Below are 64,105 nucleotides of genomic sequence, written 5' to 3' on the forward strand. Positions count from 1 at the left end.
CCCCACAAAAACAAATGGTCCAGCTAATGGAAACATGCGTCGGGGCCGTAGCTGGTCACAGGCCTCTTGTTTGCAGGCTCTAGTTTAGACGATTGTAGCTGCTCGTTCCTGGGTCTTGATTGTGACTTTAAGGGGCCTTTCCTCAGCTCCAAGATGCCATCCATTTGTATACAAGAGCTCCCCAGAAAGAGAGGAAAAGAGGAACAAGCAAAGAGACTATCATAGTTGATGCATTCGTCGGTGAAGCAGATGGATTTCAGAAATGTTAAAATGTAAAACAAAGGCTGGGGGTCGGCTCAGTCTGTAAAAGGCGTGTTGTGCAAGCAGGAGACCTGGGTTTGATCCCCAGAACCCATATAAACAGGCCAGGCACCGTGGTGTGCCTATAATCCCAGTGCTGGGGAAGTGGAGACAGCGGATTTCTTGGGCAGCCAGCTTAGCTGAATTGGCAAGCTCCAAGCCAACGAGAGACTTTATCTCAAATAAACAAAACAAAAAACCAGGATGGCACTTGAGGTTATCCTTTAATTTTCATATGGGACACACACATATGCACCTGAACACACACACACACACACACACACACACACACACACACACACATGCTCCCACATACATGTATATACACATATGCCTGCACACACTAACATGCACATACAACACTCACAGAATCACAAACTAAACCAAAATAACACAAATACTTGCCTGAAATGAGTTAACTAACTATATAGCACATTTTCTCACTTAACTTTCAAAACCATTCTGTGGAGGGTGTGGAGGTGAGGCCCACTGCAGCAAGGCTCAGAAAGGTTCACCAGCTACCCAAGTTTATACTTGTAGCAGGAGGCAAAGCCAGGGCTCACAGCCAGATCTGCTGACTCCAGATCCCTGCTATTGTATCCTCTGAGCAGAAATGAATATCCCTGGGAGAAAAATGTTACAGCAGGCTGAGCAGCTGTAACAAACAGGCCCAGGCGTGCGACGGCGCAGGTGAAGTGAACGTGCTTTTCTTGTTCATTAATTTTCTGTGGTTGTTCGGGGGCAGGGGCAGCTCTCCCCCATGCTGTCCATCAGAGCATGGAGCATTCTTCCTCCTCAGTATGTGGATTTCAAGAGGTCCCTGCTCAGTGAGCCAGAAGGGGAAAGTGAGTGGTTGGCACTGGCATGCCATTTCGGAGTTCTAGTGCCAACTGCTCACACTCTATTTAGAATGACCTAAGCCACACTAAGCCACCATGGGGGCTGAGGACGAGGCCCTGCTCAGGGGACAGCTGTGAGTACAGCTGTAGAAAGTGAGAAAAGCTACTGACATCATTCACGGAGAAGCTTATCAACACTGGACAAGGTTGAACCACAGGAAAAAAAAATCAAGATTTTGTGCTGATGGGGCCTTGAACACTTCTACACTCTGAGGGCTGCTGTTCGTCCACTCCCCTCGTCCCCTCCCCTCCCCTCCTCTCCCCTTCCATAGAAAGGTGGCAGCACTGAGCACTGCTTACTAACACTGTTCATTTTTATCCTAGTCTACATCCTCAGCTGATGCTGGGTGACAGTGAACAAGTTTTGCTTTTGTACATTTATAAATGTGTTGAAAGTAAAATATGTCTGTCAGTAGCTGTTTACAGCATTAAAGGAGTGGTCTGTGGATATGACAAAAACGTGTGAAATTTCCTCACACATGAAAGAATGCTGGTAGACGTTGCACCACACTCCAAGTATCAGGTCCCACCCCTAGGCGGGTTTGTCACATCTTTTAACTGTGACAAGACACTTGAGAACATTAGCTTAGAAGAGGAAAAATTAATTTTGGCTCACAGCATCAGAGGCTGCACTCCATAGTCAGCTGGCTTGGGTGCTTTTAGACCTGTGGCCAAGCAGAACACTACGGTGGAAGGCCTGCTTAGCTTGTGGCAGCTAGGAAGCAGAGAAAGAGTCAGGGTCAGGATATGCCTCTTAGGGACATGTCCCTTCTCCCCCAGACCACCTACTTCTTCTAATTAGGCCCCACACACTAGGAGTCATTCATCAATGGAGTAACCCAGTGATTAGTGTCTTTGTGATCCAGTCACCTATGGCCACTACTGCAAAAAAAAGTCCTCAACACTTGAGCATTTGGGAACTTTCCATTTCCAGCTCTCAATGCTGCATGACGGCAGAGCACTGTGTCATTTAGGCTGACAGCAGATGGTCCCTGCTTAGGCCTCAGCTGGTCCCAGGGCTTTTGAGGGAAGCCCAGCTCTGAGGGAAACCCAAGGCTAGTCCCTGTCCCTGTTTCCACCGTGTCCTCAAAGCAGGAACAGGGTATATAGGTCTTACCCAGGGCCTGAGGCTGGATACATCCCTTCCTCATGGTTCCCCTTTGTCCCATTGGGCCTTTCTCCAGAGTGTTGAATTCTTAGATGCCCTTGTAGAAGATTCTGTACCCTGGCTAAGCTCTCTATTGGCTGGCTGGCACACTTCCCGAGGGCAAGAGGAGGGAGAGAGAGAGGGTAAGGGCAGCCTGCTCTTCAGAGCCCATATTCTTCCAGGAAACAGCTGGTTGACAGAGGCATTTCTAGGTATTCCATGTGGCCAGTGACGAAAAACTGAATTTGCTTAAGCGTGGAGGATCATGGGAAATCTCTTAGGAGATGAAAGAACTGATAGTGAGCGAATGGTGTTTGTGCCCAGCATTGCAGAGGGCCCTGGATGTCTTGTGACAGGAGGATCCTCACTGCTTATCACAAGGTGCCCATGAGACACTGTTCATGCTTTAGAAGTCCAGGATGAAAATCTGACAGTGTGGGTTCTCCCCGAGATGTGCGAGATCCTGCCAAACATGGCTAATGGGCTGTCTTCCAGTGTTTACACTAAAGGACAAGGTGGCATTATCTAGAAAAACATCAGTGTGTGCTGCCTAAAATGTTCTATGCATGCACACATAGGGACATTTACATGCTTGCTCATTCCAGCACAGCTTGTAACCAAAGTGGAACTGGAGTGTCACAGTTTGGATGTGAAGTGTCCCCTGAGAAGACTCATGTTTGGAAGCCTTGGTCTTGAGATTGGTGATATTACTGAAATACTTCAAATACTGAGGGTTCTGACCTAATCAATGGATGTATTCCTTGGTGGCTTTTAATTTACTGACATTATTGGGACGTAGTGGAAACTGGGAGTGGGATCTGGCTATAGGAAGCAGGTGACTGAGGACATGCTTTTGAAAAGTACATCTTCCGTTGTTTATATCAGGCATTTTGTAATAGCCTCAAAAACCAACATATGGAGACACCTAGTTATCTAGCAATAAGAATAAATAGATAGACTGATTGTGGAAGTCAGGGCAAATAACTTCACTTACTGTATCAATATGAGAGTTAAGAACTGTAACACTGAAGGGAAAAAGCATGATACAGAACACATGCCTGTAGGTCACATACCAAAGTAACCTCACATTAAGTGGCAGCAATAAGTGTTTATCGTCGTCACAGTCTGTGTGAGTTGGGAGATTAGGAGCAGCTCAGCCGGGAGGTTCGGGCTCATGAAGAAACAATGGAGATAATAGCTGGAGCTGTAGTCATTGAAGATGGGTCTGAGGCTGGGGAAGCCATTTCTAAGAAGTCTTATTCATCTGCTGCCATGTTGGAGCTCTGAGTTTGTCCCTGTATCAACCTCCTTGGAGCAGCTTGAAGATCCTCAGGACATGGCAGCCCATCCATCACTCCTAGAGTGAGCGCTCCCCAAGAGGGCAAAGCAGAAGTGGCCATGTCTTTTATGGCGTAGCCTTAGAAGCTGCACCTCCATCTTCATCCCCGTCTGCTTGATTACGAGTGAGTTTGTAAGTTTGGTCCACATTTAGGTAAGAGGAACAGGCACCCAGCTTTCAAAGGAAGGGCAATTTAAAAAGTGGTGGGTTATGTTTTAGAATGTGCGTGGACACGGGCTGATACCATTTCTATCGGTAAAATGTTCACACGCAGGCCTGGGCCATCAGCCAGAGCTGCCTACCTCGCTGCTACGGGGATGGTTTCAGGGGTGAATGCACACTTAGCTGCTGTGGGTTCATTTTATAGGCTTTCTGAACTTTTAAGATATGAACCTTGGACTGCTTGAGCCATTTTGTCTATAAAAAGACATTTTTGGAATAAAAAGAGTAGTGGTATTTCTGAAGGACACACTCAGGGCAGGGAAAGAGAGAGAGAGAGAGAGAGAGAGAGAGAGAGAGAGAGAGAGAGAGAGAGAGAGAGAGAGAGAGAGATCACCTTGGTTAGGATGTACCTGACTCTCTGGTCTTTTCAGTAAACAATAGGGTCCCTCTAGAACTGAGGCTAAGACTGACTTGGGCTGCCCCCCACTTCAGCTGTTGGGTGTAGTTCATCACCTCAGAAGCAACTGCTTAGATAGCTGCTGTGTCCCCCCACAGACCCCTGACAGCACGCTCTTCCACCTTCCCCTGTCTGCCACAGTGCTGGTAGAACATGGTTTTGAAAAGGCTGAGGTTGTACTGTTCCATGCTCAGAAACTGCCCACGACACCAGGTTCTTCAGTCTGGAATCTAAAGTTGTCCATTGTGCAGCCTCAATTTTCTTTTCCAAAACTATACACACACCAATAAAACCCCACACCAACACACACACACACACACACACACACACACACACACACACACACCAATACAAACATCACACCAACACACCACATACATACCACATCAACACACACTAAACACATACATCAACACACCACATACACACACACACACCAGTACAAACACCACACCAACATATACCACACATACACTACACACACACACACACACACACACAAATACAAACACCATACCAACACACACTGCATACACACCACACCAACACATACCACATACATGCTGCACACACACACACCAATAAAAACACCACCAACACATACCACATACACACTGCACACACTATACACGTATACTAACACACATGAACCACATACATACCACACATACCGCATACATACACCACACATACCAACACATAATACGCATATAAACAACACATGTACATCACATACCACATATAACACATAAACATCACACACACCACACTCACACACCAACATATACCACACATACCAACACACACCACACACATACCCTACCATATACTACACATACACTAACACACACCACACAATACACTAACAGATATACTACACTGCTGTGGGATGATGTGAAAATGTGTTGCTTTGATTGATTGATAAATAAAACGCTGATTGGTCAATAGCCAGGCAAGAAGTATAGTATAAGCAGGACAAGCAGAGAGGAGAATTTGAGGAAGAGGAAGGCTGAGTGAGGAGACTCTGCCAGCCGCCACAATGAGAAGAAACATGTAAGATACCGTTAAGCCACGAGCCACATAACAAGGTATAGACTTATAGAAATAGGTTAATTTAAGATATAAGAACTAGATAGCAAGAAGCCTGCCACGGCCATACAGTTTATAAGTAATATAAGAGTCTGAGTGATTATTTTATATTTGGGCTGCGGGACTGCTGGGGCTTGGTGGAACCTGGAGAGAAACTCAAGCTACACTACACACATGCCAACATGCAAACACACTCACACACTTCTTTTCTTCATTAGGTTAGGTTAAGAGGGACAGATGAATCCCTCAGGTAGGTTTGGGTCTGTGACAGTTAGCCTCAAAGATGGTCCCCAAGAGTATTGTTGCCTGGTGTTGATGCTCTTGTATAATTCTACTATGTTCTTCCATATGGCTAGGTCTGATCATACAGCCAATCAGACACTGTGAAAAATGGCGGCATGTGTGCCATGTTTCATTCCTGCTTCAACTTGGCTTGGCCATGGGGTGCCCAGATATAGGTGAAACATTATTTCTGGATATGTCTATGTGGATGGAAGATTCCAGATGAGGTTAACAATTGGAAATGGTGGGCCCATAGAGTGGAATGCTCTCCCTCACATGAGTAGCTGCAATCTGCTCTACTCAGGACCTTGATACAGAAAAGTCAGAGGAGGGACAAGGGAGACTTTAGGCTCTCTGCCATTTGAGATGAGATGTTGCTCTTCTCATCCTCAGCCTGGACTCACAGGGCTAATGTGCCTGGCTTGAACCTAGACTTGGAGAACTCACACCATTGGTGTGGACAGAAGCAATAGTTTTTCCTCAGCACAGACAGTGGATCGGCGCTTCCAAGCTTACAGTCATGTGGCATCGTGGGAGCCATTGCTATGCTCCTGCTTTGGTCTTTTGGGGACCAATCATAGAACATTTATCCCTTTGATCTGATTCTCTTTCTCTCCCCTTACCTTTTTCCTCTGGATTTTAGGAAAAATTTAAATCCATTCCTTAGGTTCACCAGCTTGACTGCATTGACTAATCTACTCACTATAGCTGCTGCTCCTGGGGCTGCATGGGCCCCATCTCCAGATGTTTTCACGGTCTAGGGATTGCTTTTGAGACAGAGTCTCACTGTGTGGCCCTGGCTGGCCTGAAACTTGATCTGTAGATCACACTGTCCTCAAATTCAGAGAGATCCATCCACTACTGTCTCCTCAGAGCTGGGGTTAAAGGTGTGCATCACCACACCTAGTGGGTTCTTTTCTTGTTAAGAATTGCTTTAGGGATTTAGTAGTCTCACATCTGGGAAGACTACAGTTTAGGTCACCTCACTTAAATACTGTCACCTGGGCAGGAGCATGAGGTATCAGGTACATCTGCTCTAATTCTTCCATTCAGTGTCCTTTGCCCTGCTTTATAAATGATCCGGTCCTCCTTCTCTGTTTGCTCGTCTTTACAGAAGGAGGCCCGTGTTTGTTCAATGCTGGCTGTTAAGATGGGTTAAACTCTGTTTAAATATTTTTTGCCCTGCAAAGGAATGAGGGAAAGGTTTGTATTTACTGTGCTTTCACTTTGCCCTTTTAAAGAGTCAGCAAGCTGCGAGGGGAGGGAGCTTCACACCCGCAGACGCGGGGAGGCCTTTGTGCCGAATGCTCTTTTTTTTTTTTTTATCTTCATGATTGTTGAAGGACTCAGATTTAGCTGGAGCAATGGCACCTTCCTTACCACAGCCAGCTGGCTTTATTGGGGGCCATGCTTCGGGTGGCCCTATTTTGCTGCTTATGACTCCTGGCTCGAAAACACTTAAGCTTTACTTCTCCATAAACTGTACTAGCAATGTGTCCCTGGGAGAGACCATAGAGATATTTTGGTCGTTGCTTCTTCTTGGTGAGTGTGTGTGTGTGTGTGTGTGTGTGTGTGTGTGTGTGTGTGTACTCTCACATGTGTGTAGGACAGAGGTCATCCCTCTGGGCTTTCCACCTTACTGTGTGTGTATATATATGGTGTATGCTCACAGTGGTGTGCAAGTGCATGTGTCCATGCATGTAGATACTGGCAGAGGACACCAAATATTTTGTCCCATCACTCTGTCTTACTGTTTCCGAGCTAGGGACACTTGCTAATCCTGAGGCTCTCTGATTCTGCTTGGTCAGTGGGCCAGCAAGCCCCAGGAATCCTCCTGTCTTCCAAGTTGGGGTTATAAAGGCTCACATCACACCTAGTTTTTTATGTGGGTGCTGGGGATTTGAACTTAGGTCTTCACTGTGCACACCACTTCCTGACTGAACCATGCCCCCAGACTCTCATCTCGCCTTCCCCTTTGACCTTTGACCTTCTTGCTTCCTTTTCTTTCTTTCTTTCTTTTTTTTTTTTTTTTTGTGTGACAGTCTCACTATGTAACTAGGCTGGCCTTGAATTCACAGATCCTGCCTCCATTGTCCCAGTGCTGGGATTACAAGTGTGGACTCCCATGCTTAGCCTTTACTTCTTTGAGGACTTATCTTTTGCCTAAAGTAAGCCATGGCTTGGCACCCTCTGCCCTCAGTCCAACCTAAGTTCCATGTACTTTACAGGGATTCCTTTGTGGTTCTAGACTGTTGTAAACTGTTTGCCCCATTTTCCATTGTAAGGTGGAGGCCTTCCTCTCTTCAGAAACCTACTGTCTCTTTGTCCTCATTTCTCTTGGCCTTAGACTCCAGCTCAAGCCCTGCTTCCTCCAGGAAGAGTTCCAGGAAGATTACCCTCATAAAATCCAATAGTGTCCTTTTAGAAAATGTTCTCTCCTGATGGTGGAGCTCATCATCTGGAATTCTATCGACTCGTCTTCTAGACTGTAAGGTACAGAGCATGGGCAGTATCCACGTATGCACCCATTCATTAATTCATCCATTCAATCACAATATAGGCAGAGAGAGTCAAGCACATGTAAAGCACAGTGCTGAGTGTTTTCACCTCCTTTCTGGTGTCTGTCACAGTTTATTATTATTACTTTGAGATAAGGTCACATGTAGCCCAGGCTGGCCTTGAACTCATTATGTAGCCAAGGATGACCTTGAACCTCTGATTCTCTTGCTTCCACCTCCCCAGTGCTGGGATTACAGGTATGCAACACTACCCCTGGTTAATGAGGTGCTGGCAATTGAACCCAGGGCTTCATGCACGCTAGGCCAGCACTCTACAGCTAAACTATATCTCCAGTCCTGTCATAGATTATTCAGTGAATAAATTTACAGCCAACTTCAGGGAACTATGTCTGCAGAGGTGGTTGATGAAGAGAAAAGAATGTTGGGACCCTAGGGGGTGGGATATTGCCACAGGCCCAGGGAGCATGATAGGAGATGTCATGAAATGAAGTGTGCTTTCCTAATCAGAGCTGGTGTTCTGCAGCTGGTCACAGGAGCCACTGCGAAGTCACTCAAGAATGCAAGGCCAAGGGCAAGGAGTGAGCCAGGGATGGGTAATGGCCAGACTGTCTGATATTTATTGTTGTTGTTTCTGAGGCATGATCTCACCATGCAACTCTGGCTAGCCTAGAACTCTTTGTGTAGACCAGGCTTGTCAAGAATGAGTGGAGATATGCCTGTGTCTGGCTCCTGAGTGCTGGAACTGAAGGCATATGCCACCATGTCTGGTGTGATCTTCTTTGGTTGTGCTGAGCAATCTCAGATGGGCACAGGAAAGCAGTGTGTCTATGGCTGGATGCTCTATGGCTAGAGCTGGGCACAGATGAGTCACTGTCAAGTATAGTGAAGATCTAAGGCTCTATATTTTGGGGTTGGTCTGTAAAACATATAGAACTGAAGTTCTCAGAGCCTCTTTCTTTTCTTTCTTTCTTTCTTTCTTTCTTTCTTTCTTTCTTTTTTCTTTCTTTCTTCCTTTCTTTCCTTTATTCCCCCAGCAGAATGGGATGAAGATAAGTACTTACCTGACAGGGCCAAGGTGAGGACTGGGTGTGATCCTGAGCGTTGTTGATATGGACTGCATACAACCACAGCTTAATGTTGACACTTAGTCATCTCAGAATTGAGAAGAACAAACTTTTGCTTCACTTTGGAGGTAAGAATACAGTCACTTCCTCCAGCCCCTGGTATGTACCAGCCAACAACAGCACATTGCAAGAGTCTTCCATTTCTTTCCCAAATGTCCCTGTGGCTTGATTGTAGCTGTATCTTCTCCGACATGCCATGTCTGTAGATGAAGCTCAAAGCTGCTATTCCCCATGAAGAAGAAAGAAACTCGGTGGTAGTGTATCTCCTCTAATTGCAATAATTATCTCAAAGTAACAGGTGATTCCTAGACAGCTTTTTTAAATAAAAATCACAAATTCATTTATTAAACACACTATGAGTCTGAGTGTATTCATGCCTGCAGCTCTGCACACAGGAGGTTGAGGCAGGAAGGTTGTGAATTTGAGACTAGCCTGGGCTACACTGGGAGAGATACTGTTCCAGAACAACAACTCCCAAACCAGCCACCAATACAACATCAAAACCTCGACACATGGTGAATAATTTCAGTGTTGTTTGTTTGTTTGGTTTTTTTTTTTTGTTTTGAGGTTTTTTTTTTTTTGTTTGCTTCTGTTGTTTTCTCAAAGCAACAAATCTCATTCTCTAGAACTGAATGTCTTGGGAAACATAGAAGTGAATTCTCAGGGCTGGAGAGATGGCTCAGAGGTTAAGAGCACTGTTTGTTCTTCCAAAGGTTCTGAGTTCAATTCCCAGCAACCACATGGTGGCTCACAACCATCTGTAATGAGATCTGGCACCCTCTTCTGGCCTGCAGGGATATGTGCAGACAGAACACTGTATACATAATAAATAAATAAATCTTTAAAAAAAAAAAAGAAGTGAATTCTCTATCTGACAACAATGAAGACATCTTTCCTGAGGCATGGTCTACACATAAAAATCCAGTTTTTTTTCTGTAAGTGGGAGAAGACACCTTTTGGATAATCTTTTAAATATAACACTAGGTTTAGCTAGTGAGTAGTTATCTCGGGGAACCAAGTTGAACAGAGTATAGCCCAAAGGAAGTTTGAAAGAACCACTTACAAACAATTTGAGATGTCTTTCCACAAACCCACATGTGTAGATAGGGCCATTGTTCTAACCATCGGGTCAACTCTTTTTGAAGCTGCTCAGCTCCTAGGGGTTGGTGACTATGATGCTCAGCTTTCTCTCACTATCTCACAATACCTGAAGCATTCAACTTACCAAGAGAAAAGGATTATTTTGGCTCATGGTTTTAGAGATGCCACTCCATACTCTGATGGCCCCAGTACTATTGATGGCGGTGAGCCAGTCCATGCGCCAGTCCATCACAGCTCATGGCCAAGCAAAGCCACTCACTATATTGCCAGGTGAAAAAAGGATAGAGTGAGCTTCCACCGTCCCCTTCAATGATATGCCTTCAAGGATCTCCCCAAAGCCTTTCTCCCAAAGGCTCAGTCACCAACCAGGAACATCCTCATGGGGATCAAGCTTTTGGCATCTTGGTCTTTGGGGAAACAATGAGATCTAAATTATAAGAGTGACTGGGTTGGGGTGAAGCTAGAGTGACTCCCAGGTTTTCTGCTTTACTAACTGGGTGAATGAGGGGCAGGGTCTCAGCTGATACTTAGGGAGGCTGGACAAGTTCGGGAGTAGGAGATACCAAGTCAAGAATAGAGACTAGTTTAAGACATCTGCAGGATGTTGAGGGGGATGTGGATCTGAGGCACCATAAGAGTTACTTAAAGATGCAGAATGAGAAGTCAGAAATGCAGCCTATAGTGGAGGGCACTAAAGGTCAAACCACAGAGCATTGCCATTTGGAGAGGGAAACGGGGCGGGGCGCCAGAAAAGGTGACGGAGAAGGAAAAATAATCAGAAAAAGATGGTAAGATTTGGGAGTTGTGTGCCTCTTTGGCCGTCCCAGGGGAAAGTTTAATCCATTGAAAATGCTATTGAATTCCAAACACCAAAAGTGCACCCAGCCTCATTCATAGTGGAGAAATGCTTAGAATAAAGAGGTGCTGTGATTTTAGGGGAAATGTGTCCAAAATACATTCTATACTTGTCTGAAAATGTCCCAATGCAACCCAGCATAGTACATTTTTAAATAAATCTTTAAAATATATAAAATATACTTTAAAAGAAAGGGGGAAAATGAGGATATTTTCAATATTTCCCTTCCAATAATTTTAATGGAGAAAAATAAAGTAATAAAAAAATGAAATACTCAGAGAATACCAGCAAACAAACAAAAACAATGAAGAGGTATCAGTTTGTGTGTGTGTGTGTGTGTGTGTGTGTGTGTGTGTGAGAGAGAGAGAGAGGGGGGGGGGTTTCTCTGTGTATTCCTGACTTTCCTGGAACTCACTCTGTAGACCAGGCTAGCCTTGAACTCAGAGATCTGCCTGCCTCTGCCTCCTGAGTGCTGAGATTAAAGGTGTGTTCTACTATGCCCAGCTTAAGAGGTACCAGTTTTTGAATATAATTCTTATAGAGTAGCTTTGCATTCACAGAGAAATAAGTGGAAGGGAGAGGGACATGGGTTTGTCACGTGTATCCGTCCCCCACACATGCACTGACTCCTTCCCTCCAGTGCCTCAGCCAGCACTGTAGTTGCTGCAGCTGGTGAACCATGCTGTGCTTCCTCACTATCACCTAAACCTGCAGACATCATTAGACACTTGGGGGTTGGGACAAGTATGCGATGGTCTTTATCCACAGACAGGGCAGCAACCAGAGTCTTCACCACTGTCGTAACCCTCTGTGCTCTGATATCCCTCCCATCTCTCCCCAAATTCCCTGGCAATATCTATCTTTTCCTGTCGACAGAGTTTTGCCTTTCCCAGCAAGTCACACAGTCGCAGTGTTGGAGGCTGCCTCTCCCACTTAGCCAAATGTGTCTGAGTTTCCTCCATGTCATTTCATGGCTTGATATCTTGTTCCTTCTCAGCTCTGAACACTGCTCTCAGCGCTCTCTCTCCCTCTCTCTCTCTCTCTCTCTCTCTCTCTCTCTCTCTCTCTCTCTCTCTCTCTCTCTCTCTCTCTCAGCTGTGGACACTCTTCCATGGTGTAGCTTATTTATCCTCTCAACTAGGGAAGGGTATCTTGATTACTTTCAATTTCTCTTCCAGTTTGGCAGTTATGAATAAAGCTAATTGTTAATACCCTTGTGTAGATTTTTGTGCAGATGTAAGCTCTCAACTCATTCAGGCCACTTTTCTCAAAAGACCTACCAAGCTGACAAGAGTGAGAAAGTGTAACACTGTGTGTTAGAGAGTATGTGGGGAAATGGACATTCCACAAGGGTCAAGACACACACCCCTTGGCCCTGGAACAGAAATGCTTACACACATGTATAAAGAGTTTGTTCAAAGATACTGTCATGGCCAGAGATTGGAAACAAATGTCCTTCAAGAGGGACTTGTATGGTGGCACAGGTCTCTCATCTCAGCTACCCGGGAGGTAGAAGCAGGAGGATTGCAAGCCGAAGGTCTGCCTGGGCTGCAGAGTGAGTCCACACCTGGCCTGTGCAACTCAACAAGACCCTTCCAAATATCACACCGAGTGAAAGAACCCAGGGATTTAAAAATTACCACATAATTTCATTTATAAACAGTTCAGAAAGGGCAGAATTACAGGGATAAAATAGATGAGTGCTTTCCCAGGATGAGGGGTGGGAAGAACTACCACAGACCCTCAGGGAGCTCCAGGGAGAAGACACTTCCTCCTTGACATAGGAAGGGACTGGCACCTGGTTTCCTTTGGTTACGTTTTAGCTAGCATTCAAAATAATGGGCTTCATAGCATATTCATAGATGTAGATCATTGCATTCTGCTAATATTTACCCCAATTTCTTTCTCATGTCCCATTCCCCTCCTTCTGTCCCTCTTCCTCTCCAAATAATCTGTTTTCATGTGATATATAAAATATATGTGGTGATTTGGATAGGAATGGACCCCACAGGCTCATATATTTGAATGCTGGCCATTAAGGAGTGGCACTACTTGGCAGGGGTTGGGAGGTGTGGCCTTGTTGGAGGAAGCATGCCACTAGGGGTGTGCTTTGAGGTTTCAGAAGCTCAAGTCAGACCCAGTGTTTCTCTCTTCCTACTGCCTGAGGATATAGATGTAGAACTCTCAGGCTCCTTCTCCAGCACCATGTCTGCCTACATGTCACCACGGTTTCCACCATGATGATAATGGACCAAACCTCTGAAACTGTAAACCAGCCTCAATTAAATATTTTCCATTATAAGAGTTGCCATGGCCATGGTGTCTCTTCACAGCAATAGGACACTGACTAAGACATGTGTGTACAATTTATTCATATAATTTAAGTTGATAATTTTTATTTTGTGTGTAGAGTGTATATGCATGTATATGTGCAGATGTGGATGCCTATGCATGTGTTTGTGTCCACACATGTGTGCAAAGGCCCAATGTCAACATTGGGAGTCTTCTTCTGTCTCATTGTTTTTTGAGACAGGATCTTCTACCAAATCTTGATTTAACCACTCAGCTGGACAGCGTGGCCAGCAAGCCCGGGGATCCACTTGTCTCTACCCTCCAGCACTGAAGTTACTGACATGGCTCACCAGACCCTGCTTCTCTGTGAATGCTGAGGAGCCAAACTTAGCCCATGATGCTTGCCCCTTAAATTAAATCTAGAGTCCACATATGAGAGAGGATATACTATAGTACTTTTACTTTCCTCTGTCACTCTCTCTTCTGTCCCTTCCACTCTTCTCCACGACTGTGCTTGTCAGCTGAACACCTTCCAGAAGAAGACCACATATCCAAGAATATTTGGGCAGCTTGTCTTGAAGGATTTTTAAAAAATGACACAAAGTTGGGTGCATAGAAAAGGAGAGGACTAATAGAGACAACTCCATTTTATAATACATTTTATATTTTGAGCAGAGCATGGGGGCACATGCCTTTAATTTTAGACTTTGGGAGGCAGAGGCAGGTGGATCTCTGCAAGTGTGAGTTCGAAGCTAGCCTATCTATATAGTGAGTTTTTTTTGTTGTTGTTTGTTTGGTTGGTGTTGTTTTTAAACAATGTTAATTCTGTAACAGAGCTAGATTTAACAACAACATATTCAATTTAACAGCCATAAAAAGTCTTTAAACAGGCTGGCCTGGTCTGCAATGCTCAGGAGAGGGGCCTGACCTGGTCAGTGATGCTCAGAGGCAGGGAATTTAATAGGGTGTGGCTGGAAAGGGCTCATCCGCCTGTATGCTTACAAAGCAGCTCTTGCTGCCGAGTCTCAGTATGAGAGGGACTGAGCGAGGACTACCTGTAAGGAGTTGAAAAGTCAGTGGGGAGTGAAAAGAGGAGGAAAGGCTTATTCCCAAGAAAATTGTCTGTAATGCATATGGAATAAACATGTTCCAACCTTTCTGGTTACCAAAGAAATGCAGATTAAAATGCTAATCCCATGGTTCACGTGCCTGCTACAATCTGATAACCCGAGTGGGTCTGGATGCTTGGAAGGAATGTGCAGTCTTCACAGAGAGAAATTGAAATCAAAAGCCTAGACACCTACTCTGAGAAAATAACCAATGAAGGGCAAGGAAGGATGCACACTGTGTGCTAAACCAGGCCTGGTTAAATAGCCCAAGTATTTAGAAATCAAGGGCTGACCGAGTAGGATAATAGTTTATCCCCAAATTTGCCAGTTGCTTTAATTTTTTTTAAGATAGTATCCTATTATATACTTAGGCTGGCTTTGAACTTAGGGTCCTCCTGTCTCCACCTCCTGAGTACTGGGGATTATGGAGAGGTGCTACCATCAACTATTTCTGGTCTTTGTAATAGTGTAGGAGAGAACTAGGTGAGTGGGAAATAAGGATAGGAGGACGATTTTGACTAAATTCCTTTGTCTACCTTTTGAATAGTGAACCCTGAAACTAACTCTATTATCTGTTCAAAGGTAAAGAGATTTATTTATTTATTTTCGTGTGTATGTGTGTCTGTGTGCATGCGTGTGTGTATGTCTGTGTGAGTATGTATGTGTGTTTGTGTGTGTGTGAGAGTATGTGTGTGTTTGTGAGTACATATCTCTGTGTGAATATCTGCATGTGAGTGTCTCTGTGTGTGTGTCTGTGTGTATGTGTTTGTGTGTATGTGTGTATGAGTGCCTGTGTGTTTGTGAGTGTGTGCATCTGTCTGTGTGTTTGTATGTTTGTGAGTGTATGTGTGTCTGTGTCCTCAGAGGCTGCAGGAAGGCTTCAGGTCCTCTAGATTTGGAATTAGAGGTGGTCTTGAGTATCCTAGGAGTGCTGGGAGCCAAACTCAGGTCCTCAGTAAGCACTCCTTACCTCTGAGCCAGCTCTCCAGCCACAAAGGTTTACATTTTAATAAAATGAAAACATTTATTTAATAAATAAAATACTTAGTTTTTAGTAAAATGAAAATAATCAAATAAAATTGATCTACAGCTGTAATTGCTATTTTGGACAGCAATATAGTATAATTTTTTTTTTAGTGGGAAAAATAGATTGCAGGACACAGTGAATGTATTTTTGCTCTATAATTGGGTGAGCGTGTGTGTGTGTGTGTGTGTGTGTGTGTGTGTGTGTAGTTTACCCAGTGTTATGAGAAGCAAACAGTTGTATGTTGTTGATCTTTTAACTTTTTGTTAGATTTATCTATTTTTTTATTCATTTATGTGTGTGAACACATACACTCCTGTGCCACTGTGTATATATGGAGGAGAGAAGACAACTCAATTCTTTCCTTCTATCATATAGGTCCTAGAGATGGAACTCAGCCTTGACAGCAAGCAGCCTCATCCACTAATCCATCTTGTGACCTTAGATAATATGTTTCAGTGCTCATAATTTTTTCTTTTTATATTTGTACTTTCTAATTATTAAATTAGTGAATGCAGTCATTGTAGAATTAAAGACACACACTTTTAAGACATTGGTGGGGAAACCAGTAAAATGTTTAGCACATAGTATTGTATCAATGCTCATTTCTGTAGTTCAGTCTATAGTATTTTATCAACACTCATTTCTTAATTCTAACAAACATTTCATAGTTTCAGGAGATAGTAGCATTAGAAGAAACTGACTGCAGTGTGTTTGGGGATCCCCCATACTATTTTTTTGCAACTCATCCAAAATCTCAAATGATTTCAGAATAAAAACGCTTGTGTGGGGTGTGTATGTGTGCAGGTGTGTGTGCCTGGAGCATGAGCAGAGACCCGAGGAAGACACTGGGTGTCTTGCTCTAACACACTCCACCTTATTTATTTGAGACAGGCCTTGTACTAAACTTGGAGTACATCACTGTGTTTTTGGTAGGTTGGCTAGCCAGAGACCCCAGTGTTCCTCCTGTCTCCATCACTTCCCTCTCTCCCCCAGTACTGGAGTTACAGGTGTGTGTGCAGCCACGTCTGCCTTTTTACACGGGTCCTAGGAATTCGAAGTTATGTCATCGTGCTTGTGCAGCAAGCTCTCTTGCTCACTGAGCTCTCTCCCCAGCTCCCTGAAAGGCTTAAAAATACTTAAAATGCATTTTTACTGATGCGGTGATAGCACTTTTCAGTGATAGTATTATAGGTGACGGAGAGATGGGGAAGAAAAGATAAGCTTGGTGGTGAAGGAAGAGGGAAGATGAGGCACAAGAAGGGAGAAGTTTAGGAGAATCTGAACAGGCAGAGGATGGGCCAGCTATGGAAGAGCTGAAGACCCCATACAAGTAGAGCTGTGGAAGAGCAAGGGGACTGAGAGATGTAGACAGGATGAGTTCAAGTAGGCAAGAAGTCTTTTTCTCCAGTGTTGGAAAGACATGAACAAAGACAAGAGGGCTTGTAAGTAATGTTACAGGCAGGCTTAGCTCTTTCATGTCAACCATTCTGAGTTTGCTTTACAGGGTGGGAGTTCATTCACCTCCTGAGAGTTAAGGAGACTGGAAAAGTGTGGATCTATGGACAACAGAGAACTCTGTTGGTGAGTCACACAAACCAAATGACATGAGAAAGCACTATTTCCCCACCATCCCAAAAGATAAGAATCACTTTGAACTCGTTAAAATCACATATTCTATTAGCTTGCAGTATACTCACTGATCAGAAACTCCATGGAAGAACACTGATAGTCTTGGCATCAAATTGTCCCTCTAGTAGATTGTACCCTTAGGATTGCCCACAGAGCGCTGAGCTGAAGGGATGCCAAGCCCTAATTGCTCTAAGAATCTCTGAGGACAGCAGCTTTGACCTCACACAGAAGCTGCCTAGAACTGCACATCTCTCTCCTCATCTACCAGATTAGAACCTGCATTTCAGGCTTGAGTCATATCAAAGTCTGAAAAGCCATATGCTGTCATTGCCCTGGCCAGAAAAAGTAATTGGTTGATTGGTACCATTATGATTGTCCCCCGAGTGGCTGACGAGGAAACTAGCAGGAAGACAAAGACTCCCGTTTGTACGGATCCAGAGTTGTGAGGATTGAAGGGTGAGGAGGTACTGAGAGAAGAGCTGAAATGTTAAGACATTGAGTCTGGAGCGTAAGAAGCCAATGAGGAGGGCTGATGAACAGGGAAGGCTAAAAGACTGCCAGATTCAGAGTGGGTCAAGCACAAGGGTGGAGGGGAGTGAAGGAGGGGAAAGAGAGGGGCTGAGAGGTGTTTCACATTCCAGGTAAGCCTTAGGAGTAGACACCTCCTGAGGAATGGGGGAAAGTCGAGGGAGCTGAGGAATGAAGAGACCTGGGAGGTCTCCCGACTGAGTGGGTCATTCAGAGTTCAAGTACGGTTTGCTCAAGATGAGGACTTGGACTTATTTGCTCAGCCACTATTCTTCGGGGATCCGTGTGACTTGGGTGAAACTCACCCAGAACAAGAATGGGAATATGATACGGCCATGGCCAATCACAGTATCCCATCCTCTGACCAACTGTGATTGGGTCACAGCTGGTCACATGACCCAACTGGACCTGTTAGAGTCGCTCAGTGAACCTGCTAAATGTGTGCTGGGAGGAAGGATCACCTTTTCTTTGACATGAATGAATTATGAAAGCAGTGTGGACTGGGGTGTGGGGCCAGGCTTTTCCACCCCATGGACTGATGTGATCTGAGACAGACTAAAAGTCAAAATCAGAGAAACTGGGGGAGAGAGTCATCCTGTTACCCCACGGCTCACTGACTACCTGGTCCATATGACGACTAAAGCTAGTACATCTGTACATTTAATTAGCTGACTACATCGTCCTCTGTGCTCATTTACCCAAACTAGCACGAGTCGGGGGTCTGCTGCCCCAAGAAGCTTAATACAAGGGGGTAAGAGGGCAGTAAGGGCTAGAGTCTTCAGTGAACCTGGGTCCTGCTTGACGGGGGATGGGTGTGGGTGTGGATGGAGAATCATGTGAACAAGAATCGAAGGAAAGGTTATCCAAGGCCAAGAGGTTCAAAGGAGGGGAGATTCAAACAGCAGAACTGGGGTGACGAGCGCCCCGGAGAGAATGTCAAAATCCATCTGGACGCTTGCAGGTAGAGAAACAACCTTCACCTGAAGCCACCAGGACCAGCCACCTGGACACCAGTGGGGCCTGGTTGACCTCTGACCCAACAACAGAAGGATGAGATCACCACCGGAAACACCTTTATTATTTTATTTTAAATTAAAGATAATTAAATATTTCTTTCCTTCCTTCCTTCCTTCCTTCCTTCCTTCCTTCCTTCCTTCCTTCCTTCTTCTCTCCCTCCCTTCCTCCCTCCCCTCCTCTCCCCACTCTCAAATCAGGAAGTCCCAGAATACCTTGTGGTCCCAACAGTTCTTATGGCCAAAATCTGCCTGCACGAACACAGAGAGAAAACAGTGGCCTGCCCAAAACAACCTGTAAGTTGCTTTACCAACATCTGGTGTGTGGTGTTTAATGTTGGGAAACAACAACAGAAACTCAACACTAAAAAATTCTGCCAAGGGACTGGAGAGATGACTTAGTTGGTAAAATGCTTGCCACTCAAGCATGAGGACCTGAGTTCGATCCACAGCATCCACATAAACATCCAGATGTGGAGCTGGGGAGATGGCTCAGTGTCAGTGTTTGCTGCGTAAGCAGGAAGACCCCCAAATCTATGTAAAGAACTGATGTGGTGGTATGTAACATGAATCGCTAAATGGTCTTTTTAATAAAAAACCTGGAGCCAGATATTGGGGTTAAAGCTGAAAGATCAGAGAGACAGAATAATCCACAACCAACCTCATCCCGCCAACTCCTCAGCTGACCCTGTTTTCTCAGACTGAAAGTCTCTGAGTCCTCACCCCTGAGGGTCTCAGTTGAACTGCTGCTAAAAAGCCTCTAGTTCCTGGTCCTCATGCCTTATATGCCTTTCTGCTTCCTGGGATTAAAGGCATGTGTCCTTCCCAAGCAAAGACATGAGATCTCAAGTGCTGGGATTAAAGATGTGTGCCACCATGCCTGGCTCTGTTCCCAGTGTGGCCTTGAACGCACAGAGATCCAGATGGATCTCTGCCTCCTAAGAGATAGGATTAAGGGTGTGTGTCACCACTGTCTGGTCTCTATCTAATCTAGTGGCTGGCTCTGTCCCCTGATCCCCAGATTAAGTTTTATTTGTTAGAACACAAATAAAATATCACCACAATGGTAGGTACCGATAACCCAGGGTTTGAGGGGAAGGTTGAGATAGGCAGATCCTGGGACTCACTGGTCAGCAAGACTGCCAATAGGTGAGTCAAAGTTCAGTGAGAGAGCCTGTCTGGAAAATTAGGTGGAGAGCAATAGAAGAAAATATTTAATATTGACCTTTGGGTTTCACACATACATGCACTGGTGAGTGTCCCCTAACACACATACATAGGCTACACACACACACACACACACACACACATGAATAAAAATAAAAAGTCAGATACGGTGGTGCCTAATACCAGCACTGGAGAGGCAGAAGCAGGTGGATCTCTGGGGATGACTGGCCAGCCTAGCCTAATCAGTGGGCCCCAGGTCAATGAGAAACACTTTCTGAAAAAAATGGGGTGGATGGCACCTAAGGAACAACACCCAGAGTTGACCTCTGGCCTCCAGGTGGATATGTGCACAATGCACCTTCACACGTGCCTGCACCAACCTGCAAACACACCCACACCCACATCTCTCCCACACGCACAAAGAAAACTCTGCCAAAGATCTTTCACGGGCCCTTCCCTTAACAAAGAACTTAGTAACTGTCTTCTTCTTTATCATATACATGTATGTATTTTTATCTGTTATTACGTTTTTGAGGTGCTGGGACTGGACCCAGGGTCTCATGCTTGCTAGGCAAGTGCTCTACCCGTTAAGTTGTATTCCCATCCCTCTTCACACTCTGTCTCCTTCCTTCCTCCCTCCCTCCCCATCTCTCTCCCTCCCTCCTTCCCTCCATCTCCCTCTTTTTCTTTCTTTCTTTCTTTCTTTCTTTCTTTCTTTCTTTCTTTCTTTCTTTCTTTCTTTCTTTCTTTCTTTCTTTCTTTCTTTAATACATGTCTCTGGCATTACCAAAATTGGCCTTTAACATATTTTGTAGCCCAGGCAATCCTTGAGATTGCAACCCTCCTGCTTAGCTTCCTGAGTGGTGAGCATTAGAGGCCTGAGCCACCAGATCTGGCTCAAAACAATCTTATATAGCAAAATTGGAGTCATGTACTGATCAAAAATCTTTCCCAAAGTCACATATCTATAAGTGCTATTACTTGTATTTGAACTAGATAGTACAACTTCAGAGTTTAAAAGATAATTTTTGGATAGGTGGGTAGTTGGATATGTTTATATATATATAAACATGTGTATGAATGGATGGGTGTAGGGATACATAGATGGGTATGTAGATGGAGAGTTGAATGGGTGAGTGGATAGATGGATGGATGGATGGATGGATAGATGGGTTGGAAGATGGATGGACATATGGATAGGTTCATTGATTATGGATGAGTAGCTGCAGGTAAAATTTAAAGTGACCTTAGAAGTTGGATCCAAGGTTGATGAGACCTGGTGGTTAACTGTCTTACAGGGCTGTCAGGGAGCCACGGATGGCCAGCCTCATTTCTCACCCCAATGTCCTCTGCTTTGCTTTCTCATGTTTACACCTCGGTCACTTTCAGATTCTTGGCTTGGGAACCCCTCCAAGCTGGACTGATATGGAAAAGATGGCCAAGGTGACATATCTTGGAAGCCTGACATCACAGAATAATAATGGCCTTTGTTTTCTTCTTCCTGCTTTTCCCCCACTTCCCATTCTCTATCTGTCACCTGTATCTATTATCCGTGCTGAGTGCTGGAGGCTCCTGGATAATCACTCCTTACCTTACTCTCTTTCGATGCTGCCTTTAAAGCCCAGGCTGCTCCCCCAGTTCACAGAAATAAGTGCAGAAGCCAGGCCTGGCAGGTCACGGTTTCATCCTTTGGCTGCACTGTTTGATTCAGGAAAGGGCTGATGGCCCAAATACGTGAACACAGCTCACTCGGTGAGTTAGAAATCATTTAAGGAGAGAATCTTCTTTTCTCTTAGGGTGCTGAGAGGTGGGGCACATGCTAGGACTATGACATCATCTTGACACACTGTGGGGGGAGTATGTCTAAGAACGGAGCTAATATCACAGACGAGAAGGAGAAAGTCCAAGTTCTGAGCTCATGTTCCGGGCTCTGTATCCTGCAGCACCTGAAACTACAGACCACTGGGCTTTTCAGTGATGGGAGCCAAAATTTATGGCATTTATTGTCTTCTCAACTCAAACTGAATTAGGGCTTTGTTATTTTTCAGAACAGATTCCTTGTAGCTAGAGTTTTCCTGCCTGGCCCACGGTCAGGGCAAATCTCTCTCACCTGCCAGTCACACAGCCACTCAGACCCAACCAAGTAAACACAGAGACTTATATTGGTTACAAACTGTATGGCCGTGGCAGGCTTCTTGCTAACTGTTCTTACAGCTTAAATTAATCCATTTCCATTAATCTATACCTTGCCACATGGCTTGTGGCTTACCGGCATCTTCATATGCTGTTTGTCATCATGGCGGCTGGCAGTGTCTCTCCGACTCAGCCTTCCACTTCCCAGCTTTATTCTCCTCCTTGTCCCGCCTACACTTCCTGCCTAGCCAATGGCCAATCAGTGTTTTATTTATTGACTAATTAGCAACACATTTGCCATACACCCACAGCAATTCCTAATATATTATTTATTATTTTTGTGCAGATCTTTTTTTTTTTTTATCTCTTTATTAGTCCACCAAGGGTTTTAGACAGGTTCAGTAACACAGCTTCACAGAGTTAGGCAAATGCAACATATACAAAAGTAACAGACCTAAACAATATTCTACTACAGTTCTTAAATGTAAACAAGAATATTTGTGACCAAGAGGAAGCAAAAAAGGAAAGAAAGAAAGGAAGAAAGAAAGAAAGAAAGAAAGAGAAAGAGGGAGGGAGGGAGGGAGGGAGGGAAGGAGGGAGGGAGGGAGGGAGGAAGCCAAAACTATGAGTAAAATTTTGTGTCTTGGATTAAAATCTGCCAGTAGAGCAATTAGGGTTAAAGAGATGATACTTAGAAGTGTAAGAAACTGAAATGAGAGCTGCAAACTTTTTGGATCCTTAAATTCTTCAGAGTATCTCTGTCAGTAAAGTAAAATACTTTTTAATAATGTTATAAAAAAAGAACAAAAGGTGACTGTCACTCCCTGAGTCCAGGCAGGCAATTAACAAACAGCTGTTAGATAGCAGAGTTTTTCAAACACTTAGCTGGTTTGGCTGGAGCTATGAGGAGAGGAGGTTGGGAAGATCCCTCGGGAATGTTCCAGGAGAAGGAGCAAAGTAACCAGCGGGGCGGTTTCACCTGCTCTTCCTGCTCCTTGATTCCAGCTGGGCACAATGAGGCTCCTTTAGCTGGTAGCCTGCAATTAGGGCACGTGTTTCAGGAATCCTGCTGATCCAGGCCCTTCTCCACCCTAGGCTGGCCCTGCCTTGGGATAGAAGGGATTTGCTGGGATGGACTGGCGGCTGTGTGAGCCAGAGCTGGAACATGCAGGAGATGTTCCCAGGGCCCAGAGGATGGCTATGCAGCTATTTCTCAGGAGTTCTCTAGAGGAGGAGGGGGCAGAGCAGGGGGTGTTTATCTTCAGGACATCTCATTGACTGCCAGCTACCTTTAGGGGTGTCAGGTTGCTTTTAGGACCCATATAATGCCTGCATTACCATCCACATAATTTTCTTTCTTTTCTGAAGTGTGTATGTGTGTTGTGGGTTGTGTGGTATGTGTGTGTGTGTGGGGGGGGGAGGTGTCTGCAGGTGTGTACTAGTATACATGTTCATGCACACCTGAGGCTAGAGGACCAACTTTGGGTGTCATTCCATTAGTACCATCTACCTTGTTTTTTGAAAGAGGGTCTCTCACTAGCCTGGAGCTAGTCAGTGAGCCTCGGGGATCTGCCTGTCTCTGCCTCCCCAGAGCTGGGGTTACAAGCATGTGCCACCATGCTTGGCTTTTTCACACAGGTTCTGGGAATTCAACTTGAGTCCTCACACTTGTAAGACAAGCACTTTACAGACTGGGCTTTCTCCCCTACCCTTGAGACCTTTTAAATGGTGTAAATTCATGCTCTATAGCAGAATGCATAGAAGGTTTCTGTGTGATCTGATAGGAAAGCATACACCCATATGTGATGCCATTCAGGATGAGAAGCGGCCGTTCACCAGCCCATGTCCACACGCCCTCGGTGAACACCTCTGCACCCCTTATCCACCCAGAAGTTTCTACTGTCTTGGCTTCTGCAGTCAGGGCATCTTGCTTTGTTTTGCATTCTCATTTCTAGTTTTTCTTTAAGCCAGCTCACTTTTTATTTTTATTATTTTATTTTATTTTTTCGAGACAGGGTTTCTCTGTATAGCCCTGGCTGTCCTGGAACTCACTCTGTAGACCAGGCTGGCCTCGAACTCAGAGATCTGCCTGTCTCTGCCTCCCAAGTGCTGAGATTAAAGGAGTGTGCTGCCACCACCCAGCAAGTCATCTCACTTTTAAATATATGTAATCTATCTATCTGTCTATCTATCTATCTATCTATCTATCTATCTATCTATCTATCTATCTATCTATCTATTGAGACAGGGCTTTGTTACATAGCCCAACCTGGTCTTCAACTTCAAGATCCTCCTTCTTCCCGAGTACTGAGATTATAGGTGTGTCTTTACATCCATTCTTAAATTTACTTTGAATTTTTTACTGGGGTAAAATTCACATTTTACAAAGTCAACCCCTCTGAGGTTCATGGCATCTAGCACATCTGCAATGCTCTACAAGCGCTGCCTCTGTGTAGTTCCAAATGGTTTTATTTTCCCGCGTGGGAACCTCAAGTCCATTCATCCACAAGCATTCTTCTGCTGTGGGATGTTCTGTATGGCAAGTGTGTTGCTCTGATTGGTCAATAAATAAAACACTGATTGGCCAGTGGCTAGGCAGGAAGTATAGGCAGGACTAACAGAGGAGAAAAGAAAGAACAGGAAGGCAGAAGGAGTCACTGCCAGCTGCCACCAGGACAAACAGCATGTGAAGATGCCAGTAAGCCACGAGTTATGTGGCAAGGTATAGATTTATAGAAATGGATTAGTTTAAGATATAAGAACAGTTAGCAAGAAGCCTGCCACATCCATACAGTTTGTAAGCAATGTAAGTCTCTGTGTTTACTTGGTCGGGTCTGAGTGGCTGCGGGACTTGGCGGGTGAGAGAGATTTGTCCTGACTGTGGGCCAGGCAGGAAAACTCTAGCTACATTCCTCTGGGCAGCCATCAACCTGCGCTGACTCTCTGAGTTTGTCTCTTTTTGAGTCTTTGTTGTAAGTGGAAACAAACAGTTACGGTGATCTTTTATGTCTGCTGGCTTTTTCAGTTGGGATGATAGTTTTGAAATTTATCCATCTGTCAGTACTTCATTACAAATTACATTTATTTATTTTGTGTGTGTGTGTGTGTGTGTGTGTGTGTGTGTGTGCGTGCGCGCACTCAGAATGAGCATGTATGGAAGACAGAGGAAGGAGACAGTCCCCTCCTCCTTCCACGTGGGGCCTGGGGATTGAACGTAGGTCTTCAGGCCTGATGTCAAGTGCCTTCATGTGCTGACCCAATTCACTGGCCCCACTTCGTTCCTTTTTAGTGACTGAATAAAATCCTATGATAAAAGGGAGTATTTTTGCCAGTGCTGGTGTTTCCTTCTTTCCAGAACATTCTTCTCCATGGTATATCTATCTGCATGAATGACTACTTCACTACTATACTTTGAAGATGAAATGTCCACCTCCCTAGGCTCACGTGCTGAGTGAGAACTTGGTATCTAGCTGGTGATGCTCCTTGGGTAAAAGGTGAAAAGTCTAGGAGGTAGGGCCTGATTGGTGAAAGTGGGTTGTGGGCATAGGCTTCTGAAAGTCCCGCCCCTCCCTGCTTCCTGTCTGTCATGAAGTGAGCGGTCTGTCTTGCTCCACCCCAGGCCCAAAGTGATGGATCCAGTCAACCTGGGAAAGAAGCCTCTGAGACCATGAGTGAAAATCTATCTTTCCTCCAGTAAACTGCTTCTCTTAGATAACACCATCTCCAGTTGTAGCAGCACCTGGGCCAGCTCCTCCCCAACAGCATGAGGGGGGGATGGTCTCTTTTCTCACAGCACTGGCCACTCACTGCTCCGTCCCTGACTGTCTCTTACCCGGATGGTTTCTGTTTGTTTCCTTTCTTTGAGACAGGATCTGGCTATGCAGCCCTTGATCTCCAGCCCTGGGATTGCAGACACTCACCACCACAACATGATGGAACACGTGCCCCAGCTGTGAGCCAAGATGCCTTCTTACTCCTGGGAACTGCTTCATTTGTAATTAGTGAAGTCACAGGTTCCAGTGATCTCTCTGCCCATGCCACCCCTGGTGTCCCCCTTTCCTTTTGATGGCTTGTCTTCCCCATCTTATCCTTTTACCCCCTTTTCTCCAGTCCCAAGGATCACTCCTAGATTCCTGACCTTTGCCCACTTGCCAGCCTAAAGACACAGATTTGACAGTTAGAGGCAAGGTCCCCACATGAGATGGACATATGGTGTTTGTCTATGTGAGCACAGATCACCACACTCAATCTGGTAGTTTTTCAGTTCCATTCATTTTCCTACCAATTTCACCTTTCTTTACGGCTTAGTAAAATTCCATTGTATATATGCACCACATCTCCGTTATTGACTCATCCATTTTGGACGCTGTCTCAAAAATTAGAAGGAAAGCAGCTGAGGAAATCACTTGGCCATCAGACAAAGCGATCAATAGCATCGAAGTGCTAAAGGCCACGTTCACCAGCCTTGGGTTTTGCACAGTTGAAAATGGAATAGCTTGTTTATTCTGAGTCAACACCACGTGGTATTCCAGCGTGCTAGGTCAAGGGCACGCTGTGTAAGACTTGGCAGCATCGTACCTATTCTTGATGGATGGATGAATGAATAAGTGGGGAATTTGTAGAGGTAGAGAAAGGACGGTGGGTGGCGGGTGTGGCAGTGAAGCCCTCCTGCCATTAAACATCCTCACCCTAGAGCGAGTTCATAAACCTGGCCAAGGTGACGGGGAAACATCTAAGTGGGAACTCCCATGTGCCACGTTTGTCCCGTGGAGACATCCTCTTGGAGTATCCTGGAGTAGGGATGAAAAGGAGAGCTTAGCGGGCAGGAAGCCTTATGTTGCTTTGCCTTTTGTTCTGGGAACTTCCAGTGCTGCTGCTGCTGCTGCTGCTTTTCTTCTTCTGACTGAGGATGTGACCGTTTTCCTCCCTGGTGACCCAGTCCACACTTGACTGCCATGTCATTCATGCCTCCCATGTCTGACTCCATTCTCTCTCCTGAGTTTCAATCTCAGACAAACTTGGGTCTTAAAAAATTTTTTTGGAGCTGGGCAGTGGTGGAGCACACCTTTAATCCCAGGACTTGGGAGGCAGAGGCAGGTGGATCTCTGTGAGTTTGAGGCCAACCTGGTCTACAGAGCAAGATCCAAGACAGTCAGGACGGTTACACAGAGGAAAAACCTGTCTCGAAACAAAACAAAACAAAACAACAACAACAACAACAACAAAAAAAACATTTAAAAGTTTTTCTTTTCAAGACATGGTCTCATATGTCCCAGACTGGCCTTGAATTTACTGTGTAGCTGAGTGTGTCAAGGGCTGTAAGTAAATGCCTCCATGCCTGGCTTAAGCAATGCTAGGAATTGAACCCAGAGATTCTTGCATGCTAGACAAGTGGTCTACCAACTGAGCTATATTCTCAGCCTGGAAAAACATAAGTCTTTATTTAATATCACCCTTTGGGGTGCAGGTTCCCAGGGAGTCTCTGAATCATTAAGAAATGCTCGATGGGCCATGGGGTTGTCCTCATCCTTGTCTTGACATAAGAAGTTCTCTGAACCTAAAGCCAGAGGACCAGTGACAGTTTCCTCCTGGGCAGACAAGCCTGACCTCTGGGGGAAGCTTCTGAGTGAAAGGCACTTTTCAGGGTGGCTGGTTGCTAAGCCCACAGGCTCTACTATTGGGTGGGGCTCATGAATTACCAGCTGTGTGGTTAGAGGAGAATTCTGTGTGCTTCAAAGAGTACCCAAGGGGCTAGCACTACAGAAGTTGATGTGTATGAGACACTTCACAGAATCCCTAGCAAACAATAAGATCTAGAAAACTGCCATTCTTATTGTTCTTTTTTAAAAAGTTACATGTATTTGTTTGCTTTGTATGGGCACACATGCTGTGGTGTACATGTGGAGGTCAGACGAAACTTGAGCGAGTTTTTTTCTCTCCTTCCACATGTGTGTTCCGGCGATTAAACTCAGGTCATTTAGCTTGGCAGCAAGCTCCTTTACCCACTGAGCCACTTTGCCAGCCCAATTATTATTGTCCTCATAAGCTTCATACAATTAAGTGTCAACAGTGTGTTCAGTCCTATCTCAATCTGAGTACAAAGAGGTAAGACTTTATTCCTGTTTTCATAAAGTTCATGATCTAATGAGAGACACGGATGGATGAAAACTTACACCAGGGGTGGAAGGTTCATAGTGTTAAAAGAAGGGTGAATGGAAAAGGAGAAAAGGCAGCATTGCAGGAGTCAAGCAGGCGTGGAGATGGCTGGAGCCGGGAGGTGTGCCCGCCCATCTACTAGAGGACAATTGAGCCAGATGCTGTCGGTCTCACCTTTGACACACCCAGCAGCAACTTCAGCCTTGCTGGAAGTGTTCCTGCTAGTGACAGCATGCCAGGGCCGGCTAGTTCCACGCCTCTGAGGGCACAGTCCCCAGCTCTCTTTAAGGGGTGCCCAAGTGAGCATCTGCTGTGGGTTCCCTGTCAGTACCAGTTGTAGCCTCCAGGAGCCCAGCCAGGCTTATGCCCTTAATGCTTGGCTGCATCAGCCCACTGCCTCAGGAGAGTGCCATGTCAACTAGAGTCACGTAGGCTGGTGTTTGTCATGCCCTAGGGTGATTTTTGTAAGTGCTTAGCACAGCTCCCAGTGTACCACATCTGTTAGCTGACCCCCGAGAACTAGTGGAAATACTACGTGGGGCAGAGGTGGTGACTATAGGTACAGGCATGGGATGGGGTGGGACCTGTGTCCTGGGCTCATGTAGGGTCCCCACAGCCTCTTTCATGAAGACCCTGGACTCCACCAGTCTCTGTCCCTGTGTGTCAGTGAGTCCCCAAATACAGGTCTTTCTGATCTGTGTACAAAAGACCCTCTTCTAGTCTAGATCCTGGGTGCTAAACCTCCTCCTCTTTCCACCACAAGTGACATCAGCTTCATACTTAAAGCACATAGGGATGGCATTCAGGATAGGGGAATGAGAGTGTACATGCCAGCAAGTCAGACTGCTTGGGTTCAAATCCCAGGTCTGCAACTTTCTGGCTATGTCGTCTCGGACAATTAACTTGCTCTAGTTTCTATGCCTCCTTAATGGACTAATCCAGGAGTCAGTAAACTATTTCCAGAAAAGGCCAATGTTGATTACTCAGCTGTGTTAATTCAGCTTGCATAGCATCCATGAACAAAGTATAAATAAATTGGCAGGACAGTGTATCAATAAAAATTTATTTATAGACACTAACATTTGAATGTCATATAATTTTTATGAGTCACAAAATATTCTCTTTTTGATATATATGTATATATTAGCTATGTGTACATAAAAAATTATAAACACACATATACATCACACACATACATACACACACACTCACACACACACATATTCTCAGTTCAAAGACAAAATAAAGGATTGGGCCTGTAGGCTGGTGTTTGTCATGCCCTAGGGTGATTTATGTAAGTGCTTAGCACAGCTCCCAGCATACCATTCTTGAGTTGAGATTATGGGAATACCATTTGGCAGGAGTGTCTAGCTATGCCCTTTAACCGGCCCTTCTCTACTACCCCACCCTGCTCCCAGAGTGGGGACATCCTGCCACACCCTTTGGCCTCTCTTTGCTGTGCCCTCTCCAAACATGCTCCCAGGCCCTGGGCCAACTGTCTGTCTGAGGGCACAGAGTACACCTTGTCCCAGTCAGTGTCAATGACTTAGGTCAGCGACCAACAGTTGGGATCCAAGGATGGTACTAATTTCTTTTGTCACACGCATCCGGCAGTGGCTGGCCAGCCTTGCTACTCAAGATCACATGCTTGGGCTGCAGCCTAGGCCAGGGACATTGTGGGTGAACTCCTGAGCTCGGGGCTCTGGAAGCACGCTTCTCTCAGGATCCTGTGTAGAGCTCACCGTTGGCCCAGGCCATTGCTGTTGGCTCTTCTGCTCAGAAGTGCCAAGTCCAGGTTGCAGGGTAGAGCTCATCCTGGAAGTTATGAGTGTTGGGGCAGGGCCCATCAGATCCTTCTGTGGGTTCCCAGACCATGTCCTGTTCACAGCAGGCTGTTAGTCACGTATCAAAAGCCCAAAGTAAGAATAGGAGGGCCTGTCTGTGTCAGGAGGAGAGTGTCCTTTGACTACGATTGTTCTCTGATTCTGTCTCAGGACTCATTGGTCAACTGAGTGTCTGTGAGCTGGGAGGAAAAGGCACTGTCCAAGCGTAAGGTATTGTATCTGGGGGGTGGCGTGCCAGGCACTATGGCCTCCGGAGCTGGAGGCAGGCGCATAGCAGAGGTGAAAGTGGGCAGGTCATCATCTGTATCCAGAGCTGGATTATCCTGGCCCTGATGGCTGGAGCGAGTCTCAGGGGAGGGAGGTGCCCGCCTCCGGGCCCACCAATCCTTGGCTTTCTGCCACTGGTGGCGGGCAATAATAGAGAAGAAGTCAATAAAGAAGACTTCGATGATTTCGATGACACAGACGACCGAGCAGCTCATCCACAGACCCAGTTGCCCACCAAAGTTGGACAGGAGCATCTCAATCTGCAAGGAAGACCAAGTAATTTAAAGGCCGAGAGTAGTGGCACATGCCTGCAATCCAGCACTCAGGGAGCAGAGGGAAAGATGATTGCCAGTTCAAGGCCAGTCTGAGCTACTTAGTCAGACCCTATCTCAAAAGGGGGATTGGAGGGCTTTTCCCAGTTGGCCTCAGCTACAGGCCTGTCCCCTCTCACTCTGCACTTCCTCTCTAAGGCTTAATTGCTCTCTGGCAGCCGTCCTACATCAGGTCAGTCCCCCTCAAGCTGACTGTTCCCCTAGACCAGGTAGATAGGCAGATTGATGGACCTGGGACATGTTGGATAAACAGACTACTCACACTGTTGGCTGGGCTCTCCATGATGGATCTTTGGTTCAGGTCTTTGTAGAATATCAGGAGCTTGGCCAGGTCAGTCCTGCAGAAATTCCAACAGGTGGGACTTAGGTGGCTGGAAAGCCTTGGCTTCCTGCCAAATGGTAGCCCCTCAGCATGGTTATCATCTTCTTCCTGTCCAAGCCCCTATCATGGCCTGTCCTCTGAACTCCCTCAGGCTATTAGAACCTTGTCCCCAGGTCTCTTTCTATACCTCAGAGTGCATTTCCAACTTGGGCCTAGTTCTCAGGCCATCCATTCACTGAAAACAAAACAAAACAAAACAAAAAAAAAACTGTTTCTCAACCTCCGGATGTTCCAGTTCACCCAGCCACCCTCGCATTAGATTTTGACATTGGTAATTGTTTGACTGCAGTCTCAGACTCCTATAGGAAACTGGTCGGTGGTGCAAGTGAGAGAGGCAGGAAGGCTAAGGTAATAGTGATGATGAATGTAATAGCACCTAGCATCTATTAGGCATTCTGATGTTGCCAGACACTGTTGGAAGACCCTTGAGTGAATGAATGCAATTCTCTCAATGTCTCTCTGAGGTAGGGGGCTATGTTTTAATCATCCCTCTACCATACCAGTGTGGAAATTGAGACACAGGTTGGGTTCATTCACTGCATAGCTGACTGATGAGTGAGCTGGTTCAAAGCCAGACCCATGTGGCTTCAAGGTCATGCCCTTAACTACCATTCTAAACTCTCTCCTGATAGGACAATGGAACTGGAAGGTTCATGCTCAAAGTTTTCACTGTTACATAGCCATTTCATGTGACGCAAGAATGGAAGTTACATGTTCATAAAACATTTAATCTTTCAGGAAAAGCTGAAAATAAAGGACTGCTTTATTGGGCTAGATTTGGCTAGGGGGGGTCACTGGTCTGCAACAGTTGTTTGCAAAATGCTCAGTCTCGTTCTATTTGTTGTTGCTGTTTCTTTATTTGTTATATTTATTTGAGACAGAGTCTCAAGGTGTAACCTAAGGTTGCCCTGAACTCTCAATCCTCCTGCCTTGGCTTCAAAATTTGGAGATTACTGATGAGCTAATTCTATCTCTATCTTTTCACTGCAAAGCCCATGTGGAGGCGGGGGCAGAGAGCATGCTTGGTCTGGATGCCCCCATTTCCCCTTAAAACTCACACACCTCCTGGTCCTTAATGGGATGCTCTGGATTGGAGACCAGATTGGCTTTTACTGGGGAAGACCCTATGCTGGGACATAGTAATGGCCAGAAGTATGCATTTACATTTCCTGGGTCACAAAGGTGAGTGTAGTCTCTCCCATATTTTCTTCCACCTGCTGAGATTCCTGATCCCTGGCCTAGATAATTTTTGCCAAAAGTATCTCAGAAATGAATTTCTTTGTGAACAATATAAGTAGGATGAGAAGACAGAATACTAAAAGGACTATTTTGTAAGTCAGGATACACCAGCAAGTCACAAAGCAAGTTTACTGGACTATGGTAGTATCTGCCACACAACTGAATAGATTAGGCAAAGTTGGGCATGCTAGTTCATGGCTGCAATCCCAGTACTTGGTATGTGGAGACAGGAAGATTAGGAGTTCAAGGTCATTCTTAGCTACATAGTGAGTTTGAGGCCAACTTGGGCTATATAAGATCTTGTCTAAAAAAAAAAATTAAGAGAAAAGAAAAAAATGAAGAAATATCAGAATATAGTGAAAGGCATATCAAAATGTTTGCCTGTTGAGATGGTATAGGTACTAACCAATCAGACTGGTGTATAGTACCCAGTTTAGGTTGGAAACTCACCCTCCCTCTGTGTCTGTTGGTTCTGAATCTATATGTTCATCCAACCATGGAGGGAGATTTTTGAGAGGAAAAATAGTTACATCTGGATTGAACATGCACAGACTTGTTTAGTGCCAGGTTCCCTGAACAACCTAATAGGATAGCTATTTCCATAGGATTTACATCACATTGGGTACCACAAGGAATCTAGAGATGACTAAAATGGATGAGAGGATGTGGTAGGTCATATGCAAAGGGGGACCATTTCACACACAGGACTTGGGCATTCAGAGGGTTTGGTATTCATGGGGGAGTCCTGGAACAGATGCCCCAAGGGCATGGAAAGACAACTGTAAACAATTGGTTTGGCCAGAGCATCGTGTGCCAACTGAAAACCAGCCCAAGGGCTTTGTACATCATAAGGAAATACTGTTGCATGCTTTATTCCAGTTATAGGCTCAATGGGCCACAATGCAAAATGTATTTCATATGGTGGATCATGGTCAAACAAAAGTCTGAGCAGGGCCTGGTTCATGATAGGAGCTCAGTAAATATTTGTTGACTAAATGATTGAACGGACGAAAAGGAGAGGGCTTGGCAATGAGGAAGCAAGGGCCCAGAGCCTGTGGCGGACAGAGGCAGAGGGAACTGGGTGGAGGCAAACTTACTTGTTGAGCTTTTTGTTTATTTGCTGGCCTTGGTCCCAGGTGAGAACATTCAGCAACCATTTCTGTGATGGAGAAAGAAAGAATGGGCCTAAGGCTATCCACTGCCCTCTTCCTCAGCCACACATACTCCCTTTCTCTGGCCTTGGCAGTTTAGGTCTACCCACCTGGGAACCACGCCCCTCCCTGCCATAGTAGAATAGTTGAGGACACCAAGGGCTCTGGGGGTGGGGGTGGGGGACAAGGGAATAAAGCTTACCTCGGAAGCCTCAGATGGCCACTGTGCCAAGCTGGTCGTCAGTGTCCATTCCTTAAAGCTAAGGGTAGAAGGGCATAGGGTGAACACGGGCTGCTGGCCTAGCACAGCCCTGCTTGCCCTGTCCCTCCAGATCTACACACCTGCAGGCTTGCTTGCACACTGATTGGCAGCCCAGCTCCTCTCGAACAAAGGCCTGGTACAGCTGGTAGTAGCAATACACTGGGGGACAGGGTAAAAGGTGGTATGAGCTTTGGAGCACAGCAGCCTTCCTAGGGTTACCTGTGGAGCCCCCACCATCTCGTGCTAGCTATTTATTTCTGCACCTTTTACAAATGCTCTCTTTTTTTGGGGGGGGGCGGTAGGGGGAACCAATGTGATGTAAGGAAATTGTATCTTTTTCACATTAAAGACGTGAGTTGGGAGCTGGGTTTGGTGGCGCACGCCTTTAATCTTAGCATTGAAGAGCCAGAGGCAGGCAGATCTCTGAGTTTGAGGCCTGCCTGGTCTACAGAGTGAGTTCCAGGACAGCCCAGGCTACACAGAGAAAGCCTGTCTCAAAACAAACAAACAACAACAAAGACCTGAGTTGGGGGCTAGGCAACCCTTGGGTCCAGTTCTGTGACTTCTTTCCTGTGGGTCCTCAGGTAATTAACTTAATCTTTTTGAACCGTTATTCCCTGTCCTGTACTATCAACAATGCCTTTTAGAATTGACTATGTGGGCAAGCTATTAACACAGGCTGGGACATAGCATTTAGTCCATAATTGAAAAGTATAATCCAAGCCAGGCTTGGTGATAGAAAGCGCCTTTAACACCCTCTTCAGGCAAAAGGCAATCAGGACAGGGGCTCTAGAGATGACAGGTCAGCCCACTGCTGGGCCAAGCTGATTCCCCTCCTGGGATATGCAAGCCTGGAGGTGTGATCACTCACTCCAGTTGGGATGTTGCTGGTAGTTGCAATAATTGGCTGCTGGAGGCAGAGGCTGGCTGTACTGGGCACAGCCACATTTTTCCACCATCTTCGTCTGGAAGCATGAATAAAGGCAGATCTGAAAGAGAATACCCAAGAATGTTCTCAACCTCCTTGCAGGTGGAGGTCAAGAACTCCCTGCCTGCATATCTTACATTCCAAAGCCTTTTTCTATCATACTGGGCCATATCACATACACATACACATAAAATTAAAGAAAACAAAAATGGTTAAAAAAAATGTAAAGATCAAGTTTTTCTCAGGAAGCCCAGCATGGAATTCTCTCGCTTTCGTCAGAAGAGAGCCAAGAGGTGATGCAAACACACCTCTTTACTCACAAAGAGGGACAGCTAGCCTGAGACATCTGCTTACAAGAATTCATGCTACAATCAAATGGACTTTAGACAACCCCTAAAAGTGAGTTCGTTAGAAAGATGCCCTGGGTAATGTTTAGTGATAAGTTACTGAGGACAAATGTTTTAATATATTCATGTATTTCATGCTCACCACAATCTTGTGGAGTAATATTGTACTTAACTCAAAGATGAAAAAAGATACAGCCGAGATCTGAGTCATTTGCCTGAGGTCACACAGAAGGTAGATATCAAAACTGACATTTGGGCCAGTGTGGTGGTACACACCTAAAATCCCAGCACTCAGAAAGCAGAGGCAGGGGGCATAGCAACTTGGAGGGCCAGCCCGAGCTACATAGTAAGTTCAAGGCCATCTTGGGATACATAATAGGATCCTGTCTTAGAAACAAAGCAAAAACAAAACAAAAAACCCTGAGATTTAAACCTGAATAGCTTGGCTTTGAAGCCCCTACCCTACACTAGAAGCTTCCTGGGTAGTGTGGTCGTAATCCTGCGAGATCCAGTGTGGAGGACTTAGAACTGACTAGGTGACTGTCAGGACCATGCTTCTCACTGTTGATTGGCAGCTGCTCCAGTTTCCACATTGGTGTCAGCACTCCCCTGACATAAAATAGCCTGGAACCTCATTTGCCATGTAGACCAGGTTAGCCACTTGGGAGCTTCCAGGGACCCATCTGACTCTACCCCACATCTTGCCATTGCTAGGGTTACAGGCACAAGCCTGGTTTTTCAAATGGGTTCCGAGAGTCTGAACCCAGGTCCTCGTGCTTTCTTGAGGCAAGCGCTTTACTGTCTCAGCCATCTCCTAGCCCCCCACCCCCACCTTAGGCCTTTATATCCCGCCAAGATGATATCTGTGGGCTCTCTAGCATCCCACTGGGAGGCCAACCTCAGAGTTCCAGCCTGTGAAAGGAGGTGTCAGGGTCCACCACTGCGATGCCCACAGGGCCAGTGATATCGTATGCTGTGGGGGTCAGATCTGTGGATCTCAGTTATTCTATAGCTTGTGTAATGTGGTGGCTCCTCCTGTGGTGCGTCCTGTTGGGATATGGCTTCCCAGACCATCACGTTTTTTTTTTTTTTTTTTTTTTCAAGAGGAGCTAGAAATAGGGATTTTCTTGCAGCATTTCCTGAATTTTATTGCCATTCTGGCTAGAGCAATCAGCGTGTGACCTGGAGGAGACCAGGAGCTGCCAATTAGCTCACCCTGATCCGGCACAATTCTGTGACTGTCAAGGGGATGCACTTGCCCAAGTCATGCGGCACACATGTATCTGGAAGCCAAGCTTTTGACCCCTCAGCCAGCGTCTCCTGCTGAAGCTTTCCCTCCCGTCCATCCTTTGCCAAGGCCCATTTAGCAAGTAGACCTGTCTGTCTTGTACATTGTGTTCCACATAAACCTTAGTAAGTCAATTAAGCTCTGGTTACAGAGGACCGAAGAAGACTAGAATCAGCTGGCATCATTTGTACTTGAGGTCTTTGGACCAACCCCAGATATCCTCACCCTAGTTCCTGGTCCCAGGCACACCTCAGCTTAGATATAACTTCATCTTTTGGATCCAGGCCATGACCCAGAGATGAGGGCCCTGCCACGCCATACCTGGAGGGAGTAGGCAGCTTTGTAGATATTCGTGATGGGCACGTCACTGCCGTCCTCAGTGCACTGGCTGTAGGGTTCACTCAGCTTGAAGGATTCTGTCTGCAATCACAACAGCACACAGTCATCTCTGCCTTCCCAGGGACCCAGATGAGAGGGCCCCTTTGAAGCTGAGGAATCATTTAGTTACTCACCTAAGTTTATCAAGTACCTAGTAGTTGTCTGGTGCCATTGAAGACACCGTGAAATCCACACTGAGAAAGGTTGATAAGTGCGCTGCTCTCAGTGAGCAGGTATTCTGGAAGGGTGTACAGCCAGTGGCCAATACGATACCTTACCTTAGCAGCTTATGAATCAATCAATGGGATAGGGCTGGGGGTTTGGCTCAGCGGGTAAAGTGTTTGGTACATATGTGTGAAGACTGGAGTTTAGATCTGCAGAACCCACATAAAGCTGGACACAGCAGACCTGCATTGTTATCCTAGCACCCTGACAGGGAAATGGGAGGTAGACAGAAGACTCCCTGGAAGCGTAAGACCCAGCGAGCCTGGGATATGACAAACCCCTGACGTGTCTTTGACCTCTACATACGTCCTGTGGCATATACATCAATGTGCACGCATGTGCTCACGCACATTTTTCTTTAATGAGATTAATTTCGGATAATGCTCAAGGACACTGGATCGAAAGACACAGGAGGACGAGACAGGCAATCTTCCAGAGCAATTAGGAAGGCATCTCTGAGAAAGGGCCCTTTGGTAGAGGCAAAGACCAAAATGAAGAGCAAAATGCATACACCTTTATGATTAGGTCACAGTCATTTGAATCCTGGTCTATAATCTCTCACATGCACATCTAGAGCCATATGCCTTACCTGTCCAGGCTCCAGAAAAACTGTAAAATTGACTACTCAACAAGATAAAAAAGGGTTTGTTTGTCCCCTCAGATACGGGCCTGCTTAATGGTGAAATGAAATATCTCGCCACTTAATTGCTGTAAAAGAATGTTTGTCCCTTCTGAGTGGTCTGGGCTCTCTCTGGGACATTACTTGCTTTGCAAGGTATTTCAATACATTCTCTTTCTCTGTTTTATGTCTTGGCAAATTCTTGGCCTACAATAATTAGTTTTAAATATCAACTTGCCACAAGTTAACATCACCAGGGAAGAGAATCTCAACCGAGTAATTGTCTTTATCAGGTTGGTCTGTGGGTGTGAGTGTGTGTGTGGGGGTGGGGTCTTGATTATTGCTTGAAGTAGGAACACTTACCCTGAATGTAGGTGGCACCATTCCCTGGCTTGGCCCTTGGACAGTGTAAGAGTAGAGAGGGATATCTGAGTAGCAAGCAAGCAGACAGCATGGGTGCACTGTTTCTCTCTGCTCTTGACTGAATGTGATGTGACCAGTGCTTGGGATCCCTCATTTCTCGGAAATGATGGACTGTAACTTGGAGTTATGAGCCAAATAAGCCTTTTCTTCCACTAACAGCTTCTGCTCAAGGTGAGTTTGGTTTTTGTTTCTTTGTTTTGTCTGTTTCTTTGTCGTTTGTTTTATCACAGCAACTGACTGAGGTGAGGACCAGGACCATGTCACTAGCTTTCCCTACATGGCTTCACAAAGCACCTTTGTAGCACAAATCCTAATTGGTCTTTATAAAAACCCGGAGCCAGATATTGGGGTAAATGCTGAAAGATCGAGAGACAGAGGAACAAGCCACAGCCACCTCTCACCTCACCAACTCCTCAGCCGAAAAAGGACCGAACTCCTGTTTCCTCCCGCCTTATATTCCTTTCTCTGCCCAGCCATATTACTTCCTGTCTCAACCTCCCTAGTGCTGGGATTAAAGGCATGTGCACCTCCCAAGTACTGGGAGCAAAGGCATGAGATCCCTAGTGCTGGGATTGAAGGTGTGTGCCACCACTGCCTGGACTCTATGGTTAACTAGTGGCTGGCTTTGCCTCTAATCTTCAGGCAAGTTTTATTTGTTAGAGCGTACACAAAATACCACCATACACCTTTTTGTGTTGACTCAATACACAATGGTAAAAGGGAGTTGGCCTTGTGGAGAACTGGGGGAAGAGTGCCAGGCAGAGGGAGCAGCAGAGATTGAAGTAGAAGGGGTCATTGTGCCTGGAATCTGGCAAAAGAGAGAAATCCCTGGGGCTGGGGATGTAGCTCAGTGGTAGAGCTCTTATCTAGCCTGTATGACTTCAATTCCCAGCACAGGGGCCAGGAAGAAAGATCTCTGGAAACAAATCAGAGAAGGAGTTAAGCCAAAACCACCCTGTGCACCTGCTGAGAAACCAGAATTCGGCTCCCAGAATGGTGAGGAGCCATCTGTTTATCTGCTGGGAGGGGCCTGGAAGGTTAGAAAGAAGTGTGGGGCTGGGAGGCGCCTAAGGGTCCAGGCCCTTCAGCAGGGCCCATTTCCTTTCCTTCTGGTTCTGGATGTTGACTTTCTTAGAAGAATCGAGGAAAACAGAATAATAGCCTGATCATAGGAGAAAGGACAGCATCACTACTCAAAGTTCAAAGCCCTCTCCATCCACGTACAGCAGCTCCCCAAGTTTGTCGCCAGCTTACTATCTGTCAAAGCAAATAAACAATCCAGACACGACAAAGAAAGAAAAAACAAAAAACCAAATGAACAATAACAAACAAACAAACAAACAAACAAATAAATAAGGATGGGGAGGGATAACATCTCTTAAGAGGAGCAAAAACTAAAGAGAAATCGTAGCCAGCCTAGAGTGAGGGTCTGCAGTCTGCTCACATGTGAGAATGCATGTGTGCCCCATACACCCATGCACATTGTTGTTGCAGCTCAGGGCTAAAGAGGCATAGGATGGCATGTTCCTAAAAGAAAGTTGATAATTGGGCATCACAAAGAATGGGGAGGCTCCACACAGATAGAAACAGACCAGAAGCATTGGAAAGGCTTCTCTCTCTCTCTCTCTCTCTCTCTCTCTCTCTCTCTCTCTCTCTCTCTCTCTCTCTCGTTTGTTTTGTAATTCATCTGCTGACCCATTAGTCTCCCTCAATTAACTGCAAGTTCCTGAAGGGCAATTGGCCGTGCTCACTTTGAAACCCTGGAACAACAGGAGCAAGTAAAGGGGAAAGTGGCTGCTTCATCCTGAGGGACAGACAGACAGACAGACAAGACAGTCATAACTTCTTTTCACTAATATCACTAATAAGAAATGAGCTTGTTTCCAGTCAGTGCAGAATCAATAGACTTACAGCTGAACGGCAAATCCACTTAGAGATTCTAGTGTCTGCCAAGGCTGGGCTGGGAAGTAAGATGCAGAGAAGCCAAGCTGTAGCTCTCCCCAAGGACACCTCTATTCCTTGTCACCTTCTGGACTGTTCTGAGCTACAAGCTCCCTAGGAATCTTGGGGCCCAGGATCCTGTTGACATGGCCACAAGAGCCAGAATCTGCCACAGGCTCTACTTGCCTGCTGCAGCAAGAACACCATCTGGCATCCAGGTTAGGGGGTCTGTGTGCTTTGGTGAGCTGAGTAACGACAGCAAAGGTGGCTGGGACTCTGGCGGTCCATGGGTACTCAGAAAGCATAGAAGTCATAGACTCCAAATGACGCCTCAGGACCCAGTGGTCTGTGTTTGCAATGATGCTTGTTCCATAGGAGCCTTAGGTGGTTCAGGGCTTTCTCCTCACTCACTTCTGGTAGGTGGAGGATTTTCCTCCAGAGACTCAGCTGGAAGAACTTTGCCAGGATGCTTTCCAGCCCTGCCACACCTCCAATTCTGATTCATATTGACCAATCCTGAGATTCTATTCTGTGGCAAAAGTCAAGCTCCTGGCTTCCCCAGGTAAAGATCTCTAAAAAGAACCCAGGCTGCTCAAGGTGGAGCTGTGTTTCCTACTGCCAGTGTCAAAACTGTGCATCAACTACATCTTGTCTCAGGGCCACTACAGGGTTGAGCAGTAAGCAAACTGGTCTCCCAGCTCACCCAGAGCAATACTGCAATCGATTTCCACTGTGCCCATTTCAGGGTGAGACTTTCCGGAATGGAAGATTTTCCCTATTGCAGAAGGGATGCCCTCACTAGGCCTAGCTCCAGAGGATGTAACTGAGATGGTGCCATAGGCTGCCCATAGAAGCAGAATCCAGGACCCAACCCTGACTATCTTATCTGACCATGCACCAAGGTGGTAGGATTCTGAGTCCTCCTAAGGGGTCCCTTCTGCAGCAACCACATTATGGCCACTGGCCAATTGTCCCCTTCCCAAGCTGCAGTGACAGGCTCACTAGCTATGCAGCCAGAAATGGGGAGGAGGGGCACAGAGTTGTAATACGTCAGAATCCAGATCCCAGCGGTGCTACCTCAGAGTGAAAGACTTGACCTCCCTAAGCTTCAGTGTTTTCTGAGAACGATTTACAGTATGCTTACAGTAAACCTCTTACCTGCAAGGTGTAGATAATGTTGATGGTCAGCCTGACAGTGTTTTGAATCATCTAGAAAACACATCTCTGGGTACATTTGTGAGGATATTTCCAGAGAAATGTTTAACTGAGGAGAAAAGAAATCCTGAATATGGCCACACTACTCACTAGCTTTGTCCCTGTGTCTCCCGACAGAGGATGAAATGTGACCAGCCACTCCCACAGCCCTTCCTGCCTCACCGTGATGAGCTGCATCCTCAAACTGGGAGACACAATAAGCCCTTTTATCCTTAAATTGCTTTCCCTGGGTGTTTTGTCACGGCAAGGAGAAAAGTAAGGAAGATACCAAGTTAATTCATTGGACGTCTAATAAAATCGACTTTCTAATAAAACAAGGTATGGTGAGATCTTGCTTAACCGAGGGTTAACTCTCTTCTCTGAGGATGAAGAGAGCACCTCCCTCACAACGCATTGCACAGGCTGCTGGGGAGGGAAAACAGTAAGCCTGCCCTGGTGTGGTAGCACGTGACATCATCACAGGTTCGCAATTCTCAGCTAGAGAAATGGGGATTGTCAGTGGGGAACTCCTGCCTTCCTGTCCCTACCTATCACTTCTTCTTTTAGTTTGGAGACAAGGTCTCACTATGTAGTCCAGGATGGCCTAGAACTTGTAACCCTCCTGCTTCTGTCCTTTGAGTGTTGCATTACAGATGTGTGTCTCCCTACCTGATGACTCAGGCTGTAGCTTTCCTAGCTCTCAGCACTTTTGGTTGTAAACTGAATTGTTTATTTTCTTATTTCACTCTGATGGGTTTTTTGTACTAGTGCCAAGCCCTGTTCTGTGATGGGAAATGTATTTGATCTGAGATTTTTCTCCCTTTAAAAATGGAACACTTGCCAGGCGGTGCTGGCACATGCCTTTAATCCCAGCACTCAGGAGGCAGAGGCAGGTGGATCTCTGTGAGTTTGAGGCCAGCCTGGCCTACAGGGTGAGTTCCAGGAGAGCCAGGGCTGTTACACAGAGAAACCCTGTCTGGAAAAAAAACCCAAACAAATCAAACCCTGGGGAGGAGTGGGGCTATAGTTCCGTTAATAGAGTGCTTACACGGAGCTGGGGTCCATCCCTGACAACATATAAAGCAGGCATGACAGGATATCCACTCGAGGGACAGAGGCAGGAAGATCAGAAGTGCATGAGACTGTGCTACACAGAGAAACGCTGTCTTGAAAAACCAAACACGCACGCACACACACACACACACACACACACACACACACACACACACACACAAAACCCACTTGGGTTTTTGCCAGGGGAAAAACTCTTGCAGCAATAGTCTCACATACGGCTGCTGAGAGAAGGTGCCATGGTTCCAGAGCTCCTCTTTATTCTCTGCCTCTGCTAATTGTTGTGAGGACTCATTGAACCTAATGCTAAGGAAGTGCTTAGCATAGAACTTCCACAAAGGTCAGTTTTAACTACTAGAGTGTGTGCACAGTCTATATGTGACTCATCCTCTCCCCGTACAGCAGCACAAGGGACTGGTGTCCCCAAAGCTGACCTCCAGCCAAAACCTTTCTGCTGAGATGTAATTGGCCACTGGAAACCTCTGCCTAGGTGGTCCACAAATATCTTAAACATACCATGTCTGTGGGAGTTTGAAAAATTTAGCCAAGTCCTGCCATCTCATAAGGAAATAAAGTTTGCTTTTCACCAGTTGAAGCTGGGTAGGTCACGTGACTCACGCTTTGGCCGATGAGAGCCGGATACAAGTAGATACTTGAAAAGTGCTTGCACATCAGAACTAGCCTTCTCTTGCTGACCTTGGAGCTGTGTCACCAATGTGAACATGTCCAAGCCAGTCAGCTGCTGAGGTGAGGCTCAAGGGCGGAGACACCAGGAGGCCCAGCGGACCTTACACGCCACAAGCAGCATTGAGGTTGAGGTCAACACAGTCTGTTCTGGTTCAGAGAGACTTCCCAGATGAACCCAGTGCACTGTCTGCCCCACAGAATGATCTAATACTTGGTGATTGTTTGAAACCACTATTTTGAAGATGGTACATACAGAGAAAACGCTGTGACATTGTCTAAATCTGAGCTCAGAATCTCCCCTACCCACCTAAAACCTCCTCAGCTTAGTGACATCCTAGTCTATCCAGCTGTTCAAGCTGGAAACCCAAGCTTCATTCTAGAAACTTCTCCTTCGTTGAGTTCAGTCAGCAGGAGATGCAGAGAGGCATCTTTGAACCAGCTGAATCTTCTTCCCTGTTTGATCTGCTTGATGTTGTCCCTCACTGGGATCATTGAAAGTCACCCATTTTTTTCTGCCCCCACTTTCTCTTCCTCAATATCTCCTCCCCCTCCATATAAATTACAGATCTTGTCCCATCAGTGTCTTCATGGCCTGGTGATTAAAGACTAAATGCATCAGCCTAGCCTGCAATACATTCCTTCACTGACCTCAATTTACTTTTAAAATTCCACCTCCTTCTTGATTCATTTCAATCCAACAGACAGGCCTTACTACAGCAGCAAGTGGCCTTTTATTACAGAGAAATCAGACATTGAACTTGTAACCTGACAGTACACAACTGGCCTGGGTGTGGTACTACCTACATCCCAGGTACTTAGTAGGCTGAGGCAGGAGGGTGGTGGGTTCAAGGCTGGACTGGGCTACATAATGAGACCTTGTCTCAAAATAAATATAATAATGATGACAATAATAAAGACATGGGGATGTAGCTTGCTGGTAGAGAACTTGCCTAGTATACTCAAGGTCCTGAGTATAACATCGGTACTGTTAATAAATAGATAAATAAATAAGCAAACCAACAATAACATATATAGTTGGCCCTTTGAGTGTACAGTATCTACCAATTGTGGATTGAAGATATGTTTTAAAACTTTATCTTGGGACTGGAGAGATGGCTCAGTGGTTAAGAGATCATACTGTTCTAGTACCTGAGTTCAGATCCAAGCACCTACATTGGGCGGTTTACAAATGCCTGTAACTCCAGCTCCAAGGGATCTGACACCTTCTGGCCTCCATGGGCACCTGTACATGCACAGGCACACAAGTAAACAAAATACATCTTTCAAAATAAAACAATAAAAATGTCTCTATTGCACATGTTGATCCTTTCTTTGTCATTATTCTCTAAACAATACAGCATATGTCCATAATATTTACATAGTATTCATATTTATGGGGTGTGTAGGCACTATGCAAATGCTACCTCATTCTATACAGGGACCAACTTGATCACCAAAGGATTCAACCATTTGTGAATAGGAAATGTTTGGGAAAATGCATGTGCTGGCTAGGTTTTTGTCAACTTGACATAGCTAGAAACATATCTGGGAAGAGGAAATTTTAACTGAGAAAGTGCCCCATAGACTCACTTAAAGGCAAGTCTGTGGTGCATTTTAGTGATTGGTGATTGATGTGGGAGGGCCCAGCCCATTGTGGGTGTTGCCACCCCTGGGCAGGTGGTCCCAGGTGCTTAAGAAAGCAGGCTGAGCAAGTCATGAGAGAAAACAAAACAAACAAAACAAAACAGTAAGCAGTACTCCTCCATGATTTCTACATTAGCTCCTACCTCCAAGTTCCTGCCCTGACTTCCCTGGATGATGGACTACAAGCTGAAAGATGAAATAAACCCTTTATCCCCAAGTTGCTTTTGGTCATGTTGTTTTATCACAGCAATAGAAACTCCAACTAAGACATTGCATTTATAATGAACATCTATAGGTTTTCAATGATTTACATAGCGTTTTTATGGTATTGGGTATTAACAGTAATCTAGACATGATTGAAAGCATATAGGGGAATGTATGTGAATACTGTGCCATTTTCTACAAGGAACTTGAGCAGCCATGGACTTTGGTATCAGTGAAGAGTCTTAGAAGCAATTTCTGTCATGATATTTTGTGTACCCTAGTAAACTTGCCTGAGGATCAGAGGACAGAGCCAGCCATTAGGTTAACCATAAAGTTCATACAGTGGTGGCACACACTCTTAATCCTATCACTTGGGAGGCAGAGATCAGTCTGGATCTCTGTGAGTTTAAAGCCACACTAGAAACAGAGCCAGGCAGTGGTGGCACACACCTTTAATCCCAGAACTGGGAAGCACACATGCCTTTAATCCCAGGAAGTGATGCTGGGCAGAGAAAGGTATATAAGGCGTGAGGAAACAGGAACTCACTTTAGGCTGAGGATTTCATAGCGGTAAGAACTAGTGGCTGGCTGTTCTGCTTCTCTGATCGTTCAGCTTTCACCCTGGTATCTGGCTCCTGCTGGGGATGTCTTTCTGTATGCTGTGAATATGTTGCTCTGATTGATTGATAAATAAAATGCTGATTGGCCAATAGCCAGGGAGGAAGTATAGTATAGGTGGGATAAGCAGAGAGGAGAATGCTGGGAAGTGGAAGGCTGAGTCAGGAGATGCTGCCAGCTGCTGCCACCATGAGAAGCAAGATATAAAGTACTGGTAAGCCACAAGCCATGTGGCAACTTATAGATTAATAGAAATGGGTTAATTTAAGATATAGGAACTAGATGGCAAAAAGCCTGCCACGGCCATACAGTTTATAAGTAATATAAGTCTCTGTGTGTTTACTTGGGTACAAGTGGTTGCAGCGCCATGGGAGCCAAGCAGGACTGGAAAAAACTTCAGCTACAGGCTCCTTTATTATTATTATTATTATTATTATTATTATTATTATTATTATTATAAGACCATCTAAGATTCAAACAACAAATTTCCTTCCAATACTAAAGGACAACTGTATACCATAGGAACTCAGAATATCATGATGATATCTACATTTACACAACAAAATTGTATGTTGTCATTGAAACTGGAGGACTATCATGCTGTGGGACAATGCTGGTGATATATTTTGAATTCTGAGGAAATAAAAACAAATTACAGGGGAGTATACCCAGGAAAGTTTCATTTTAACATTAAAATTTTAAAATTAGGGAAGAATTGCAGGGCTTTCCCCTGCATGCCACTATGGGTGGCATGATGCTTAATTTTGATGGTCAACTTGATTGCATTTAGAGTCACCTGGAAGACACACCTCTGTGTATGTGTATGAAGGTGTTTCTAGAGAGGTTTAGCTGGAGAGGGAAAACCCACCTAGAACGTGGTGGAGGCAGCACCATCCCATAGGCTGGGGTCCCAGACTGAATACAGGAAACAACAAAAAGCAAGCTGAACACCAGCCTTCATCTCCCTCTGCTTCCTGACTGTGGACACAGTGTGACCAGTAACCTCACACTGCTGCTCACATCTCTTCCTCACCATTATAGACTGTATCCTCAAACTGTGAGGTCCAATTAAATCCATCCTTCTTTACACTGCTTCTGCCTTTATGTTGTTTTTAGTCACAACAAGGAGAAAAGTAACTGAAACAGGTGATTTAACTCTGCATTTTGTGGTATGTTATAAATGGTTTGTGTGTGTGTGTGTGTGTGTGTGTGTGTGTGTGTGTGTGTGTTTGTTGCAAAAAGCAAAACAATTTGCACTGCCAATTAATGGTGAAAACAAATTGCTCAAAATAAGAAATTAAGACATTAAAAAGAAGGTTTAGAGGAAGAAATATACTTAGTCTCTACATCCTGCAGAAAAGAAATCAAACTGGTTAAAGTATGAAATGAAGTGGTAAAACAATTGGAAGGAAATCCACTTCGGTATCTGATCTCAAGGGAAACCCTCAGTAGACATACTGACAAAAGAGAGAGAAGAAAGGTCACAACTACACAACACTTAGTGCTTTTCATTGAAAAATGCTGTAAGAATCTCAAAGGAAAGCACAAACCAAGGAAGATGTTTTCAACACATACAGCAAGTGATTAGTATATTTTATATATGTGGAATTAGTATTCTTCATATATATGATACAATAATATAGTGTTATATAGTAATATGGATATGTATCATGTACATATTACATATGTATCTCATAAAAGAAAGGGTTATTAAAAAGAAAAGATAAACCTTCCCTAACATCTCTGGCTGCCCCTCAGACAAGTCTTGATGTGTATCCCAGGCTGGCATCAAGTCTGTGACTGCTTCCATCTCCTGAGTGCAGGGATTGCAGGCATTCATTCTCATGCCTGGCCACATCTCTTTTCTCAAAGCATGTACAGGAATGCCAGTGCATTTTTTTCTGAGCACTTGTTATATGCCAAGCATGTAGTGCATATCACACAAGTGCCTAGCAGACATTAACTCACTGAACTCTCCCCAGCCACAAAGCAGCATTTCTGTCACCATCCCATTATACAGATGAGGTAACCAAGGTGTGGAGATCATATAACCGAAGTGCAAAAATCAGACCCCTGAGTCCTCAATCCCTGAGATACCCATCCTTGAGAAAAGAATGTATGAGCACACTTGGAGGTAAAGGAATATTGTGGGGTTTGCAGCACAGTGCAGTGTCTTTCTGCAACATGACTCAGTCCTACACCTCCAGGAGTGAATGGTCCACCCCGGTTCACTTCCTCAACTCCCATTCACCATTCAAACTATTGTACTCTGGTTTCTGTTCCACTCCTTCCACCGCAGGCGGTCTTGGCAAAGAGTGCCAGTGCCCTCTTGGTCTCCAAACCCAGAGAACTCCTCTCATCTTTCATCTTGCTTGACCTCTCGAGTGCACTTGACACACCTTCCTGAGACTCTCTATTAGTTATCTGACACAGATTCCTCCTGGCTTCTGTTTCTCTGCTCCTCTATTTTCTTTCTGCTCAGCTCCTAAACAGCTCATGTTGAGGGTTCTGTTTCAGGTCTTGGGTAATGGCATTTATTTCCAAGCCTAGGAATATCTCCCAGATTTTCTTCTGAGCTCCAGGTTCACTTACTGGACATTTTATCTTCACCTACTTTTGCCCTCAAGACACAAGTAACTGGGCAAGTCTTGAACTGATGTAGTCATCTTCAACACCCCCTCTCTTTTATTCCCTAATTCCGAGCCTGGCACTGACCCACCCCACAGCTCAGCCAGGACCCGAATATCTATCTAGCTTCCTCTAGCTGGTCTCAATAACATCAGTTGTGAAGCCCTGCTGCTTCCACATTCTCTCTACGTCTAACTCCCGCTCACCTTCACAGCCATTGCCCTAGTGAAGATTCTTACCGTTTCTCTCCAGAATTGCTATTAATGTGCTATCTCCAGCATATTGATCGGACTTTAATCAAAATGTTATTTTTAAAACAATGTCTCACTGTGTAGGCCAGCCTGGCCTCAAACTCCTAATCCTCCTGTTGTAGCCTCCTGAATGCTAGAATTACAGGCATGTGGCACTGTATCCAGCTTTCAAGGTTCAAAAAGCTTTCCTAAGTGTCTTAACATCTTACCCATGGCCCTTTTATAGTTGCTGTGTGCTCTATTTGGACTAGCCTTTCCTGATATCATTTGGCAGGAACTTATTCTTCAAGAATTCATCACATATGAAGCTTTTCCAATAGCCTCCATTTGACTATACACCCATCTAGCTACCCATCCATCCATCCTTCCATCCATGCATCTACCCAGTAATTACTGGGAATATATTACATTCCAAAATCTAGGTATACAAAACAGACAGGGTCCTTGTTTCCCTAGACACAGTCTCTATGTTGCAGATGTATGTTGAGCAATGAATCAATCAACAATTGATTAATTGTGTGTGTGTGTGTTTGCATGTGCGTGTGTGCATGTGCGTGTGCATGTGTGTGTGCGTGTGTGTGTGTGTGTGTGTGTGTGTGTGTGTGTGTGTTACTAGAACCCAGTACTAGCAAATGTGCACACTAGGCAAATACTCTACCAGCAAGCTGCCTCCCCAGCCCAGGTGTGTTGATTTTTGTCTTCTCCTCTTAAAGTTTGGGTTCATCTTTTGATATTCAGAGTCTTGGACATGTTAAGCCATATAGGCCTTAAAAATTAAGAAAAGTTTGTTGACCAGTTCCATGACTTAGTCTATCAGCTTACCATGCCTATCAACAAATAATAAGTAAGCAAACAAACGTGAAAGATGAAAAAGGAAGGAAGTCTAGTTTGTTTGGATTTATTCTTCGTGATTCCCTGCTGACCTCTGAGTAATCCTTGTCTTTCTGTTGTTGTTCTGCGTGGTCATCAATCATACCTCTGGTTGACTGACCCTGCTGCGTGCCTTTGATTTTCTACAGGTGTAGCAGAAAACTCAACCAGATCCTTGTTTACCCACCATTCGTATAGAGTGTTTGCTTAATAACATGTTGGGTGTTTCCAAGCTCAAAACAGAGACCCAGAGGACAGAATCCATTTTGTTTTGAATTTTTGAAAGCTTGCTTAACTCTTAACCATTTACAGACACTACAAGAGGCAGGAGGCAGAGAGAGGGTAAAAAAGTAAGGAAAGAAACAGTTGAAAAGTCCAAGTCCTTCTTTAGAGTTCAGAGAAAACAGTATGGGGGATGTTGGGTGTAAATGTCCACTGTTGTCTTCTGAGAGCTTTTGGCTCTTTGGTGAACAGAGAAATTAGTGGTATCCCAGGTTTTCCAATTCTTCATTTGAGTATACTGAAGAATCAAGCTGCTTCTGTCTCTTTGGAAAGTCAGCATTCATATAGCCCAAGCTGTACACGTTACCTATCTCCTATGTTAGAACAAAGGTCTCAGCGATATACATCTGAGAGCATCTGTATCACCAGACGACTATCAGAATGGTTTCCTCCCCTACTCAAGGAACAGATGTCCTGGGTACCACCGCCATTCTACTTCATCATCTCCACTAGTAATGCTTAAATCACGTTTCCTCAGAATAGCATACCCTGAATCTCACCTTCCCTTGGGTCAGTATCCCATTCCTATGGTTCAAATGTATCCCTTCAAAATTCATGTGTTAGAAATGTAATCCCCAAACTCATGTGTTAATAATATTTGGGGATGGAATCTCTGGAGATCATTAGGAGATAAAGGCATAAAGTGGGTTCCTATGATGGCGTTAGTAGCTTTATAAGAAGAGGAAGAGCAACCTGAGCTATCGGGCTCACTCTGTGAGGCCCCTGTCTTGTCACAATGCGGCAAGAAGACTCTTTACCAATGGTCACCACTGTGCTGGACTTTCCAGCCCCAAATTACAAGCCAAACAAAACTCTCCACTTTATAAATAATCCAATTTTATGTTTTTAACCAGAAGACTGACCAAGACACCCATGATATGCTCTTATGAAGCCCTCCTACCACTTGTCTTAAGAAGCCAAGGCTGAAGAGTTCCAGGCCAGCCTGGGCCACATGAAAAGACATTACCTCAAAAAGCAAATGTGATGTCTTTCCACTGTTGAATGACTACATGATGGAGGGTCAATCAAGCCTCGAATGCCCACCACCTTACCTCATTACCTCTGACTGAGAATCGCTTTAAGTTTCTAAGTCACATTTCCTGATAGTACTGACTCTTGTGATCATCACAGGATTTTGATCCTTGAATCTTTCAGAGATTCTAGTTTAGAAAATCTGAGCCTGATGGCTTGGATTTTTGAAACCATTGCTCTGGAGACTAAGTTTGTGAGATGCAATGGCTGGGAGTTTACAGTGAGACATTAAACACAGATGCCGATAAAGATGTAAGCAATCGTCCCTAAAGAGATTGTTTGTCTAGTTTTCCACCATACACAGGTAAAAAAAAAAAAAATTCTCCACTAAGGACAAATATAAGAAAAACTACAATGGATAGAATGCCCTCTTGTCAGAGTGGCAAAGATTAAGAGTGGAATGATAAGGTATGTTATTTGGTGTCTGGGGTCCTTGCATGCTTCTTTTGATAGGCATGTGGGTTCCAGTATGCACTTAGGTTACAGAAGGTCAGAGGCTTGAGAGTAGAAAGAGTTCTTGGCAGATGCAGTGAAATTGCTGGAAGTGCAATGGGCTAAACAGACCTTTGAAAACTTCGTAACTTTAAGTGGGTATCAGCGTGTCGTCGTCGTCGTTTTCCCCACCATGTGCCAGGAAGCATCCTAGAAGGATGGTATCTGCTCTCCTTACCTGACTGACAAATCTATAGCTAGTATCTGATGCTTCAATTCTATAAACATTGGTGCTTTTTTTTTCCTTTTTTTTTAACGAGGGAGTTTCCCTGAGTTACTTCCCAGATGGCATCCTGTGCTTGCTAACTCACATGGAAGATACAAGCACAAACTTGAATATGACTCCTGGAATGACCATTGGGGTAGTCATTGGAAAGCACAGAATCTATGCTCCCTTGGAAAACAGCATCCTTTTTCATTAGCTGTACCTCTGCAGCCATCATTCAAAATAAAAAAAATATATAAGCCTTTCTAAACATAAGCCAGTGAATATCCTCTTACCAGGTGCATTCCTATGGAGGTGGACATTGCTGTCTCAATCTCTGTCCCCACATCTTCGATGAAGGGGTATTCATTCTGCTGATGGATAAGCACCTTGGCTCCCGTGGAGGACACCAGGAAGGGGTTGTATTCATCTTCGTTTATGTATAAGATGACTTGCAGTCCTGAGAGACAGAGCAGCTTGCTGTAGTCAAAGGCTAACAAAACAGTCCCCAGGGGCTTGGGGGAGCCTCCAATCCAAGACCTAGGGACTCCCAGAAAGTAAGGGTAGGTGAAAACCAGACTGGAATCTCTAAGACAGTAGGACTTGTGTTTGATCTGCTTATTACAAGTTTAAAATAGTGATTCAAACACATATCACAGTCACAGCACCGGCTAAGACTAAATTCCTGCTTAATAAAAAGGAACTGGCCGAGACACGTAAATCTATGTAGTTGTTGATAAAGGAAGTTCTATTGGTCATCCAAAGGTACCTTCAGTGCTGTGGCTGTTTACAGAGTGGAGCTGGGGAAGAGATAAAATGTGATCGTGTATCTGGTTGTTGGTCTAACTTCCTTTCTTCCCCTGCTCTTGTTCTCTATGCAGAATATATTCTGTACCCAGCTGCCAGATGGAACATTCAAGACTGGAAATCAGCTCAGATCACCACCTGAAGCCCTTTAGCGAAATCTCTCTGGATATAGGGGAATGCCATGGATTCCCCCTGCCTGTCACCATCAAGACTATGAAGATTAGTCTGATCTATGTCTTTATCTTCAACTTATCCCATTCTCTCCCTTTCTGGCTCAGCTCCAAGCACACTGCTCTTATGTGGTAGTTTGAATAAGAATGCCCCGATAAACACATATGTTGAATTCTTGGTTCCCAGTTGGTGGAACTGTTGGGGAAGGATTAGGAGATATGGCCTTGGAGGAAATGTCACAGGAGTAAGCTTTGAGGCTTCAGACACTTCCTGCCACCCCTAGCGTGCTCTCTGCTTCCTGCTTTCAGTTCAAGATATGTGCTCTCAGCTGTTCCTATCACCATGTCTTTGCTCCATCACCATGGACTCTAACTCACTGAAACTGTAAGCCCAACTGAATGCTTTCATATGTTGCCTTAGTCATATTGTTTTATCTCAGCAACAGGAAAGTCACTTATATACCTTATTTATCTCTCTTGAACACATTGGATTCATTTCCTTCTCTAGAACCCAAACTGCTCCTGTGAATGCAAACATGGGTCTTCTCATCTTTAAATATCCCCTCAATGAGGTCTTTCTGAGTGCCCCCTTTTCCAGCTCTTTTCCCATTCTGAGCCCAGCCACTCTGTCATCCCCCTTTCTGCTCCCTCCCCCTCCTACCTCTCATTAGTATTGTGGTTAAATCATGTCTCTGCATGTTTATTCATTTTCCTAATGTCTCTTTCCATGGGAATGCAAGTTCCCTAAAAGCAGGAATGGCATCTCTCATTCCCCACTGTATTCCCAGCTCCTCAAAGTGGGGCCAGCAGATGGTAGATAGTAAGTATTTAGCAAGTGAATGAATGAATGAGTAGAATCTGTATGAATTGAAAGATGGGAACTTCAGAGCTATTCTAACCCTTTCTATTTGTAAATAAGGGAACTGAGCCCAGAGAGGGATGTGGTGTACAGGAGGCCACACAGCTTCTACAAAGCAGAGCCAGAACTCTGCCCCTCTTCACTCAGTTCCCACCCAGCCTCTTGTCACTGCAATGGGCATTGTGGGTCACAGCTTCTCAAGGTCTTGGAAAGAACACCGATTTCAGAGTTATGAAAGGCAGGATTCTGTGTAGATTTCCCCTATAACAGAGCCTGGCTATTCCTAACAAGAGTATATCTGTGTAACAAATTAAGTTCTATTCGCGTTGAACTTTTCAAGAATTCCCTTTGCTTGGCCATGGTGGTGTATGCATGCCTGTACTCTCTGTACTCAGGAGGCAGTGGTAGGAAGCTCACACGTTTGGAGCCATCCTGGGCTTTCTAGTGAAACCCTATCTTAAAACAAGCAAGGGCTAGGGGTGCAGCTCAGCAGCAGAGCGCTTTGCTCAGCATGTGCGTGGCCCTTGGTTGGATCCTCAGCAGCACAGAAAAGGCATGGAGGAGCTCCTTCTGTGAGGAACCCAACCTGGCCTGCCATGTTCTTACCTCCCCGACAAAGTAGACGTAGCAGAAGTAGTAGTGTCATAAACGGTTGTAATGGTGGCAGCAGTGATATCAGTGATAGTTGCACACATGGTGTGTGTGGCTAGAGTGTGTACCTTCCCCCGGCCAGGTTCACAGAGCGAAGTGCCAACCTCCAGTGTGAAGGCATCTGGAGATAGGACTTTAATGAAGGCTCAGTAAAGTCTTAAGGGCATGGCTCTAATCTGATGGGACTGGTGTCCTTATAAAAAGGAGAGACATCACAGCACCCTCTTGAGACAGAGGAAAGGCCATGTGAGGATACAGGAAGAAGGCAGACACCTGCAGCCAAGAGGAGAAGCCTTATCTGAATCCACAAGTGCCAGCACCTCGATCTTGAACTTCCAGCCTTCATCATTGTGAGAAATTAATGTCTACTGTTGATGGCACCCAAACGATGGCATTTTGTTATGGTAGCTTGAGTGTGTTCCAGATCGTATTCTACGTGCTCTGAATAACATTTATGGGAGCTACTGTTACTGTTCTCATTTTATAGTTGAAGGGCAGTAACCAAGGTCACACAGTGAGAGGCAGAGCTGGGGTTTGGCTCCAGAATCTGTCATCTTAACTAAGTTAAAGGTGTGTCTGCCCGCCTAATCTCCTATTCAGCCCATCTGGGTTTAGCTCTGTTTAGACGCCACCTGCCCTGTATTAGTCACCCCAGCAACGAGCTTAAACCAGAGTGGTTTGTCAGCTAAAGGGAGCCCAGCAGTGTCCCTGTGACTCTTTCAAAGATAGAGACGTTAGAAAGGCAAACACACCCATAGCGAAGAAGAGAATGACCATGGATGCTCCTGTATGCACTGGGAGAGGGGAAGTATGCCTTTGCTTTAGAGCCAGGTGGAGGGGATGGAAGCTCAAGCTTCCCTACTTGTACTGCTGCTATCAAGACAGTTACTCCAGGGTCTCAGGGTCCCCTCCACTCAGGTTTCCTTACCGTACTCACTGCCCCCCATGGAGGTGCTGAGGATGGTGGCGTTTTTTCCACTGTTGAACGTGTAGCAATTTCCATACATTGGATGGTGGAAAAGTGTGAAGTTCCTATGGAGGAAGAGAAAGGCTCATACCGAGCTGGGCTGGAGCTTGCCCTTGTGTATCCCAGTTGAAGTCAGGAAGCACTGTGTTGATGGAGAAAGCTTTCCTTTGGGCTAATGGATGTGAATGTGACTCAGTTTTCCCATTTTCCTCTGGTAAAATGAACAGGCCCCTCAGCCAGGCTGACAGACCTTGATGTAGAATTAGACTACGCCCTTTGTTCTCACTCTTAATCCTCTCACTGCCGTCTCTATTTTGATTTGATATTATTTTGTCTTTGAAATAGGGTCTCATGTATCCCAGGCTCACTTCAAATTCCCCATGTAGCCAAGAATAACGTTGAACATCCTATCCTCCTGCTTCCTTCTTTGGAGGGCTGGGAGTACAGGTGTGTACCACTGCACTGAGAGGTGGAACCTGAGGCTCTGTGCATGTTGAGCAATCACTCGACCAACTGAACTACATCCTCATCCCTGACATGATATTCTTCATGTCACATGCCTGCCCCCAAACTTCTCTACCCTTGAATTTCTCAGATAACACTTGAAGCTTTTCAAATCCCCAGCCCCATGAAATGACCCTCAGAGGAGTCCCACCCTATGGCCATTATGGAATTTCAGGACCTTTACCCTCAAGGGGAGATTACCCCAAACACTCAATATTTGCAAGGATCACTATGTGTATTAATATACAGAAGGGTCAGAAAGGCTTGGAACTCAGAAAAGAAGGTAGTTAAACCATTCAGACTGGTGGGGTCACCTCAGAATGTCCCATTGACTTAATCATCACCACCAGGGATGATTATTGTATTCAAGGTGCAATGGTCTGAAGAATCACAAATATAAACACTTAAACACTGCTGCCTGCCTCCCTCCCTCCTCCCCTCCCTTTCTTTTTCCTCCCTTTGTCCTCCTTCCCTCCCTCTCTCCTTTCTTCCCTCCCTCTCTCCCTCCCTCCCTTTCCCCTCCCTTCCTTCTTTCCTTCCTTCCTTCCCTTCCTTCCTTCCCTTCCTTCCTTCCTTCCTTCCTTCCTTCCTTCCCTTCCTTCCTTTCCTTCCTTCCTTCCTTCCTTCCTTCCTTCCTTCCTTCCTTTCCTTCCTTCCTTCCTTCCTTCCTTCCTTCCTTCCTTCCTCTGTACTAGAGTAGTGACTCTCATACATAATAGTAATATATAAAGCTACAATGCATACTATTGACTACCTTGTGTTGTGACAGGTAATTTAATGGGTTTAAAGATAGTGATTTGCCAGTGTGAGTTCTAGGAAAGCCAGAGCTACACAGAGAAACCCTGTCTTGAAAAAAAAAAAAAGATATTGTGATTCCACACCAGGTATATTTTCCCAGAGGCCCTGGAACCTGGCTCCCGTGTAAGTGATTTTCCAAAGGGCAGAGTCAGTGTTCTTAAGACCTACAGGTGATCTGGAGATGCATGGGAAAAGGCCTAAGGTTAGAGCCTCTGGTCCTCAGAGAGTGTCCACTCCTGACCTGGCATCACAGGACATCCCATCGTAGAAGCAAGTCACCAGCAGCTCTTCGGCAGAATAGCTCATGTTGATTTTCTTCTCTGGAGGAACCTGGGCCATGATATTCATGTAATGAAGCTTGTACCACTCCTGGATGGCATTGATTCCCGAGCTGAAGGTGTAGGTAGCACAGTCAGAGGTGTCATTTGAGCACTGTGAATAAGAGGAGACACCAGGCTGTCAGTTCCATTACCGCTGGGAGAACTGAGATGAGTTACGGATGCCAGCTTAGATCCTTGAGAACAAGGTTGTTTCCCCTTACTTCCGGGAGCTTGAAGAGGTCAACCTTAAGCCTCAAGGATAGATGAGAGAGCAAAGAAGGACACTGAGGTCAACTCCTATGTCTTCCTACTACTGTCTGCTATTGGACAAGAAGAAAAGTATGTTTTTAGGGTCCCCATATTTCCAGGGTTTAGCTAATTAATGTCACTATCTTCCTACTGAAGTCTTCCATTTCTTATTATAGACACAGTCTAGAAATCTGGATTCTAGCCCAGACTCTGACATTACCTCTCTGTGGGATCTCAGCCAAGGCACTAACGTATGGAGTATGTCACTGACAGAATGTTAGTTGGAATACCAGCCTACTCAACTACACTTAGCAAGTGGTTGGAAGGGCTCATGTTTGAAATACTTAACTATGAGGGCTCTAGAGAGAAGCCATGGAACATTCCAGACATTTTCATCACTCTGGGATTGGAAAATGTCCTAAAAGGACAAATGTCCGAAGAATTTGGTATCAAGAGAATCATGTAAATATCCTATGAATGAAACCAGGAGGATTTTGAAGTCTCAATGATTTTGATGAGGGGCCTTTTTCGTTCTTGAGAATTAGTTTAGATTGATAGAAAGTATTGCTATGTTCAAAAGTCTCGTAATCAAGGCTACCCAGGTGAAGAAATAGCCCCTGTCCATGCTCCAGTGGTGGCATATAGAGGCACAGGTAGTGACAGTCTTTACCCTGGAGGGTAATAGAATTCATTTTCAGTGAATAGCTGCTTCCTATTGCCACTGGAGTGGGGTCAGAGAGGAGATGAGAAGCCTGGCCATGGCACCTCATGAAGGCAAGTACTACTGGGACCCTGGTGCATTTGCTATAGTTTATTTTCCCCTTTCTGATGTCTGTATAGCAATTCTGCTTCGGGACCCTGTCAGGAGGTACTCCCCAAGCTTGGCTAAGTAGATTCCCAAGACAGAATCTGCATTTTAGGCATTAACAGAAAGAGTGAAAATGGCCTCTTTAATTCAGGATCAGTATCCAAATGAATCCAAATGAGTCCCATCATTTCTTGCTCCATAGATCACTAGGTCTCCCCAAATTTCTGTCTTTAAAAAGCCCCTGTGAGTCAGTGGTCTTAAGACTTCGCCAATACCTAAACCTGCTTGAGGTTGGTTTCAGTTGCTTGCCAGCAAATCACTCTAACGAGGTATAAATCTTACAGTTTGCCTATTGGCTATAATGATTAAGAAGAGACTCTGAGTCCACCACCCCCAGCTCCCCTCCCATACCTGTGAACTGTGACGAAGTGAGTCTTACCAATTGAAATCCCACCAATTTCTTTGACTCATGAACATGCATGACATTGGAAGCCTTGTGAATGATTTTCCCTTCGATTTTCCGCTTCCGACCAGTGAAGAAGTCTGTAGCCTTTCCCTTCTCATTCTCACTGAAGACCAGCAGTGGGATCAGGTTGAGGAATCTGGGTGGTGAGCCTTCCCAAGTGGATCGCATGGATCTTGCTTCTCGGCGTTTCTGAGCTTTAGCATCTGGAACATCTTTGACTCCATACAGGGACAGCAAGGCCTGTTTTGTCTCACTATCCAAGTCAGCCAGAAGATCACTCACAGCACTGTACCTACCAAAGTGGAAAGGAAACATCATGCAGAAGAAAGGCCTTTGGCACAGTGCTGTTGCTTCTACGTGTTGCCTTCCATCTTGGTGTCAGCCCTGTGTCTCCTGGCTACTTCCTTGGCCAAGGGGACCAGGTCTTTCACTATTTGCACCATTCAAAATGACCACTGGCTCCCACCTCTGCCACCTCTATCTACTAGTGCTTGAGTATGTTGATGCCTCCAATCAGTGTTTCCAGAGTGTTGACTCTCAGGTGCCTCCCGTAAAGTAGCCCAAATGAGGACACATAAGTAAGTGCTAACTGTATGGGGGCAGGCTCTGCTTCCACCCATAACACTCTTCCTCTGCCCACAGAGCATCCTCCAACCAGTGCTGGGAGGCAAGAGATTGGGACTGTCACCTTGACAACGCCCCCACGCAGAAAACAAGAGCTGACTACATGAAACATAATGACATTTTTTTAATGCCAAATGGCCCCAGTTTCTCTCATAATTCCTTCTTCTCTCTCCCTCTTGCTTTCTGTAGAGGTGGCGACATAGCACAGTGGCTAAGGATATCAGTTTCAGAGTCAAGCTACCTGCCTTGTTCAAGTCTCCATCCTAATGCAGGCTATGTGACCTTAGACAAGTCTCTTAGCTTTTCTGTGTCTCGAGTTCCCAGTCTGCTCATTTGTGAAATGAGGTTATTGGCAAGGCTCACTGTGTTTATTATAGGTATAAGAAATATAGCTGGGTATGGTGGCACACAGCTGCAGTGCCAGCACTCGGGAGGCAGAGGCAAGAAGATCACAAGTTTAAGACCAATCTGACTGTCTCCAAGTATATAAATAATGTTAATTTTTAAAAGGGAGTATATATATATATATATATATATATATATATATATATATATATATATACACACACACACACACACACACACACATATATATATGCACATAGGTGATTAAATGGCCACTATTATTATTTGTAGTGGCATAAATATATTTGTTAATAGTTCACTCCCTCACTGTAGTCTAAGCTCCACTAGGGCAAAGAGTGTGTTAGAGTTATTCTGTGTTGTGCCCCAGAACCCAGCAAAGTGTCTAGCAATTTACAAAGGCTAAGTAAATAATTATGGATCCAATATGGGTGGAGAAAGGAAAAGGGAACGATGGGAAAGGAGAGGGGAAAGGAGAAAGACAGTGGGAGACTTTGGAGGCAGAGAATGAGTCTGAGGCCTGATTTTGGTTTTGAGCTTTGCCTTAAGTGCATGACTCTGACCAACTCAGCTTCTGCTCCCTCTTGCCTCTTCTGCTCTTCCCTGTTCTGCAGCCTCACTCTGCAGCCTGGCTCTGACTCTCCCCCGCCCACTCCCTGCAGCCCCGCTCTGCATCCCCGCCCTGACACCCCCCCAGCCCCACTTTGCAACCCGACTCTGACTCCCCCCCACCCCCCTGCAGCCCGGCTCTGCCTCCCCCCTCTGCACCCTCCTCCACCCCCCCCCCCACCCCCACCCCCCACAGCCCAGCTTTGCAGCCGGGCTCTGACTCTCCCACAACTCCCTGCAGTCCCGCTCTGCCTCCCCCGCCCACCCGCGCAGCCCAGCTCTGCAGCCCTGCTCTGCATCCCGGCCCTGACAAATTCTGCTGCCTTCTGACTTGCCTCCCAGATCAGTTCCCCATAATCCCTAGGACACCGATGACCCATTTAGAACAGGTCCTGCCACTGACATCAGGGCAGCAACAAGGGTTGATCCTGTCCCGAGCTCAGGAAGCTCAATTACTGGGCTGGGCTCACTGAGATGAGGGGTCAGGGCAGCAAGGATGCTGCCGGAAGTCACCCGGGTGTCACTTCTGAGTCAGCCTGGCTTTTGGGGGAGAGTACAGGAGTGAAACTCGAGAAGCTAAGAGAAAAGGCTCAGCAAGGGCTACATGTGTATTTGGGGGAGGCAGAATGCTAACCTCGCTCCAGACTCAGTCTCCAAGCAGGATTGGTGGAGCAGCCTCCCCTGCCTTCCTGCCTGAGACATAGCCATTGAACAGAAAACATTTACAGGTCTGGAACCGATCTTGGAGATCAAATCAAATTTGTAAAACCTGTGTCAGCAGGCTGGTGAGGCGCTCAGACCGTCACTCTAGGGGAGGTGCTTTGGCATCCATGAAAAGCCAGACTTCCCGCTCCCAGATGCCAGGGCAGCAGCCTCTTACTTGTAGGGGTTGATGTTGCAGATAGTGACGGCAGGGAAATCCAGCTTCTGGAAGTGGACTTTGATGGAGACAGAGACGGTATAGAAAGAGAAGACGAGGAGGGCACACTGCCAGAGAATGAGGGCCACTGCGGTCAGTGTGAACAGGATCCACAGCAGGCGCCGAAGGCGGCCTCGGGACACCACAATGCGGCGGCAGCCGTGGGTGTTGGTGTTCAGGCAATACCAATGCATCAGGTCCTTGATGGTTGGTGCCTGGGGGCCTCGAACCGGCAGGTTCTTTTTGATTTTGGCTTTGATCTTCTCTCCAGGCGCCATGGTGAGGAGGGGACTTGGCAATCTGCAGAGTTCTGAAGGGACAGAGGAGACATGTAAGTGAGATTGCAAGCACAGGCCTGCCAGCCGGTCCCTGAAGCCTCCGACTGGGAAACACCAAGCCCACGTGCTCTGAGAGGCCTTCTTCTTCTTCTTCTGAGGGCTGGGCAGGCTGCATTCTGAGCCCTTGGCCCCTTCTCCAGGATATTTGCTTTGGGCCACCCCAGCTACCTCCTCCTCTTAGGGCCCCTAGGCCTAATGCTGTGGGGGCAGGGCAATGTGTCACCTGCACATACTGGCTGGACTGGCTGAAGGACCTTTCCCTGGTGTTCCTGGGGCTGGTGCCCTCACAGCAACCCAGCCAGACTTCTGTTATCAGGCAGGGCACTAAAACTCGTGCCTTATCGCTTCCACTGGCCACCTCTCCTTGAGAGCAGCCCTCTTGTTTTATGATGTCTCATGGTGCCTAGCAAAATGTCCCTTCTGCACAAAGCAAGGGCTAGGCAAGGAGTCACTGGCTGACAAAATCGCCCACAACTTCCCAGCAGCTCTTATAGATCGTATCCTGACCATGTTTTCCCTGCTTCTTACAAGTGAAATGATTTCTGTTTCTTCTCTTTACTGCCTGTTTCTTTCTATAGCACCCAATGTAACAATGGCCCATGGCTGTTGGCCGCTCCATATTTACCAGGTGTCATGCCATTCTACCTGACTTTTAAGATATTATAGTTTGGAGAAGCACCTTGATTCAATGGCAGCTTCAGGAGTGAGTGTTGGAAAATGAATGAACACATTCACAGTGTATATGATGCCTCTCAGCTGCAGAAACAGTACAGCACAAGATATTCATTTTAGCAATGAACTCACTGTGCAGTGGATAGAATTATCAGTCTCATAAATCTCTGTAATAAATCATATGTAATCTCTGTATATAAATATACAGTAGATTTATTTGTTCCAACAATTACATGAGGTAGATACGCTGTTGTTATCTCCATATCAGAGAGGTAGGGTGACTTGCTGGGGATACACAGCATGACTCCTCTGTTCTTTGGGGGTCTAAGTTCAGGACAAGGACTTTGATGATCCCCATGGAGTTATTTTCTTTTTCAAGGTGGGTTTTGTTAAGGCATTTTCATGCATCCGTGCCATTATACCTTGTTCCCATTTGCCCCTCCCCCATTGCACTTGCTGGTCCTCTTCCTCCTCCCCAATAATCCCCCATTCTGTTTTCATGCCACATGCATTCCGTTACTCTCCCTCTCCCCCTCCTCCCTTACAGTCTCCGTCCATTTGCTCATGATCCCCTTTTAGTCCCCCTGCTACATACACTTAAATCTGGCTTCTGTATATGAGAGAAAACATCTTTTTGAGAATGGCTTATTTTTGCTTAACACAAAGATTTCCATTTCTACCATCAAATTCTCCAGGCAGGATTCTAGACCAACAGAACTCATTTTCTTCCATCCTGAATCCATGGAATATGGTCCAAAGTTGGGAAAAAGTTGGGAGAGTGAAGCTCTCAAGCTTACCATGCTAGTGGGTTTAAGGCTTATAATAAAAAGAAATAGGGAATGGAGGGCAGGGGTGAGATGTTCAGAGGCCAGACTGCCCCCAATAACCTCTCCCCCAGAGACTTACATATTGTTTTCTAGGTAGAGAAAAACTAGCTCTAATTTCAAAATTATGCTGTTAGCCTCTTGGCAAGCAGTGTAATTTACTTGGCTCTACTTTGTTTTAAATATTGTCATCCTTAAAAAAAATTGCACATGCTTTAAATCCCAGCACTCAAAAGGCAGAGGTAGGAAGAGCTTCATGAATTTAAGTCATTCTGGTCTATATATCAAGTTCTAGGCCACCCAGGGATACATAAGAAAGAAAGAAAGAAAGAAAGAAAGAAAGAAAGAAAGAAAGAAAGAAAGAAAGAAAGAAAGAGGGAGGGAGCGAGAGCGAGAGCGAGAGCGAGAGCGAGAGCGAGAGCGAGAGAGAGAGAGAGAGAGAGAGAGAGAGAGAGAGAGAGAGAAAGTTAACAGTTTGTCTTTAATGCATAGTTCCAGGATCAATTTGTGTAAAACTGCAGCCCAGAGATGGTTCCTTCCTCTGCCAGAAGCTGAATTCTGGACCTAGTTCCTAACACTAGCTCTTCTCACTGAAGATGATTCTTGGGGTTTCTCTGCCCATTCATCTCTTCCCCAGAGGATCAGCCAGTTGTGTGATGGGGCACTCCAGAATCTCCACATAAATAATTCAACTCTAAGGCAAAGCAGGAGTGTAGCTAGCACTAGGTTGTGGGGCTTGATTCAGTCCCGTGCTTTGGTAGAGGAATTTGACGCTGATACACTCAGAACTTAAAGGTGAGCTCACTGAATGTGCTCAACAATCTTCTTAGGCAGGGATCATAAGTCCCTATTGTACAAACGAAACAGACACGGGTAGACTAAGTAGATTGCCCTAGGTCAAAATAGAAAGTGTCCCAGCTAGGATTTGAACCCGGGAACCCACACTAGTTATGCCGTTCCCTAAATAATGACAGTGGTTGCAGACACAGCTGCAGCAGAGGCAGTCATAGCAGATGGCAGTCACTGATAAACCGAGCCCAGGATTCCTATTCCAACATTTTCACCTAATTTAATTGTCACTGCAGACTAAATGAGGTATTATTACTAGCCCCATCCCACAGAGGTGCAAAGTGAGCTGCAAAGAAGTTAGGTTGTTTGCCCAAGGCCACACGGTAGGAAAGACTTAAAGAATTCTTTGAAATTCCCGGTCCCAGGTCCTGACACCTGCTCTCTTCTCTCCCCTGCCCCCTAACCTTGCCTCTTCCCTGTGAGGGAAATAAAGCTTGGCGAGGAGTGAGACATTTGCGAGGCTCTGTTCATCCTAGAACTTGGGCACGAAAGCCTGGGACCAGGGAACGTTTCTGTTCTTTCCAGGCCACGGTGTTGTTCGGATATAGCTTGAGACTCAGAAGCAAGGCTACGCGGCAGCGCTACCCCGCTGACATGCTGCAGTCTGTCGGGCGGGGAGCGACCTGGCGCAGTCTTGTGGCAAAAGCCACCTGCTTTGGAGTAGCTGCCGAGAGGGCAGCCGCTTCCAACCAGCCCACTTCAAGTGCTTGGTTCTTTCTACAAGTCACCTCCAAAGAAAAGCTTTCCGGGGGCTGAAAGGAACAGCCGCGGTCAAGTGCATGCTCTTCAAGGCTGGGCAGTGGGGTGAGCTGGGCAGAGAAGAGCCGAGACGCGCTCCCTCCGCTCCCCATTGGTTCAGAAGCGCCTGTCGCTCAGCTTTGTATCCCGGGCCGGGGTCTGGGAAGAAGCCGGGGCTGGACCCAGATCGCCCGGGAAATGTCTTAGCATCCCGCCACCGGCGGACAGCGTAATCTTTTTCTTGGAAGCCACCGCGCCCCGTGGCTGCTCAGGTACTTGGAACCCCGGAATCAGACCGACCCGACGCGACTGGACTTACCTCTCAGATCCGAAGGGTCGCAGCTGGCGTGTGCCGGGCCTGGGGACGCTCCTCTTCTTCTGACTTCATAAAGCCAGCATCTCCAGGAGGCACAACCAGGAGCGCCCGTGGGCCAGGC

The 64,105-nt window shown here is 45.6% G+C and overlaps 1 protein-coding gene across 1 annotated transcript; it reads right to left on the reverse strand.

Moving 5' to 3' along the window:
• Positions 1 to 29,518: 29,518 nt before the first annotated feature.
• Scnn1g (sodium channel epithelial 1 subunit gamma) lies at positions 29,519 to 60,547 on the reverse strand. Its single transcript, XM_059251270.1, has 12 exons — positions 60,209 to 60,547; positions 57,706 to 58,024; positions 56,131 to 56,321; positions 54,549 to 54,652; positions 51,430 to 51,593; positions 36,691 to 36,789; positions 34,678 to 34,795; positions 33,887 to 33,965; positions 33,747 to 33,804; positions 33,491 to 33,552; positions 31,035 to 31,110; positions 29,519 to 30,700 (listed from the first exon to the last, which is right to left on the reverse strand). Exons 1-12 carry the CDS (start codon positions 60,523 to 60,525, stop codon positions 30,320 to 30,322), a joined length of 1,968 nt encoding a protein of 655 aa, XP_059107253.1. The 5' UTR covers positions 60,526 to 60,547; the 3' UTR covers positions 29,519 to 30,319.
• Between the last annotated feature and the right edge of the window lie 3,558 nt (positions 60,548 to 64,105).

Source organism: Peromyscus eremicus, chromosome 1 (genome assembly GCF_949786415.1).
Source record: "Peromyscus eremicus chromosome 1, PerEre_H2_v1, whole genome shotgun sequence".
In the NCBI taxonomy this organism is placed as follows: domain Eukaryota; kingdom Metazoa; phylum Chordata; class Mammalia; order Rodentia; family Cricetidae; genus Peromyscus; species Peromyscus eremicus.

Coding starts and splice junctions, on each gene's coding strand:
- Scnn1g (XM_059251270.1), bottom strand. CDS start 60,525: ATGGCGCCTGGAGAGAAGATCAAAGCCAAAATCAAAAAGAACCTGCCG. Junction 54,653..56,130: donor GGGATGTCCTGTGATGCCAG/GTCAGGAGTGGA, acceptor CTTCCTCCATAG/GAACTTCACACTTTTCCACC. Junction 30,701..31,034: donor TGGAGAGCCCAGCCAACAGT/GTGAGTAGTCTG, acceptor TCTTCCTTGCAG/ATTGAGATGCTCCTGTCCAA.